The sequence below is a fragment of the Watersipora subatra genome, chromosome 6, assembly GCF_963576615.1.
Source record: "Watersipora subatra chromosome 6, tzWatSuba1.1, whole genome shotgun sequence".
Lineage (NCBI taxonomy): Eukaryota > Metazoa > Bryozoa > Gymnolaemata > Cheilostomatida > Watersiporidae > Watersipora > Watersipora subatra.
The window spans coordinates 56,984,377-57,056,465 of NC_088713.1; the positions used below are offsets into that span (position 1 = coordinate 56,984,377).

General features: G+C 36.5%; 1 protein-coding gene across 1 annotated transcript; it reads right to left on the reverse strand.

The window, feature by feature from the left end:
* Positions 1 to 22,266: 22,266 nt before the first annotated feature.
* On the reverse strand, positions 22,267 to 37,488 carry LOC137398390 (ATP-dependent DNA helicase RecQ-like). Its single transcript, XM_068084498.1, has 5 exons — positions 37,471 to 37,488; positions 36,058 to 36,211; positions 23,127 to 23,394; positions 22,645 to 22,842; positions 22,267 to 22,375 (listed from the first exon to the last, which is right to left on the reverse strand). Exons 1-5 carry the CDS (start codon positions 37,486 to 37,488, stop codon positions 22,267 to 22,269), a joined length of 747 nt encoding a protein of 248 aa, XP_067940599.1.
* Positions 37,489 to 72,089: the final 34,601 nt, after the last annotated feature.

Consider the following 72,089-nt stretch of genomic DNA (forward strand, 5'->3'; position numbering starts at 1 on the left):
ATCATCTATACCAGCATATGAGCACAATTATTACTTGATACTTCAAAGTGGTAGAGTGGTGCAGGGGGGCAGTGTGCTCGGTGAGGAATCTTAATATTCAGGTTTGACATCCATGCTGCTCAACCCTTTCACTTAGCTTAGGAGGAACAGACAGGACTTGAACTGCAGTAAATATTATCAACTGATTTATTTATAGTAACGATTAGGGAAAGGACAAACAGCTCACACACCGAACTACAATATACTAACAGGACTAATTGTTCAGACTACATGATTAAACTCGGTGGCCAACATAATCAATAGCATAAGAATTTTGAGCTTGATTGATAATAATTATTATAAACATATTGCTTTGTACATGTATATTTTTACCATCTATTGAATAGGTCTTACTTTTTAATGTAAAGTGTAATGAAACCAATAGCCGTCGCTCTACAAAAAAACACCGCAACTAAAAGAACACACGATAACACTTTCATTCTTATCGTTTCATTAATCTTAGGTTTTGTTTGTGTATTAACTATAGTATGTGAATTATATTTAAGTTGTACTCATGAAATTATATAAATTACAGTATTCATGAACATGTATATTCTTATATTGAACTAACAATAACGCCCGTATTAACCGAACAAGGACTATGGTCCTTTCGTTTGTTTCTCCGTGTCCGGGCAAGTTTTACCGGCAGTTGGTAGTATATAAAAAAGGTCAAAATTTTATGAAGGGCAGTAACTGTTGGTGTTTAGACAGGATACGATAAAATACAGACATTTTACCCGCAATAGTCTTATTTATTAAATTGGATTATCCAGAGGGTAATTGGATACAACCCGGTATCTGTTTTAAGGACACAGAACCGAACTACAATATACTAACAGGGCCGTTGTCCGGACTACATTATTAAACTCGGTGGCCAACATAATCAATAGCAACAGGTAGTAACGGACCAAGTACAACTTTAAAGGCAGTTGCCCGCAATCCATCACAATATATGGAGTTGTTGCTACCGCAAGAAGCCATGTTTTAACAACTGTGCGCAGGCGCTTTAGTTCTATTTCCTGTCTCGAGTTTTGCAATAGTTAAGTCGAGATGAGACCGATACGAGACAGGTCGATACTCGAGGCATCTCGTGTCTCGTTCCACCTCTAATGACGCGTGTGTTGGTCACCTGTGATAGTTGAAAAATTATGCAAACATTTTTTGTGCAGCTTGGCAGGAAGTATTGGGTCGCATGATCAGATTACGACTAGACGATTAGACCAAGCCGAAACAAAAACTGTAAATTAGCGAGCATCTATATTTAATATGGGGTCTTTGGTAAAAGCCGAAGCTCTTAAAAACTTAAAAACGAACATAAATTCGCAGCCCCACGAGACCGCCGTAGTTTGGATTCCTTTTCCAAAATGGCTCAAATGTGATGTAGTTGTGAGAAATGGTTTCTGTTCACACTTTCATGCAATCTTATTTGTCGAAATATTTTTGCAATTATACTTCTCGCATTCAATAAAACCATGTCTACTGTTCTTACGCATCAGTTTTATCGTCATCGTAATGCTGTCAATTTTAGCAGTGATAGCTTATAACTTACCGTAAAAATTCATTAAACATTTCAACCTTACCTCGAAGGAGTATATATCATTGTCTGATAATCATGATGAGCCTGTTGATCACCTGTGATAATCGAAAAGCGTTGCGAAAATTATTTGCAAAATATTGGGTCACATGATCAGATTATGACTTGCCAATTAGACCAGGCCAAAACAAAACTGTGAAGTAGCGAGCATCTATATTTAATACGGGGTATTTGGTAAAACCCGAAGTGTTGGTTATAAACTAGAGCAACTGAGAAGTTTTAGATGTAGATACATGTAGATGTACCTTATCAACAACAAATAGAGATGAATATGGTTAGTGGTAAATATAGATGTGACCTATAAAAAACAAATAGAGATGAACGAAGATAGTTGTAAACATAGATGTAGGTCTAACCTATCAGCGACAAATACAGATAAATGAAGAAAGTCGGCGAGACAGCTATCTTTGATCTTGGACCATCCGCTTTCTCAGTCCAACCCCTTACCAATTCAGCCATTTAAGCGTGATGAATGAGTCGGTATATGGTACTATATGGGAAAAAATATGCTAGCGCTTTCGGTCACGGTTTTTAAGTGAAGGCGTAACATAATGAAAATCTGGTAGTTCTTATTAGTAATTTTACTCAAATATATATTATTTATAACCGGATTTTTAATACCTGAGCAATGCCGGGTGACAAAGCTAGTTATTTTATAAAACAATATAATTACATTTTAAATCTTTACAATAACCAAACTGTCTGTCTATTTGAAACTATGGATAAATAATGCAGAAAAATATTGCACCATTTGTGATTTTAACTCAGTTTATTCAGCTACACAGCCTGACACCTATAGCCTTTCTTGAAAAACTGTTATTATTGCAGAGTTTTCCCCCTGCGAGCTGGGCGAGCAGAACAACAGCTTGTCACAATACCCACTGCAACTGATACATCAGCTGCACGGAAAGGGAGTTGTTCTCTTCCGTCTATGCGGCTTGCCTGCAATGTTATGTCAGTTGCTTCATTGGTAATCATAACGGACTCTGAGCAAAAAATTATTTAAGAAAAAAGGTGAAAACTTTTAACCAGAGACCAGTCTCTGCGATAAACTTTAGTAGAATTTAAGAACTTGGGCAACAACAGCAACTAAACATGTTGTTATTTGTGCGCTCAGTCAGTTTTATTTGTATTTTTGTATCAGTGAGTTTTGTTTGTTCTATTTGATTTCATTTTAATTTATTATTTTTTTATTTAATTTTTCCACTGTCATACAGCCCACGGCCTGATAATGGAATATATGATAATGGGAAAAATAAATGGCAGTGCTGGTTGTTAAAAAGTAGTTGTCAGCAGGAATTGGGAGAGTATAGTCTGTATATAGTATAGTAGTATAGTATAGAATCACTTCGCTCATCTTTGTTCATGGGAATATTAATTAAAGCTGTATGCCTAACCTACTGTAATGTATGTAATTTAACAACAACAATAAGGAAATATGTTTACTATAACTCTGAAATGCCAAATTAGAAGTAAAATGGCAAGCTACTGTGTACTATACACAGTTTGAAATTTGGTTGTGTTGAATGTAGAATGGTTTTGATAGCGATCTTTAACAGAAAGCAAGTATGATCGTTCACACATCTGGAAGTTTTCTGCAAAATGCAGCAAAATAAAAAAACTATTTTCGTCATAAAGGGTCATTGTTGTTTGGCCTTAGCTTGTACACGAGCTGTAAAGAATTTTGGGTAACATTTTAAATAATTTGATGAAACCTTCGGTTATTAGACAAAAGAACATATATGTTCTTTTGTCAGCCTATAGGCTGATAAACTATGTACAACAATTTTGTACCTGTATTTTGTACCTGTGGTCTATGTTTAATACAGAAACCTTCGGCTAAATTTTATTACAAGTAAACAATGCCATAGACTGGTAAAATGAGCACTGTTTTCTCGTGATATGCGCACTGCTAAATAGTTCTACTATCCGTCGCACGCCTTTATTGGCGTATCATAGGCCAGTCTTAACTTTCTTTAAACCAAGCTTTTCAAGCGTTTTGTGGTGATTTTCAGCCAAATTATTCTGTCTATTTGTGTATAATTCAATTAGATGGGTAAGTTTTAAGATACTGTCGACAATTTACAAAGACTTTGTACATATTTAAATAGGCTTATATATTTTTTGTATCATTATTATACTTTAACGACTCTACAAAACAATGGTTAAGTTTATTGACGAGATTTTGAAACAAGGGTTTGCGACATTGTTGATGGATAATATTCGTAAGTTGTGTGCACATGCATTTATCATAAAAACTCTCAGAATTTGTTCCGCTCGTTTGGTCGGGAGATAACTGAGCCAATAAATGAATTCATCTGTAGAAACATTTTACATGTTTGGGGTAAAACTTGTTCTCGTGTGTGTAAAAAAATACATTAATTGATTTATATGAAGTAATTTAATGAGAGAACAAGTCACAACTTTGATTACAAAAAAACTGTGCCCGTATGTCTGATGACAAGGCTGGAGGTTCAGAGAAAATTGCATTGTACAGGATTTTAACTATTTTCAGCCACATAGATCCACATTCTAACAGCTGCATCAATCAACTGTCTACTGACATCACAAAATAGTTATATGTTCATGTCTAGCTATTACACATGACAGTCTCTCACTATACACCAGACTGTCAGGTTATTAGTTAGCAGTATTTACTATAATTAGAGTCATGTCCGTCTGTCTGTCTGAAGCCATGCTAAGAGTGTTAGGAGCACTTTCTGATGCACTTTCCATGAGCACTTTCTGTCAAATTTCTATAATTGATCCAATGACTGAGTTCATCTTTAGAAACTTTATCAATAGTCAAGGTAAACTTTGCTCTTGTGTGTAGAGAATTTCCTCGATCGATTTATGTAAAGTGAGTTATTGTGATGAAAATTCTCAAATCACAATCTTTACTACAAGAAATTTGTGTCCATTCGTCTGAAGAGAAGGCTGGAGGTTTAGAAAAAAACTGGCATGGTACAGGATTTGAACTAACTACTTTCAGCGATGTAGATCTACTTTCTAACAACTGCATCAACCAACTGTCTACTGACATTACAGAATAATTATATGTTCATGTCTAGCTATTTCACATGACAGTCTCTCACGACACACCAGACTGTCAGGTTATTAGTTAGCAGTATTTACTATAATAAGAGTCGTGTCTGTCTGAAGCCAAGCTAAAAGTGTTAAGAATGAAGATTACATCATACAGGAGTCCATATTAGATATTCAAATTCTCAGCCAAGCGCTAGTATCAGCACCACTTGACTACCTTTCCATATCTAAGAATAATTATGTATGTAGTTATTACATATGATGATCTCTCATGGTGCACGGTACTTCCATCATACTAGTAATAATAATAACAATACTATACAAAGATTAATAATAATTATACTATTATCTAAACAACTTATATTCTAATGTTTAAGTTTCAATAAGGAGTTGTCATAACTTGAAAATATGGACAGTTTGTCAATGTTTGGGATATTATGCAATAGTTAATCATTGCTGTCAATCAATGTTTGCCACAACCTTTTAAAGAAATAGAAGTAAACCCTGGGATATTAAAGTACTTGGTTAAGTCATAGTTGGTTATGTGAAGCAGTACATCTACACTAATAACAGCTAAGAATATAGGTCCGAGTGTTTTGCTACGGACAAAAATTATATTACAAATATTCTTGAAATAATACATTAATAGACAACAATTTATCCATACTAGTATAATGGTAGTCCTGTGCACTGAGAGAGATCATCATCTATACCAGCATATGAGCACAATTATTACTTGATACTTCAAAGTGGTAGAGTGGTGCAGGGGGGCAGTGTGCTCGGTGAGGAATCTTAATATTCAGGTTTGACATCCATGCTGCTCAACCCTTTCACTTAGCTTAGGAGGAACAGACAGGACTTGAACTGCAGTAAATATTATCAACTGATTTATTTATAGTAACGATTAGGGAAAGGACAAACAGCTCACACACCGAACTACAATATACTAACAGGACTAATTGTTCAGACTACATGATTAAACTCGGTGGCCAACATAATCAATAGCATAAGAATTTTGAGCTTGATTGATAATAATTATTATAAACATATTGCTTTGTACATGTATATTTTTACCATCTATTGAATAGGTCTTACTTTTTAATGTAAAGTGTAATGAAACCAATAGCCGTCGCTCTACAAAAAAACACCGCAACTAAAAGAACACACGATAACACTTTCATTCTTATCGTTTCATTAATCTTAGGTTTTGTTTGTGTATTAACTATAGTATGTGAATTATATTTAAGTTGTACTCATGAAATTATATAAATTACAGTATTCATGAACATGTATATTCTTATATTGAACTAACAATAACGCCCGTATTAACCGAACAAGGACTATGGTCCTTTCGTTTGTTTCTCCGTGTCCGGGCAAGTTTTACCGGCAGTTGGTAGTATATAAAAAAGGTCAAAATTTTATGAAGGGCAGTAACTGTTGGTGTTTAGACAGGATACGATAAAATACAGACATTTTACCCGCAATAGTCTTATTTATTAAATTGGATTATCCAGAGGGTAATTGGATACAACCCGGTATCTGTTTTAAGGACACAGAACCGAACTACAATATACTAACAGGGCCGTTGTCCGGACTACATTATTAAACTCGGTGGCCAACATAATCAATAGCAACAGGTAGTAACGGACCAAGTACAACTTTAAAGGCAGTTGCCCGCAATCCATCACAATATATGGAGTTGTTGCTACCGCAAGAAGCCATGTTTTAACAACTGTGCGCAGGCGCTTTAGTTCTATTTCCTGTCTCGAGTTTTGCAATAGTTAAGTCGAGATGAGACCGATACGAGACAGGTCGATACTCGAGGCATCTCGTGTCTCGTTCCACCTCTAATGACGCGTGTGTTGGTCACCTGTGATAGTTGAAAAATTATGCAAACATTTTTTGTGCAGCTTGGCAGGAAGTATTGGGTCGCATGATCAGATTACGACTAGACGATTAGACCAAGCCGAAACAAAAACTGTAAATTAGCGAGCATCTATATTTAATATGGGGTCTTTGGTAAAAGCCGAAGCTCTTAAAAACTTAAAAACGAACATAAATTCGCAGCCCCACGAGACCGCCGTAGTTTGGATTCCTTTTCCAAAATGGCTCAAATGTGATGTAGTTGTGAGAAATGGTTTCTGTTCACACTTTCATGCAATCTTATTTGTCGAAATATTTTTGCAATTATACTTCTCGCATTCAATAAAACCATGTCTACTGTTCTTACGCATCAGTTTTATCGTCATCGTAATGCTGTCAATTTTAGCAGTGATAGCTTATAACTTACCGTAAAAATTCATTAAACATTTCAACCTTACCTCGAAGGAGTATATATCATTGTCTGATAATCATGATGAGCCTGTTGATCACCTGTGATAATCGAAAAGCGTTGCGAAAATTATTTGCAAAATATTGGGTCACATGATCAGATTATGACTTGCCAATTAGACCAGGCCAAAACAAAACTGTGAAGTAGCGAGCATCTATATTTAATACGGGGTATTTGGTAAAACCCGAAGTGTTGGTTATAAACTAGAGCAACTGAGAAGTTTTAGATGTAGATACATGTAGATGTACCTTATCAACAACAAATAGAGATGAATATGGTTAGTGGTAAATATAGATGTAACCTATAAAAAACAAATAGAGATGAACGAAGATAGTTGTAAACATAGATGTAGGTCTAACCTATCAGCGACAAATACAGATAAATGAAGAAAGTCGTAAACATAGATGTAGCCTATTAAAAACAAATAGATATGAATGAAAATTATCATAAACATCGATATAACATAGTAAAACAAATAGAGATCAATGAAGATAGTGGTAAACATAGATGTAACACAAGTCGAAAACAAATAGAGATGAATGAAGATAGTCATAAACATAGATGTAGCTTATCAGCAACAAATAGAGATGAGTGTAGTTAGTGGTAAACATAGATGTAACCACTCAAAAACAAGTGAAGATAAATGGTCTCACTGTTGCAGTTAGCCACCTTTCTAACATTAAATATGAACAGTTCCTTAGTATTGATAAGAAGTTGGCTAACAGGAACAGCAATGATTGTATAATGTTAAGGTAGACTATCTAAATTGTAGCAAAATTCATATCTAATAGCCAAAGATAATGGTCATTATTGAAGAAACAAGTTGCACCAAAGGATTTTTTGTCAAGCGCTTGGCCTTATGTAAACATTAATTCCTAATCATGACTTTTTAAAACTAAGAGAAAATGTCTAAAATGCACCAACAATTAGCACGCTTGGCTGCTGCGGCAAGAGATGTGATTGTTAGGCGGCTACTAGACCAATGACAGATAACCTTAGCATTCATGTTTGATCAATGACAGATAGTTTTACCATTAAGGCTATCAACAAAGCTTGACAAAAGTTCAATATGAACAGTAATGGATGGCTAATAGTTAAGTGAACTGTTTACAACTGGGTCAAACTTTTCCCTCATAACCGGACATATTGGTAACCAGGTATTGTCCAACATAACAAGGACACCTAATAACTTGTGGTTAAGCCAAGGAGAAGGCTCAAGTACAAACTTAGAAAATGTAAAAACATCGAGTGATAACTAGGAATGGGAAGTCAACTAGTCATTTCAAAAAATGTAAGCAGTGCTTGCCAAATGCTGCCAGTGCTCGCCGTTCTGTAGGGTCACAATCCGTATATATATTTATCAAAGTATGTGTGTCGTATGTCTGCATTCAAGCTATAGATATAGTTATAGCGCACGCTGATTATTTTACTGACGCGGCATGACGCCATTGTTAAGAACACTTTTTCATAAGGTTAAATTACTAAATTTGGGGTCAAGGCCAATTTTTCTCGCCTGGACAGTTACGTGTTTTCTACAGGTAGAGTCTTCGTAGAATAGGAGTGTCTCTGTATTCAAAGCTTTGATGGATAGACTCTGCTAGAACGGTAACCTTTTGATACACACACTTCTATGCAAGAATTGCTATTAATAATTCTACATATGCAAATTTTTCATTTTGTTTTCTCAGTTCGTATTAATTGTATCATTACTAAATTACCAAATCATGATTTATTGTAATCGTAGCAAAACCGACTTAATTTAACTATTAATTTCTAATTATTTCACATTTACCTCTGAACTTTTTTATTGTCATTTTATTTTTTTTAATTTATTTGACACGCACAAAACATTTGTCTCATGATATGAGGAAATATGGGTTTAAAAGGTGTTTGACAAAGTTTGAAAATCTTTTAAGCTGTTTTTATTTTCTATTAAATTATTTCAACCAACAATTTTCTCAGGATTTGTAGTTTGAAAGTTAAAATGGCAAATGTTGTTATATGTTAAATACAAATCAATTTTCTGATCAAATATTTTCTTTTACCCGGGCAACAGCGGTTTGTAAAGCTAGTATTTTATAAAGCTATGAGAGATGATTCTATGATAATAATACTCTCATGTTGAGAGGAGACAAGTCTTTCAAAATGAACTCCATCTAAAAAGATGAAACTGATGTCAACTGTGTCACTGATTGACCAAAGTACTTTGTTGTATCTTATCTTCAGAACCTAAAACCTATTTTAAAGAATTTGTTTTTTATATACCAAAATATCCTTCTAGATTTAAATGGTTTATAGCCATGCTATACATCCATATCTTCTAGAGCTGCTATATTACCAGAGGACTGGTATTGAGAGGGTAGATTATGGTTAAATTATGAATTCTACAGAGAGTGCTTGCAAGTGTTTAGCCCCAGTAATTCTGTGTGACAAACATAAAAGCTCTTTATACATACTAAAGATAATGAACAAACATACCTGTAACTGCACTGTGTATATAATACTTCAGCTATTGTACTCAAACTACCATATAAGGTAATATCATAATCTGCACATCACCATGATATTTTATTACCAAAAGATAGCAGGCTCTCAGAAATCTATTCATAGACCTGACTCTTTCCATTATGTAAGAAGGAAAGTGGGATCACCATCTCAGACTACTTCATTGCAAGGGTCCTGCTATTGTTTGAACGTGGTCTAAGATAAATACTACATTGTGGAAGATGAGTATACAATCCCCCAGGGCTTGGCAACCAACCAAGAGAAGAGCAAACATTATTTGTTGTCGTCACGGGAGTAAAATTGATCCCTGGATTAGTCCTCTCACATTCGAGAGCCAGTCATAATACAGGGAAGATATGATGATGGGTGGTCTAGAGAGGATGTAAAAACTTGTGTAGGCAGACATGTGTAGAGTAATCCCTCACATGTTTCTATATAAAAGTCTCACACAAACAATCAGGCTAATGTTTATATAATATGGTTTGTACTTCATATTTAACATATTATTTGATGGATTCACAATATATGATATGATAGAAAACTACAGTAATATGCAAAATACAGATATAGGTGTGTAGGCTATTTTGATGTTTTAATTATATTTAGTGAGAGATATATTGTACAATATTTAAGTTATTTAAAAGTCATACCTTGAAAATACAGACAGTTTGTCAATGTTTGAGATATTATGCAATAGTTAATCATTGCTGTCAATCAATGTTTGCCACAACCTTTTAAAGAAATGAAAGTAAATCCTAAGAGATTAAAGTATGTGTTTTTTGTCATTGTTGGCTATGTGAAGCAGTACAGCTACACTAATCACAGCTTAGAACATGAGTCGGAGTATTTTGCTATGGACAAAGATTATATTACAAATATGATTGAAATAATACATTAATTGACAACATTTTATCCATACTAGTATGATGGTAGCCCATGCACTGTGAGAGACCATCATATATACTAGCATATGAGCACAACTATTACTTCAAGGTAGTAGAGTGATGCAGGGGGCAGTGTGGTCGGTGTGTAATCTGAATATCTAGGTTTGATACCCATGCAGTGCAATCCTTTATCCTAATGCTGTTAGCTTGGTTTTTAAGGAACAAACCGGGCTAGCATTATAGCAAAAATTCTTAACTAATCCATTCAGAGTAAAATGAAGGAAGGGTAAAGAGTCCACCCGTACACATGATATAACCACTACTAAATATCATGAGCATAACACAATGAAACATAATGTTAAAGACACTCCCAACCAAAACTGCTAGCTTTTCCACTAAACATTATTCCAAAATTTTATAAGACTTACGTTTGCCCGACTGCTACAGAAGGCCATGAGAAATCTACCTACAACTTTTACTGTTGCTGTTACATCAAGAGCCTATTTGTCATCAACTGAGTGTATATAAAATGCCCAGTTTTGTTTCATTGTACCAGTCTGTAGTTTGCCTTTAGAGTATAATAAATCAAATTATGGAATGAAACTTACCTAAAACCCCATGTATCTAAATAAGGCCAATGCCCCCTTAAAGAAATGAATATTTGTTGAAAGAACTCACCAAAAAAAAGATCGGACTTGATAAATTTGAATAATAAAATAACTCCAGCAAACAGCATTTTTTATAATAGGCCTATAAATTTTAACTAAGCTAAGTTAATCCAAACTGCATGGTTTGAGGAAGATGTAGGAACTAGCATTGTGACATAACGTTAATATGTACTTCTGTTAGCACTCCTTGTTTAATCACCAGAGTTTACAGTAATTCAAGTGGAGAGAAGTATTTTAGCTGACAGCTCCATGGTTCCTAGCATATGCCATGTAGATTAGAACCCGCGACATTTACTATAGCTTTTAGAAAGGCTAAGAAGGTGAATGGATGATGACATGAAGATAGAGATTAGCTAGCCTGGGCATGGCTCTCGGGGGGGGGGATTGGGAGAGAGAGCCTGGGACACATAGCGAAAAAGAGGTAAGATAACTTCTGCAAAACGAGCGACATATGTTACATATGACGCTCAGACTGATACTAATAGAAGCATGTCGTTAGATTCGGATCTCACGATGTATTAGATGTGGCGCGTTTAAAAGCCTATCGTCACGGTCATGTGACTTGATTTAGTAAAATGCCCTATATTTTTGGTAGGCTGGGTGGTTACGTAACACCCCGCTTGATAAAAAAACGATAAGAACCATAGGTTACTATTCTCTAGCGTTTTCACGCTAGCAGTTTTATTTCCTATACTGATAAAAAATGGAGCGATTCAAAAATTACTATCAAAGCTTTTTGCTAGACAAACTTTTCTTTACTAGCAGCTTGCGGTTCATTTTTGTTGTTCTATTGCTATTCGTTTGCTATGTTTGTATTGTTATTGTGAATTTTTTTATTCAATTGATTTAATCTTTTATTATAATTAGGTTAAAACATAATTAATTGAATTTATAAAATAATATAACTCTCGTGATTGATTTATTATGCGACCAACATTTCGTACTTACTAACCAGCGTTTGTTCGCTGCCAATTCAGATTAAAAATAATACATAATACTTGCGTAGATCATAAATAAGACCGTCACATGATACTCCTTCGGAAATAACGATTGTGATATTAGCGACTTCAGAAGTCGACTTTTAGAATTGTCTTCCCCGCATGTGGGTATGTGTCCAGGCCCTCTCTCCCAATCCCCCACGAGAACTATGCCCAGGCTTTTAGAAGGGCTAAGAGGGTGAGTGGATGATGACATGGAAATAGAGATTAGTGACACGGAGAGATTAAGTAATGAATAAGATGAACAATGGAATGAGTATTATAAAAAAGGGAAAATAGAGAAACGAATAAGAACCTAATGAGAAAGTTAAAAAGAAAAGAGAGTAAGTTGATGATAGTGTTAACTAGCAGTAACTGTTATTATAAGAAGAAAGATGGTTGCCGGCACAGATGAGTACTGTAAAAGACTGATTGATATTAGCACAAATTTAAAAGAAAAGGACAAGTGTATTCATGAATATGTTAAGTGCACCGAAATTGGCTCCCATCAAAAGTGCATTATTTCTAATTATTGGCCATGCCAGCCATGTCAGTGGTCAGGTGATTAGAGGGTCAGTGAGTCAGATGATCACCAGGTCATGGATCAGTAGTTTTTGAATATATCATTTGCTTTATAACATTTTTTTCATTAAAAAGTAGGGTTAATTGAATCAACAGTTTAGAAAAGTTGGACTTTTTCTAGAAAATATGCAAAAAGCTGCTCTCTGAAAAATAACCTTTCCCCGTGTCTATCTAGTCATGCAGTGTGGACTTACTTGAATATGTTTCAGTTGATTAAAGAGATACATGTATGACCACAACATATGAAGTTTATATTCTACAAATGTTTGTAATTTTATATTATGTAAACCTTAACAGTAATTAGGAGAATAATCTTCAGATAAGAACTCACAACAAGGTGCAGCAACTTTTAATATGAAAACTAGAAGACAAGCTATGAACAATACGAGCAAGAGTGAAATGAAAAAGCCAAGAGTAGATATATGTTTGGTAGAATAGGTTGGTGGAAGAATATAGCTAAAATATTTCAAGTACCTGACATAAGAGTATAAATCAAGATATGTTATAATTGGGGTCATGACCTTGGGTTAGAGTTGTCAGCACCTTCTTATGAACAGGATGTTAGCATAAGGAACTAAAAATAACCATGGCAACCAGTGACCCTACATAGATAATTCACAGAGCTAGGAACAGTAGTAGCTCAATAGATTTGTTATATATAAATCATCAATCGTCTAAAACTGGAGAGTGAACTAGTTACTATCTGGTTAGATATCTTGTTAAATGTTTATCTTATATGAGTATAACTTACACTTACAAATGTACAATATTTATCATCTATTTTGTAGAAAATGATTGAAGAGAAAGTATACCACTAGACAAAAAGTTGTCTTATCTTTATAAACAGAATGCACAACTCCTACTATATAAATATGGCTTAAGGAGATTATCTGCTCTATATCAGTCTGTTACCTGGGAAGGGAGGAACATTACCCATGGTTATTCAAAGGCAGGAGAGAAAAAGGCTGATATTGGAAGAAGGCAAAACTGTACAACAAAAATGAGTAAAAGCCACACCTTTCTATCAGGTAAGGAGAAAGAGAATACATCAAAGAGAAAGAGTAGAAGTCACACTGGAGAGGAAGGAGGGAAGTACTAGGATGATTATAGTAGGTCTGGTGAGGAGGTAAAAAAGGAAGTTGAAACTTACAAGAGAGGAAGCAGATGAGTTCAAAGAAGTTAGGATGACTGTAGACTGTGAGCCAATGAATAGTCATAACATGGAGTTGCTGTAGCCTGGGCATGGCTCTCGCGGGGATTGGGAGAGAGAGCCTGGGACACATAGCAACACGCGAGGAAGACAACTCTAAAAGTCGACTTCTGAAGTCGCTAATACCACAATCGTTATTTCCGAAGGAGTATCATGTGACGGTCTATCCCTAAGAGGCATTCTCGGAAATGGCAGGAAGTGGCAACAGAACACCGTAGAACGCACAATTCTAGTAAAGAAAAGCTTATCTAATAATCTAAGTTTTGTTTTATTTATGATCTATGCGAGTATTATTTTTAATCTGAATTGGCAGCAAACAAACGCTGATTATTAAGTATGAAATGTTGATTGCATAATACATCAATCACGGGAGCTATATTATTTCATATGCTTAATTAATTGTTTTGTTTTAATTATAATAAAAAATTGAATGTGTTAAATAAAATCGTTTCACAATAACAATACAAACATAGCAAAGGAATAGCAATAAAACAACAAAAATGAACCGCAAGCTGCTAGTAAAGAAAAGTTTATCTAGTAAAAGTAATCTCAGTTGTATTTTACTCACGGTACACGCGAGTATTATGATTGATATTTATTATAAAAAAATAATTACTACTCCGTAATATTATAATTTTGATTTGCAGCAAACAAACGCTGGTAGGTAATTATGAAAGGTTGGTTGGATAATAAATCAATCTCGGGAGCTATAGTGTTTTAAATAATTATGTTTTGATTAAATTATAATTAAAAATTAAATCAATTAAATGAAATCTTTTCACAATAATAACACAAACATAGCAAACGACATGAATTTATTTAATTATCAATATAATTTTTCATATTTTCACTCGATCAAGATGTTAATTAAATTAAATATGATGATAATCAATCATTCACTTTATGGACATGAGTTTTACATAATATAATAAAATATTAATGTTTATATGATCATAGCATTAATTACTATAACATAAAAGTATCTAGTGGCAGGTTTCAGTGACAAAGATAAAGCATCAAACATAAATTTGATATAGTTATAATAACTAATTATAATAATAATGGAATGGAAGTCACATTATAATTATGAGTTTTTTAATCAACAGAACAAGCGGATGTGTAAACATAACATGTTGTCACAAATTTGAACAGCAATGAATACTTGTCATTAGTTCCCATTATTTATTTCTTGGCAAATAAAATCAGTATAACAGCAATAACCTGTATGTGATCGGTTACTGTATTAGGTAGTAATACAACAACATTGTCCTCTTATTTGTTTTTAGGTCTTGTCTTTCTCTGTGTATGAGATGAGTAAGCGATTACTAGAAATCTGTCAGTCACCCACAGGTTACACTCCCACTAAAAAAACAATAAGACGTGTTAAACCAAAGGGTGCTCATAGCAAGGTTGTCCAGAATGATATACAGGTAAAGACATATCTGGATTTCTTTTAACATTTTCTATCTCCAATTAACAATTCTCCTTCCTTCTTCTATCAAGATGATGTTACTTAGCCATATGTGTGGTTTTGTTAGCCTGAGAATGGCATTGCCATGCCCAGGTTAGTTTGTATTCCATCTTGCTATCTACCTACTATTAATTAGGCATGCTTCCTCAGTAAACCATGTACATGTTAATATATACTTATCAACAGTTGACATATGTTCCTATCCTTGCATGCTTTGTATTTTGTCCCACTCTGACTATCTCGTTACTTTCTTATTCAGTGGATGACACGACACAGCAAGCTGGGACTTTTCATTGTTTGTGCATAATGGAGCTTTTTTACTTGTAAGTTTTAAGATGGTGGTGTCTCTTTTATGACACAGATTAATCCGGCGCTATAATATTCTGACAGATAGCTTTACTTTGGTGTAGAAAAAACTTCTCTGAAGAGCATGTTGTTTTTACTCAGAAATTATTTTGTTAACATGTCACACTCATTGCAGGCATGGGTTTACGAGAACGTCGAGGTTGCAAAGAACAGGAAGTACAAGCTGTGGTTGCACGTAATTAAAGAGGCACTTATGAACCGCTTCACTGATCGCAGTTTGATCTATGGCGTTAAGGCTGTTTTTCCAGACACTATATACAGCAGAGGGTTTGTTAATTTAAACCTTGCCAACCATTCAAAATAATTCAAACCAATCTTTATCTGCAAGTATAGTTTCAGGTGTGACTTTGTACATACAATGTTGGAGAAAGAATACGACCATATTATTGTTATGTTTATAAAATAAATGCTTGGATGATTCAAACCAGCAACTGTCTTTGCTTATGTTTTACAATGTAACGAATAACCAATGTTTGATAGTTTAACCATAGAGTTAACTCTTTCGTTCAACCAAGAATTAACCAATGTTTGATAGTTTAACCATGGAGTTAACTCTTTCGTTCAACCAAGAATGTCCACTAGTTAGTTGAACATCCTTGGTTCAACTGTATTCATTCAATTCATTTTTATTGATTAAGGTCTTCATTTACACATTCAGTGTTCATTGATATGGTTGTTTTATAGATATTTTTTGGGTATCCAGCTAAATCAAGCCAAGCTTACTACTCAAAGAAGACTTGAATATCCTGATAATGAACCGCTCTCTTGCCTCGTCACAACTTCTGAGGATGATGATGGGAATGTGTTGATAGAACCAGAGTTGGTGTTTGATCAGAAGCAGAATGATGATGAGACAAGTTGCTGTGATTGTCTGACCAACACAGCTAAGTAAGTTTCTGTTGCACAAATCAAGGTCTCCTTACCTGATGCCTTTATAATACAAGAACATTTGAGTGACCTGTTCTGATAATTTGTAGAATATGATATGAGGTCGGCCTACATTTTGATATAAGCTATTGCAATTGTACTTCAAAATATTTGGCTGTATTCTCCTGCTATAGCTATTACGTTAAAGCAAACTTTAAGGTCAACCAAAGGAAAACCACATTCATATTTATATGTATCTATGTGAATTCATGTTGAAGGTTTGAATGTTCATTGTTATAGACAAATCAAAGAAGAGTTAAAGTTGCTTGCCAGTACAAAGAACCCCTCTATACTTCGTACATCAAACACCAAACTGGACACTATAAGTATAGCAGATATGGAAGATGAGTTTAAGTTAAGGTAAGACTTTATATACAATATCAGTCCATTCGTTGCTTGGGAGTCACGTGTCGCTTCCTGTATAGGTATAAAGGTATAAGTGAGCATAACGAAAGGTCAATCAGCATCAACCATTGCTTCCTACAACCAACAACATACACGGCCTGATATGTATTGCTGATGCAAGCCATACATAAATTGAGATGCAAATGTCATCGTTATTTTGATTTTCATTTCAGAACACCAGCACTCCATTTCATTCTGACAACAGCATTAATAAAAAAAGGCAAGCTGAATCAAGAGAAAGCTACATCAATAATATCTGTGATTAGTAAAATAGCCCATATCAGCTGCCTTCATCTGTCAGCGTATGCCAAGATGGTAGGCTTGAGCCTTCGAACCTCTGGCACTACAAAAAGTCAAATTAACAGAATGAGTAAACTATACGACTGTGTGAGTTACACCAGAACGACTAAAATCTTGGATGATTGTGCTGGTGAATCCAAAAGTCTCATTGAGGCGTGGAAAGGGATACCGGTCACCCATTGCGGTGACAACTTGGATGTGAGGGCCAAGGTTCGCCATGAAGCTGGTGGCATTAGCGGCTTCGATTGCCACATGTATAACAATATGATATATAAACTAAGATTTCCAGTCATGCATCTTAGCCCGGCTCTTCCATATGTTCCCCGTAAAGATGATTTAGATTACAGCCAGTTTCTTCTGAGCGATTCTGAGGAAGAACAGTTCAAGAACTTGATGACATCACAGATTCTTGCCTCATGGCGTCAGAATGACTTGACGACGGCAACTCCATCTTACCCACCAAACAAGTATTCTAGTGAAATGTCATCTAAATCACAGAAAGTATCTATTTTATCAATCTGTCTGTTTATGTTACCCCTGTACTAGGCCAAATTTTCTTTTTGATCCATTTAATGCTTTCAATCAATTACTGACTTTTACAGTCTAAGCTTTCTTACTTAAAGTTGCGTTCAAGTTGAAGAGCTTGAATCTCAGCCCTTATACATAGCCTATGATTTCTCATTATGTTTGACACTTATTTGTAACTCTTATTATTTTCCTTTCTAAGCTACATGCTGGAGTCATCCTGAAAAATGAATCGAAGACTGGAGATATGCATGATATCCTAACATACTGTACCCAATATGTAGCTCCGGAAGAAAAAAAGGTATGTGTGTTTGTTGAGCTCTGATTTTTTTTGTCATTTACGTGAGGCTGCTGTTTTTGAACCACCATCTGGGTGTATCTATGTGTTGCAATATCCAATGTTTTATGACTAGAAACACTCATATTGTAGATACCATATCGAGGAGACGTTGGAACCTACAAGGTAGCGAAGAAGGCTCTGAATGTTTCTGACCAGGACTTACCTTTTGTACCATGTATCGGTCCATTCCATCTCCAGATGGAATGGTGTCAGGTGTGTAATACTTCAGTTACTCCTGTGACATAACTTATCTTATTCAAACCTTTGTATTGTCAAAATTGAATGAACTTTTTTCATGCTTTTGTATTGTGTGTGCTGCCCAATTTGGTTTATGGAACCTTATAAAAGATAGACATTGTTATGTTTGTAGAATTTGAATCTATTTTGTAGCTGGTATTTGATCTTTTCTACGATGAGACCAGTGGAAGAGATACCAGAGCCCTTCATGCCTTGAGAGTGATTCTGAATGCTAAGCAGGTACCTCCACCCACAGAGATAAGGAAGAACTATTACGCTTCAAACCTTTTCCTCGACAAAGTGCTAGATAGCTTCCTAGTGGAGCTGTTCAAATTGAAAGACCTCAGGAATGGTTGTAGTCAGGAAGATGGTAAGTGTTGGCGACCCATTGGTTAATTGTGAACCAATAGTTTTGATTGAACCATGAAAAAAACTGGTGTCTGCTTATTTGGTTTTTCTACATATATCTGCTGTAATCTGTTGGTAGTTCTATTGTTGCGATTTAGTAGGACTGTTGATGTAATTACATGTATATTATAGGCTTTTGTAAAATAATATTTAAATGATGCATTGGTCTCTCACTGGCAAAGCAAGCATTTTACTGTGTTTTTTTAAATTTCAGTGGACAAAGCTGGTATAGAGGTGTGTGACTTGATCTTCAACAGTAAAAAACTGCCTGAGCTACTCTCAAATCGATGCCCTGTTTGCCAAGGTAGAGGTTACAAAAACCATAACACACTAAGAACTCATATACTGGATAAACACCCTGAGGTATGTCTGATTTGGACGTTGCCTTAATGAATGCATTCAATAAAATTTCTTCTGTCCATCCCATAAGGGTTATCAAAAAGTTTAACTTTAAACTCTAACTTTTAGCTACTTGGTTATTAAGGTTAAATTTTCTAACACCATTGTGAACGAGAGAGACTGGTCATGATACGAATGAAGGATTGTATTCCCACCAACTTTGACAATTTTTTATCTGTTTCATAGCATTTCACCTTGGAGCGAGACGAGAATCTAGACGCTGTATATAATTCTGCCATGGCCTTGCTCAAGTTCCTCCTCATCAAGCGAGCTTTGGACTGGAGTATAAAGACAGCAAACGGCAACATGGTCACACTACTGATGAAGAGGATGATGATATACTACCGGGTATCAGGAAAGGTACATTATGCCAAAGCCTGCTTTGAGCATGTAGCCCAAGTACAAATATTTTTATCTCAGCGAATGAAAGAGATGGTCATATATGGTGCATTTGTTAACAATCAGGGGGGGATAAGCAACAATATGGGAATGGACCTGGATGTCGAACATAGAAATCGGTTTTTCAAAGAGCATTTCACTCTAACTTCACATGAGCCAGAGAGCAAAGTACTAGACCGCCTGTCATTCTCACAAGATAAACTTCAACTAATGCTAGACAACTTTTACAACCAATTTGCTATCAGGTCTGCTAGGTCAGCCCATAAAATGAACAGGAAATTTTATCATGAAGATGTAGTCAAATTGTGCAGGCAATTAGCAAATCACCAACTTTTCATTCAGACTCCTGGTAGAACACTTTTTAGCTCTAAACTGCTCAAATCAAGCCATGATCCTCTATTGAGGCTAGACATGTACAACTTCAAGCAGTGGTTATCAGTCAGTTATGGCTCCATGTGCAAAGATGTGTTCATTAAGTAGAATCAGGTACCCATAGTTATATATTTTTGTATTCCATTGTTTTAAATACTTATGCTTCAGTGCTCTGCCTAGCCAAGACAATCATTTTAACGGAAACTGAGTGATATATATGTATTTTGTAGACTTTTTTACCACAATACCTAAACCATAGTTATATATGCCATTGTTTCAAATAGTCAATCAGTTTTACAATAACTGAGCGATATATATTTTGTACCGTTGATTTACCACAATACCTAAATCATAGTTTTATATTCCATTGTTTTAAATTCTTATGCTTCAGTGCTCTGCCTCGTTAGCCAAGTCAATCAGTTGAACAAAAACTGAGTGTTATATTTTGTAGACTTTTTTACAATACCTAAATCATAGTTCTGGCTTCCTTATTTTTGTACAGTCTGACATTTTGTCTTAGCTTTGGCAAAAGCATAATAAACACAGATCACTTCAAGCTAGAAGTGATATCAAGTACTAATATAAATCAATGCTTCTCAGTCTCTGAGCAGTTTAGCTGTGTGCGCAACTCTCTTTGCATAGTGAATTGTTTGCCAAATCGTCTCCCCTGTATCTAATAAAAAACTTAGACAAGATCTATTGTAATCATGCTATGAAACTTTATTGAGACTTGACATGTATAAACTTAAGCAGTGGCAGAAATGGTATGAAAATATAATATGAGATATGATTTCATTAACGCATGGTTGGCACAGTTGGTCATCTAGTCAGAATCAGACATAGTTGTATCACTCTCTGTATCAGAAAGCACAAGAGATGCACAAGAATCACACAATGTAAGCTTGCTGTGCTTGTTAAAAACATTTAATATAGCTTGAGCCTGTTCTAGAGAATATGCCCCCATGCCATGATGTTAGCTACATGGTTATCAATGTATTGATGACGTGCCAATATTTTGTCTATCAGTTCTGGATAAATAGATGTAACATTATGAGGTACACTAGTTGTAGGAGTATTTAAAAGGTTCAAATCATTTTTGCAAGCTTGTATAGCAGAAGGAGATAACAAACTTCTACAAATGACTGATGGATCCTGCTCTTTAACCGGTTGCATATAACATGGCATCACAGCCTTGACACAATAGCATTTGATGGCCTTGTCATGGCAGCATGATGTTGCTGTCTTCAAACAATTGTCACAGCAGTTAACAGTAGGCGAAGGTTTCGGCACATTTGAATCGAACGTTTTTAGTATGAAGTGGCGACGGCAATCTTCTGTCTTTACATAGGCCTTAGACTCATCATCTACAGAACCAGATAGAGCATGTCTGTGTAAAATGACAGCGGCTTCACATTCTTGACCATCTCTCCCACCTCGTCCAACTTCTTGCACGTACTCATCTGAAGATGAGGGTGCACCATAATGCACAATGCGCCGAATATCAGCTATGTCCATTCCTAAAAACAACATCTGTCAATAACTAAAGACTTATTACTGCTATGTGTATAAAAGTCTATGCCTAGAATTCTCCAATTTTGCACATAAGCAATGCCTGTATCATCCTAGTCAACAAACACATCAATTCGACTATAAGTAGCCTAGGCATGGCTCTCTTGGGGGTGGGGCCCCCAAGAGAGCCATGCCCAGGCTAGACCATAGGTGTATTATTGCGTCTGATATTCAATCTTCCATTTACCATTAAATTCTGACAGAGTTAAGATAAAGGTTGATCATTAGCTTACCCATAGAAAATGTGCTTGTGCAGACAACACACTTTAACACGGAGTCTTCAGTTGAGCAAAACTTGGCTGTAATATATGCCTTTCCCTGTTCTGATATCCTACTGTGGTACATGGCAATGCTACCCTCTGGCACTTCAGCTTCAAGGTGATGGAATATCTTTCCAACATGATCAACCTTAAGAACAGAAATATTGATAAAACATCTATCGTTTGCTTACAGTGTCAGTGACGATAAAAAGCCATGGACAAAAAATGGATTTGGCACAAGTTTGCATGCTTTGTGATAAGCGCTGAACAACCTATACTTTTATAATCCCCAGCTATGGTAACACTCACACAAATTGTTAGAGGCAGTTAGCCTGGGCATAGCTCTCTTGGGGTCAGGCTAAAAGGCAGTGGCTTAATTGCTCATTAATCATATAAGTTCCTAATTCAATTTAGTCTTCAGACTTTACAAATTACAAACTACAAAAATGTACTTACATTCTAACAAACACCAGAGTTTTTGGGCATGTGCCAGAGCTAAGTTCCTTCGAAAGCCATTCAAAACACTTGTCAACACCACCCTCTATCTTCACCACAGAATATCTAGAAAAGAATTACGCTCCACAAAGTTAATCATTTGATAACTAACATGGAATACCAGCAGTTAGCTTGATTAGTCTTTATGAATTAAACAGTTTTCCCCCAAATTATTGCATATTAATGTAGTTGTTATATGGTTAGAGGAAAATGGGTGGTCAGTAGTCTGGGTATGGCCCTCTACCGCCAACCCCTCCCCAAACAGAGCCATGGCCAGGCTAAGAGGTCAAGCTTCCTATCTCAATAACATAGTGGTCTAACATTTAAAAACCAACCGTAGATTTGATTTGTCAGGGGATCTCCTCAAGGTCTTATAATCAGTCATCTGCAGTAGATCACAAACTTGTCTCTCCACTGCAACTGTAGCTGTAGCTGTCATGGCTACCATGGCAGCCTCAGGCATTACACTCCGAATTCTACCGATGAGTGCAAACTTGCCCCGGAAAGCAGTGGTACGTTTGTCCGATAATCCCCTGTAATAAACAACATAATATTTACATTCATATACATGTATATGTATACAGTTGAATAGAATACATCATGAAAAAGGCCGCTGTTTACAACACAAGTCAAACATTGCTGGGGCTTGCCAGATTATGATTAATAAAACAATAATAATAGATCAGATAAACTAAAGGCTGCTGCAAAAACTGCTACAAATACAGAGTTATGCCCAAACTGGTAACAAACTAGCAGTAATATCTAAATTTGTCTATCTGTCTGCATATGCATATAATTATGTTGTTGATTTACTCACCAATTGGCAACACAGTGACTCTCATCAACAAACACATGGCTGAAAAGGGATGTATCTGCAGATTCTATGGCAGCTGGAACAAAGAAGTCACAAAACACTTCTGGTGATATGAAAATGTGGGTGACCATAGCATCCTTTTGTAATACGGAGTGGGCATCATCTGTTGACTTGACTATCACAGCATTAAACCCAGATGAAAGCAGTCTCTGGTGCTGTTGTTTCATGAGCGCCTCCAATGGCATAATTATTATCACCTTTGAAGGTGGGTCTACAGCAACAATAAGAATACTACACAAAATCCGAGTTCAGCTCAATGACTGCTGCATCATATCATCAATAGCAAATACTTGATGATGAAGCTACCAGCATGCGCATGGCTTTCTTAGGAGGCATGGGGCCTACCTGCATGCATGTGTGGACAAAACATTGTGTAGGTCTAAAATTTAAGAACATCAATGTCACCATGGATGGGAGGAATGTATCAGTAGCTAGCCTTGGGCCACGCATTCCATATAAGGACAAACATTAAATCTTGGTAACTACAAAATATTCGATTGGACTTCGGGTAAGGTGTGTTTGTAAATTTGTAAGGGGTGATATAGCCCTACTACAACAACACGGTCCCATACATGAATAATACTAAGGCGAGGAAGAATTAATATCCTGCTGTTTTGTCTACCATAATACTCAGATTTTGCAAACTAATTCTGTACCATCACTTCTAATAATTCTATTTCTAATAATTCAAAGTGAATGGCTTAAAATTTTATTAAATCAATTGGGTGATTGATTGAATCAGTAAATTGAAACTTATTTCAACCAAAAATCACAAGATAAAGATTTATGATCCTAGCTTACGATTTTTTATAGGCTTTTTGTAGTCATTTATTTAGTATTAATAAATAACAAACCTAATAAAAGGTTTGTGATTTAGTATTTAGATTAAATTCTAAAATTGTTGGTTGAAGATTTTATTAATTCATAAAATATAAATTTAATAACTTTTTTGGAACGATACCATCTGCCATGAATTTAAGCTGTTGATCCTTGAACGAGAAATTATTCAATTTAGATTCAAGGCTGTGCTAAACCCAGTACCCAGCTCGAAGAAAGCATGGTCTTAATTTGATGATGATTGATTAAACAACTCGGACCTACCACTGCAAAACGGTGCCATCTGATAGCAAATACTCTTTCCGAAGCCAGTGGGAAGAACTATAAATTGGTCAAAACCTGCGAAAACATGTTGTAGAGCTTGAGACTGCTCTGGTCTCAGTGTGACTATGCCTAACTTTGATAGATGATCCTTGAATCGCTCCATTTTTTATCAGATAAATGTAATGAAATTGCAAACGTTGAACTACTGCCTTTTACTAGATCGAGTCACGTGACCGTGACGATAGACTTTTAAACGCTCCACGTCTAATATATCGTGCGATCTGAATCTAACGACAAGATTCCATTAGTATCAGTCTGAGCGTCATATGTAACATATGTCGCTAGTTTTGCAGAAGTTATCTTACCTTTTTTTCGCTATGTGTCCCAGGCTCTCTCTCCCAATCCCCGCTAGAGCCATGCCCAGGCTAGAGTTGCTGGCATTCAAGTCAAACAGAGCACTGTTGAAGCCTTCTGTTAAAAGCAAAGAACAAATGCCTTTTGATGGCGTTGTCAAAAAAAGCAAAGACCTTGCTAAAGCATTCCAACAACCTATGACTGAGTGTGAAAGATGAGAAATGGGAGTTATCTTACCAAAAGCATTTAACTCAATATTTTATCAAAATGGTATTGTAAGGTGAGCGAAACGTCCTTTTGGCACAAACCACCCAACAACTCAACAAAATGTTAAAATAGCTTTAGAGTCTCTTAGAGGGTGTGGTTAACCTCTGTATGTTGAGATTGAAGGTGTGTTAGTGATACTGAGTCTGTATACTTATTTACCTGATGAGAACTTATTACCATCAGAACAAATATGTAGTCAGAGACAGAATTGCAAGTACTGACTTCTAACAGACATCAGCCATGTCAGTATATCCGGGTACTGAGATGACCTGCTTTATTACAAATGTAGAGTACATGTAGATGCTGTATTAAAAAGCTAGATTAGGTGCTGCAATTGTAAAAAATTTCAAAATAATCGTTTGATAATTTTTTATGAAAAACTAGCCCAATTCTGGGCATGGCATAGGTATTAAAACAGCTGATAAACAGTGACAGATTATGTAGTCACCTACCACTGTCATTAGCCTGGCACATTGCCAATGACTAATTTGAGTAAGCTACCATCCATATTGCTAAACATACTACTTAGAGCTGTTAGAGCAAGCTTTAGTGACGTTGCATAACTCAGAGTGCTAGGCGCATTTTAACCAGCATTTTAACCAATATAACAACGCATATCACCTAATGAATTCATTGAATCTTGCTTAGCTTAATCGGTTGCACTATCACTGGGTGAATGGGAGGTTCTGAGATCAAATCCAGTACCAAGCAGATCTGTCATTCTCAGATTTCAATAGCTATAGCTAGACACGACAGAGTTTTAAATTTATACATATGCATTATGTAGGCTAACTGACTATTACAAAAGAATCACAACTGTGTATTGATACTCACTGATGCCTGTATGTAAAATGCATTGCAGTTGCAGAATGGTTTTGCCTGAATATATATTTAGTTGCACTAGCTGTGCAGTAGCAGTAGCGAGTGTGTCAAAGCCATGCAGTATACAAGATAATTGCATTGCATTCTTTTACTACTGCATGTACAAAGACATAACACAAAGACCCAAATATCATTGAAATGATGATAATGCCTGACTCCCTATTTTCAAATGATATGGAAGTTAAAGCATAAGTTTGATTAGTTGATGATAATCACTGGAGGCAATCCTAGCTGAAGGTGTGTACCTAATCCAGTTCCATTTTCAACTTTCAAACACCAACAACTATTGACTATTGATTATGTGATTATTGATTTAATGCACTGCAAAGTTACCAGTCAGTTATTGTGAAAGAACAGAGAGAGCCCGTAACAAACATGTCTTCATATCCATACCTTTATAATAATACTTTTTATAATGAACTTAAAATTTATCTTGTATATACAGTGAAACATGGATAACTCGCCCTTGGATATAGCGAACACATGGTTAACTCGACTGGATTTGCTTGGTCCGTTCCCACGCAATAATAAATGGCTCTATATAACTCGAACTTAACACTGTTAATTCGAACTGTTTTTTGCCCAACGGCTACCGAAACGGTTGCTATCGCTTTAGAAAATCACTTTATTCCAAGCCATAGAGGTAAACCTCAACTTTTCGTAATTCATAAGCGTCGTTACTACCTCCATCGGCAAAATATTTTTGTCAACGACTGTTCTAAAGGTTTGGTGAAATTTGATTTATACTGTTATACGATGAATAGCACGGGCTAGCCGGGTCACGGGCGCAAGGATTTTCGCCACGCACATACAAAACAAAAACAGCATGTTGTTTTTGTTTTGTATTTGCGTGGTGAAAATCCTTGAGTGCTTGACCCGGCTAGCCCGTGATGAATAGTTTTCCGACGTGGATTCCGTGTTGAATCAACGTCGGAATGTTGACTGTTTAAAACGTTTTAAAAATTGTGGTAATTAAACGTATACGTTGTCTTAGCTAAAAAAAACTATTCATCGTTTGACCTAAACACAGAATACGTGTGTACATTCAATAAGTATCCATTCAAAAAACGTTAGTGATATACAATGTACCGTTACACCTCGTAAAACTTTTAATTGAACTGCCTCGGAGTGTTGCTCTTAACGAATGCCAGGTAAAGTAAGTTAATCTTTGCATAAACTTCAAGAAAAATCGGCAAAATTGATCGTGGGTAAAACGCTCAAAAGAAAAAGATGTCTTTTCTTTTGAGCATTTCAGCAACGATCAAGTTTTGCCAATGTCAATCTAAAAAACGTCCTGGCAATAACATCACCTCAAACAACAAACCAATCTCAAGTGATAGAAAAATCTCTATACTTTTTGATAAAAACGTTTTAAACTTTACATTAGAAGCATTTAATTTGAAACAAGCCATTTGTACTTTTGATTTATATTATAGTTTGTATATGTTCATGTATCTACTAATAAATAAGTAAATACATGGACTTGTGACAGTGCTCTGATAACTTGAACACTCTGATAATTCGAACACTTTTGCTCGGTCCCTTGAAGTTTGAGTTATCCGAGTTTCACTGTAGTTAGTAATTGAATATAGAGTTTTTAATAGCGGTAAATCATCTGTTACTAGCTTGACTAGCACTAAGCCCCATAGCTTAGAACTTTTATCAAATGCTATCAATAACAACATACCTGATTGGCTGAGTGGTGAAGGAGGAAGCAGATGCATTGCCTGGTGTGAATTTATAGCAATCATGGCAGACGAAGCAGGTAGTTGCGGATAGTAATCTGAATGCATCTCTCTCAGCTGTAGTGACATGACAAGCTCAGCAGGTGGCACTAACCAGCAGGACCCGCAGGTGGATAATAAATGATCAGCTGAAATATAGTGTAAGGAAAACATGAGAAAATATGAAATGCTAAAATTTAATTCAAGCTTGTTATTTGTGTTCTGAATGTTTTAATAAGCTCCAGATATCCTTCAGATTGTACTTAATAACGTTTCCATAAGCTTTTTCAGCAAGCCTTTTTATAACTATGATATTCCTCCTCCACAGTTAACTCCCAGAGTTATAGCTGCAGAGTTATAGAATTATAGCACACACAAACAATTACAATAACATTGAACAGCAAGAAAATCATAAAACATCTAAGAATTAGGTAACTAAGAGAAATAACAAAAAATTAAATTTCTTAATAATAAAATAAAATGATAGGGCAAGTACATTATGTCTGGTTCCGATTGCATTAAGCCAGGCATCGAATGCAAGACTCCAACGGTAATATTGCGCAGCAAAACAGTTGGGATGCTAGGCTCAGCGACTTACGTTCCTATGAAGACGCATCGCTAGTAACGACATAAAAATGGTCGCTATCCATGCCGTTTTAATAATGCTGAACTTCACCTCTACAGTGCATTTCGGGAAGGTTTTGGCTACGGCATTGCTGCTGGCAACTACCGTCGGTCCTCGGTGTGTAGGTTAATTCCCATTTAACCGCTAATAGCATGTGGTGCGGTCGCTGGTGTTTGCGGCGTATATGGGAATCAGGCTTTACAAGTCAGAGCAAGTACATGACATGACGAGTGCAAAGTGCAGGACATGCCCAAATAAGAACGTAACATGACCAAACAAGGACATGACAGGGTTAGTATGTGGCATGACAGAGCAGATACATGACCAAACAAGTTGACACTTCACTCAGTGACTAGAATTCATTTCTATACTCACTGAAGAGCTGTAGGGAAAGTCTAAAAGAGTGTGATTGCCAGTGTACTTCAGAAGGAGCTGTGTTGCTTGTGGTTAGGCTGACAACTGCCCAAGGTATATAACAGCCTAGCAACTCAAGCTTTCTACATGCACAAACAAACTCATTTCAAACTAGTGGAAAAATTGGACAACATATGAATTATTAGGATTTTAATCATTCTGAACTGTAAATCCTGACATTAAGTATATATCTAGATGTTTTTATTTGAGGGACCTTTGCTTCACCTCATCAGAATATTTACCACTTGAATAGTTCTAGTAATTATATTAGTTATGAAGGTTATTTTAAAGCTGTTTATCACAGTTCAAGGTTTCAAACATTACCGATGTTCATATTGAGCCATGGCTATGTGCGTCTGTGAAACACATGCTTTGTGTGTAAAATGCATTGGCCTAGACAAACAAGTTGGTCTACTAGCCGCGAAAACCGTTGCGTCTATGATGGCAATGGTTTCCCTTCATCATTTCAAAAAAAATGATGAAGGAAAACTGTCAAACCGATGAAAGTCAAGGACATTTAGAAGATATGATGAAGGGGGTGGACAAGCAGTTTGTCAGTTTACATTTTAAGAAAGGTAACAGGAGAAACTGAATCATGACAACTGCTATCATAGTGATGCTCATTGAGAGATTTCACTGGGTCAGAGTATGAGAAAGATTTATGTATATTAGTTATTTTAAATCAATTTAATTTTGGAATAAATATTCTTTATTCATGAAGTACTGAGTACCGAAAAGAGCAGAACAGAGAAGTATTGGAGCAACAGCTACTATGAATCACAACACAATGATTAAAAATGTCCTCAAAAAGTCAAACCTGAATTTAGTACAGGGCTACGGATATACAACAACTAGAAGTTATCTTCTCCATATTGCCTTTAGTGGTTAGTAAACAACATGATAACTGCTTTACAGATTAGGTGATGACCAGTCAATGGATACAGTGTAAAAACTGTTTAACCCTCACTGATCACACTTGATATACAGATCCCTAATAACCTGCAAAGATCAAATACTGATCTAAGACCAAGTTTCTTAACTCTTTTGCTACCGTAAGCCGATGTATCGGTTTTCACAGTTATATAATTACAGACCATGAGCCGATGTACCGGCTTATCAATAAGGTTTCACTTTTCTTTTCATTGCAAAGCTTACACATTAGCTTGGCCAATCAATTTTTGTCTCCCATGAAACAGCTTTGTTGACAATCACATGCAGCCAATAAAAATCGAGCCAATATGAAATAGAGTGGTATGAGATGAAATGGAATGAAATGTAATGGTACGAGATGTAATGGTACGAGATGTAATGGTACGAGATGCAATGGTACGAGATGTAATGGTATGAGATGTAATGGTATGAGATGTAATGGTACGAGATGTAATGGTACGAGATGTAATGTTAAGAGATGTAATGGTATGAGATGTAATGTTATGAGATGTGATGGTATGAGATGTAGTGGTACGAGATGTAGTGGTACGAGATGTAATGGTACGAGATGTAATGGTACGAGATGTAATGGTATGAGATGTAATGGAATGAGATGTAATGGTATGAGATGTAATGGTATGAGATGTGATGGTATGAGATGTAATGGTATGAGATGTAATGTTATGAGATGTAATGGTATGAGATGTAATGTTATGAGATGTGATGGTACGAGATGTAATGGTACGAGATGTAATGGTACGAGATGTAATGGTATGAGATGTAATGGTATGAGATGTAATGGTACGAGATGTAATGGTATGAGATGTAATGTTATGAGATGTAATGGTATGAGATGTGATGGTACGAGATGTAATGGTACGAGATGTAATGGTATGATATGTGATGGTATGAGATGTAGTGGTACGAGATGTAATGGTACGAGATGTAATGGTACGAGATGTAATGGTACGAGATGTAATGGTACGAGATGTAATGGTATGAGATATAATGTTATGAGATGTAATGGTATGAGATGTGATGGTACGAGATGTAATGGAATGAGATGTAATGGTATGATATGTGATGGTATGAGATGTAATGGTACGAGATGTAATGGTATGAGATGTAATGGTATGAGATGTAGCGGTACGAGATGTAGCGGTACGAGATGTAATGGTACGAGATGTAATGGTACGAGATGTAATGGTACGAGATGTAATGGTATGAGATGTAATGGAATGAGATGTAATGGTATGAGATGTAATGGTATGAGATGTGATGGTATGAGATGTAGTGGTACGAGATGTAATGGTACGAGATGTAATGGTACGAGATGTAATGGTATGAGATGTAGTGGTACGAGATGTAATGGTACGAGATGCAATGGTACGAGATGTAATGGTATGAGATGTAATGGTATGAGATGTAATGGTACGAGATGTAATGGTACGAGATGTAATGGTATGAGATGTAATGGTATGAGATGTAATGGTACGAGATGTAATGGTACGAGATGTAATGGTATGAGATGTAATGGAATGAGATGTGATGGTATGAGATGTAGTGGTACGAGATGTAATGGTACGAGATGTAATGGTACGAGATGTAATGGTACGAGATGTAATGGTACGAGATGTAATGGTACGAGATGTAATGGTACGAGATGTGATGGTACGAGATGTAATGGTATGAGATGTAATGGTATGAGATGTAGTGGTACGAGATGTAATGGTACGAGATGTAATGGTACGAGATGTAATGGTACGAGATGTAATGGTATGAGATGTAATGGAATGAGATGTAATGGTATGAGATGTAATGGTATGAGATGTGATGGTATGAGATGTAGTGGTACGAGATGTAATGGTACGAGATGTAATGGTACGAGATGTAATGGTACGAGATGTAATGGTATGAGATGTAGTGGTACGAGATGTAATGGTACGAGATGTAATGGTACGAGATGCAATGGTACGAGATGTAATGGTACGAGATGTAATGGTATGAGATGTAATGGTACGAGATGTAATGGTACGAGATGTAATGGTATGAGATGTAATGGTATGAGATGTAATGGTACGAGATGTAATGGTACGAGATGTAATGGTATGAGATGTAATGGAATGAGATGTGATGGTATGAGATGTAGTGGTACGAGATGTAATGGTACGAGATGTAATGGTACGAGATGTAATGGTACGAGATGTAATGGTACGAGATGTAATGGAATGAGATGTAATGGTATGAGATGTAATGGTATGAGATGTGATGGTATGAGATGTAGTGGTACGAGATGTAATGGTACGAGATGTAATGGTACGAGATGTAATGGTACGAGATGTGATGGTACGAGATGTAATGGTATGAGATGTAATGGTACGAGATGTAATGGTACGAGATGTAATGGTACGAGATGTAATGGTACGAGATGTAATGGTACGAGATGTAATGGTATGAGATGTAATGGAATGAGATGTAATGGTATGATATGTAATGGTATGAGATGTAATGGTATGAGATGTAATGGTATGATATGTAATGATACGAGATGTAATGGTATGAGATGTAATGTTAAGAGATGTAATGGTATGAGATGTAATGGTATGAGATGTAATGGTATGAGATGTAATGGTATGATATGTAATGGTATGAGATGTAATGGTATGATATGTAATGATACGAGATGTAATGGTATGAGATGTAATGTTAAAAGATGTAATGGTATGAGATGTAATGGTATGAGATGTAATGGTATGAGATGTAATGGTATGAGATGTAATGGTATGAGATGTAATGGTATGATATGTAATGGTATGATATGTAATGGTATGATATGTAATGGTATGATATGTAATGGTATGATATGTAATGGTATGATATAGAATGATATGATATGTAGTGGTATGACACGTAGTGGTATAATATGGCATGGTAAGAGATAGAATGGTACGATATGGCATAGTATGAGATGGCACGGTAAGAGATGGCATGGTAAGAGATGACATGATAAGAGATAGCATGGTAACTGAAAACATGGTACGAGATGGCATGGTGAAAAATGGAGTGGTATGAGAGGGAATGGTATGAGATGGCATGGTTTGAAATGGAGTAGTATGAGATGGAGTGGTATGAGATATAGTGGTATGAGATGACACGGTATGAAATGGAGTAGTATGAGATGGCATAGCATAATTTGGAGTGGTATGAGATGTAGTTTTATGAAATGGCATGGTATGAGATGACACAGTAAGTGATGGAATGGTATGAGATAGCACGGTAAGTGATGACACAGTATGAGAAAGCATGATATGAGATGGCATGGTATGAAATGGAGTGGTGTAAAATGGTGTGGTATAAGATGGCATGGTAAGAGAAGGCTTGGTATGAGATGTAGTGGTATGAAATGTAATGGTATGAAATGTAGTGGTATGAGATGGTATGAGATACCATGAAATGAAAATAAAATGGCATATCGAGCAACAACAATGAGCACAGGCCTAAGTGTAGGTCATCATATGCCCTCTTGTGAGACTTTTATGTGAAATGTTCGTTTTAGTTAAACATATCGTAACCCAGAAGGTCTTAAAACTTATCACATCAGCAAAAGGATACCATTTTCTGAAACAAAAAATTCTAATATCCGGCAAACCTTCGGAAGCATTTAAACCTCCCTAAGCTATAATATCAGGCTTTTAGAAAGGCGCAAGCCATCCTGCATATCAACTACTGGGTCTGTTTCATTGTGAACTAGTCTAACACCTGGACAAATAAACATGAGTGATCCATTGAAGTGGGAGACAAAACGCAATCTTGCTTTATTCTTGGAAGAATTTAACCTTGACAATTACTGCAAAATAATTCCACTGAAGTCAAGAAGGCGCAGACTAGCATAAACATAGAGCGCCACAATATAATACAGTAAAATATCTACAATCATTCTAGTATTGAAGAAATGGATGAAACGTTGGATGAAATAAAAAAATGTAACAATTGGTAAACATCTGATCACCTTGTGACTGGTTTGAGAAGGCTGTACAAAACCCAGCTTATTTCCACAATGATCACCAACAACCATATAAGAGCTTTAATCACCTCGTCTATTGATTGGCGACTGCTCAGGCAAATCTCAATGGTGATTGGCCCAGCTTCTGCAAGTATGGATATAATTGGCTAGTTACTTTGTTAATGCTCAGTTCTCATACTTATACAAAGCATTTACAGATATTGCGTTACAAACATACTACTCATATATAAGCTCTTATTTCTAGGAGGTTGTAAAATTAACTGTTGTGTTTAATATGAACTATTGTCAACAAAAACCTAAAGTGAATGTACAATGGCTGCCCAACACAGTATGGGTACTACTAAAAAGACATCTATCATGATTTCCATATTGATTACAGGGTTCCCTCATTCATCACAGTTAATGGGGACCTGTACCCTCATGATAGGTGAATGTCTGCAAAGTAATCTCACCCTTATATGTATTTTTGAAGGCTTTATTAATGATTTAACGGTCTTAATACTTATCAACCTGGCTTTATAAGATAAAAAGCGAAATTATAATGTTATTACTACTGTATATGCATAGAGTCATTCAGCCCATACTCCCTTACTACAGATGTTATTGTCTGATTTTTCAGTCTAAAAAAATTACTCTTTTATTATTTGAAAATGAATTTATTTTGTACTCAAGTTCATTGCGTGCCTTTGAAGGTCAAAGACATTTAAAAGACATGAAGAAATATATGCACAAGCAATATGTAGGTTTATGCTTTACTAAATGTAACAGAAATTACTAAACCATGACTACTGCTATCATAGTGATCCTCATTGAGAGATTCCACTAGGCCAGAGTATGAGAGAAATTCATGTATTTTATTTTTTTAATTCATGCAAATAATCAATTTAATTTTGAAATAAATATTTTTATTCACGAAATACTGAGTCCACAGAAGCAGAATCATAAAATTGTGAGGAAACAACTACTATGAATCACAAGACAGTGATTAAAAATGTCTTCAGAAATGTCCAATGGCATAATTTTAGCACAGGACTAGGGATAAACATCAACTAGGAGTTGTCCTCTCCATATCGACTTATGGGTTTAGTGAACAACGTATTACTATACAGATTAGGCAATGACCAGTACATGGATACAGTGAAAACTGTTTAACCTAACACACTTGATATGTACATAGTAGCCTGCAAGTCATAAATAGTGACCAAGATCTCAGGCTAGGTTTATTAACTTAACGACTCAAATTAATATTTACTAGCACCCGTAAATGTAATAATAAATTAATTTATATCTGACGAAAGGTAAGTAAAAAAAACTTCCTTCATAAAATGCCTTCATTTAATCACAAATTCAACCTTCAGTTCAAATTACTAATGCATTTCATATTTGATATTTTTTATTTCCCGTTTTATCCAAACCTGTGACTCTAGAGAAGTCCAGTGTGTCATGAGAGATCATCAGGTTGAAATATAAATCATCATATTTCAAACTTCATCGATATTATCTCCACTTACTTTTTCTGTCATAAAACGCAGAGCATATGTATCTGCACAATTAATCTGAACTGCTAAAGAAGTTCTCGATTAGAGCAGGTTTTAGTGTCGATATAACAAACTGAATGTCATGAGATCGAGTCCCGTGAGAAGCAATCATCTACTTTGACCTCTGACTCTAACTTCGAACATACAGACAGAAAAAGACGGATTTTACTATAGTGAAAATTGCAGCATTTTTGCACTTTCGTAAATGCAAAATCTTTCACAAATTATTTTGAATTGTGAGACATTCTCAATTGGAAACCAGATGGTATATAAATACTTCTGATGTATAGAGAAACCCAAAAAGCACCCAATACATAGGATATTTGAAGGCACTCTCATCAAACATTGTCCATTATTAGCAAATGGTCTCTAATGACAGACCAAGTCTTTATTTACACATTATTTAGTAAAATGAGACTGATGTGATAATTTCATTGCTATGGCAACTTATTTAGTTAGAGCGGAAGTTATACCTGAAAATATCTATTATTATTCAACGACACACGGCTAAATGTTATAAAAATCAAATAAAAGAATTTACAGAATTTCAAATTGCAGAAGCTATATCGTCAGACCCTTTAAAACACATAATAGGGATAGCCTTAGTGTCTAATTATGTAAGGGCTAGCCAAAAATGACATTTTAATGTTAGCTCGGACTAGAATTATGCTGCATCTATTTATTAAAATTATAAAATATCATGTGCTACAAGCCCTCCATTATCATGAAGCTGCAGTACAATGAACAAACTTGATTGTTAAGTATTTTCTTTTAGATCTGTAATGGTGAACATTTCAATTGTATCAACACAAAGAAATGAACTAAACAATTGTTTTTCTCAATATCACATAATCCAACAGTTTCTTACAATATGCATGCCTTGAGAGTAAATACAACGCGTCATATGGTTGGCTAATGGCAACAAGTGCAGACAACTTCCAAACAGACACAAAAACACTAGCTAATTAATTATGCGATTAATTAAAATAATAGAGACAGTCTGATATGTGCCTACCAGCAAGGTCAGCAATCCTTAGCCGTGACTCTTTGAGTGATGTCAGGTTGGTTGGGTGGTTGGTCCGCCCTATGATTATGAGGAACTCTGAAATGCTCTGAATGACTCGAGTCTGTAGCTTTTGTATGATTAACTGTATCTTTGGCTTATGGTGCTATGAATAAAGTAACAATTAAATGTGAAAATGACTCAAAATACCGCACTATAGAATCTTCTAGAATTGTGAAAAAAGTGATCATGTTAAGTCATACATCTAATAACTTCATTATTGTAATTATGAAGCGAGTCACACTGATGATCAGTGCCACTTCACTCCAAAACTGAACAAAAAGAAGCACTTCAAAACAGTTGTGCAACAAGAGGATCAAATCATCGACAGCCAGTTTAGTACTTCAACACAACGATCTTTTATCCATGGAAATGTTCATAAAAACCATGTTTCTCCGAGTGGTATTTACCGTCATTGGAAAAATAACGTACACCACTTTATCACTCTAGTATAATAAGAATGATGTTCCGCGATGATAACAATTTCTTGTGTGAAAAAGCATTATAAAAACAGACCCATCCATTTTATTGAAAGTGAAAAAGCTATGCCAATATCAATTGACCATATATGGTAAAAATGTGCTAATGTCTGTCTGATTAAAAACTCAAAAACCTACCTTCGCATGCTTTCAAGATGAACTTTCACAAAATCTTATTATATTCTATCAGAAAGTATCGGTAATTCTTTATCAATTGAGATTCTTTCTCAACTTTGAAGTCATCTGACTACCAGATGTTTCAAAATTAACATAGACAAAACTAAATTGCGATTAAAATCCTCAAAAGAAAAATACATGCAAAATGGCATCACTATTTGCGATTGTGAATATAAAACTAGCAAAATGCTGTTACTTTATGATGCAATCTAATAAAATATTGTGTAAGTTCTTATTTAAAGATTTAAAAATATTTATAACATAACATTTATATTCATATTTAAAAATTCTGATAACTTCAGATGAAACATACTAAAATTTTGTGTAAGTTCATATTTAAGGACAATTGTTCTCAATGAACATGTTTATGGATTTGTGGTGAATATGAACAAAATTCCAACAAGGATAATAAAGGACAATTGGTGAATCAATCTAATGAAAATATTTGCAGCTTTCTCCTAACACACTTGCTATACAGCGGGTGGTTGGCTACCCTAATCTACTAACACTAAAGTATGACAAAGAACTTAGGCTATGGATTGTAAATAATATGAGGCACACAGATGCACCGTTTAGAAGCTTCTACTATTGCTTTTTAAAAGACCACCTTGTTTCCTCATCATCACAGAAACTATTGTAACCTTATGAGTTATTAGGTGGGTGATTACCATATATGCATACCAACTACACCAAGGAAATCTAAAATTACCGTAGCGTATCTCGGCATAGTCTTCCGTTATGATAGTTCAGTTACAAATCTTGATATATCGCTCTGGTGAGGTGCATTGTGAAAGTCAATGAAACATGTTGTTATATAATCAACCTATTGATGTAAACTCAGATGGTTACCTCCCCTGGGTCAAAACTAAATAAATGCAAATTGAAAACAGACGTAGAAATCCATTATGTATTGGAGTTTGCTGTAAGCAATTAGGCTTGCTTGGTCAATGGTATTAATTACAGCATCACAGTATCTATACAGCAAAAAAGAAACATTTAACATATATTAACTGATTGATAAACAATTAATATTATTGGTATCAGGCCTACAGCTGCACTTCTTGCAATCAACAGTCACACGTGCACAAAATTTTGCACTCTTGAACAGTGTTCTTTAAGCCATGCATATTCCAATAAATTGAATAAAATTTTATAGGCTATTTAAATCAGAACACCCTAGAACAATTCACTGCTTGAAATACAATCTACTCTTAGTGAATGAGTGCAGCCGTTGGCCTATAACTTAAAGTATTGATGTAATTAGTCTACACACCTGTTTGATACAACATTCTCTAATTAGTTAAAATTTAGCAATTAATAATGTTCGTTTAAGTAGGCAACTAATATTATCATTGCAACTTTTCCTTGTGAGTAACAAATGTAAAAGCGAGCAAACTGGTGTCCGGGGTTATTTAAATAAGCCGGAAATAGGCAGTGACAAGACGCAACTTTGCTCGGTCAGTCGTAACCCACGATACAATACCTCGCATTTTCTCATACGTTTTTGCATGACGCCCCGTAAAAGCTTATAAAGCTGAAACTTGTGCGCTTGACCAAGACATAAGCTTCTAATTACGCCTGATACAATTAATATAATTTATTTACCAGGTCTGTGGAAAACGAAAGGTCAGCGCGTCTTCACGTTATGAAATATGATCTCATTCAAACGCTTATATCTCTGAACAGGGCTGGTCTACCAAAACACAAATTACACCAAATTGTAGCTGATGGTTTAGCCTTATATTGGTCCTAATTTCTTTCGAATGAGTTCAATGGTGCAATTACATCTTTAATAATGTAAAACTATGCTGAGACTGTTACGCTATAGTATGACATAGTGCCAGTTTAATCATATTAAATATTAGCTTTCGATTGTTGTATGGAAATACTCCGAAAACAAGATAGCAGCAGGGAATGTAGCCAAACCGCCGTACAATCATCGAAACGCCTAAGAGACATCAAGAGATTCCCTAATTGGAAATGTCAAAATTATAATACATCAATCTGGAAACTGAAGAGTCAACACCGCCTATGGAAACCACCAAGGAATTTGGGAGTAATTACATCTATCCACCCATCCCCAAGCACTACCAAAAATATCTGAACTTACCCTCACCCTAAGCCGGTATTTTTCCATGACATATTACGGTGCTGACGGAAACAATATTATGCAATACTAGCATCCAGCCACAATCTCGGCGCTCTCCATGTGACGTATCCAAAGACAGTGTTCCTTCCAATGGACTTACTCCTACAACATAATATATGATACAAACATTATATACCCGTCCTCAGGCTATCCTGAATGCCTATAAAAGCTAGTGTTTTTAATAGCTCAGCCTCTTTGGCAATGACACTTACAGACGTGTAAGACTGAGCTTTAAGGGCAGACACAGCTTGCTGTTGGCGTAAGAGATTTATATTACTTAGTTTTCTCACTATTTGTTATCTTTCTCATATTCTAGAACTTTGTTACTGTATATTAGGTTTTGGTTCATGAAATAAAGAGTGTTGCTATTTGCTAACAATCAACATCAGAGCTTAGCTAGTTGAGGCTTGCACTAAAGATCTGGGTCAAGTCACATAAATTGAACTCACACTTTAATCAATCATTGAACAAACCAGGCGGCTTGCCTACACTTAATCAACCACAGTAAAATTAGTCTAGATTGGAGAAGAGCTAACGGTGATAAATCATTGATGTTATTGTGCTGTCAAGTAAGTCAAATACTTCGATAACGCATATAACACGATGATAAAATGGGGCGTCCCCATTAACTCATAAAATAAAGTGACTTGTTAGATTGTCGGTTACGATTGACCGAGCACAGTTTTGTCTTGTCACTGCATATTTCCGTCTTATTTAAATCAGTCTATGTACCCGCTTTCGCATTTGTTACTTTCAAGTGAATATTGCTATGATAAATTGGTTATTTACTTGAACAAACTTTGTTAACTGTTAAATTTTAACTAACTAGAGAGTGTTGTATTAAACAGGTTTGTAGACTAATTAAATTAATACTTCAAGTTATAGGCCACCGGCTGCACTCATTCAGTAAGAGTAGGCTAGATTGCATTTCAAGCAGTGAGTTGTTTTAGGGTATTCTGATTTAAATGACTCATAAATTTTTAATCTATTCATAAAATATGCAAGGCTTAAAAAACACTGTTCAAGAGTCGAATTGTGCAAGCGTGATTGTTGATTACAAGAGGTTCAGTAGGCCTTACATCAGATGCTGAATAATATTCGTTTAATGTTCATTACTTGCTGTAAATATATATCACTGCTGTAATCTATATCATGGATTACGCAGCCCTAATTGCCCACAGCGAACTGATAAACATAATGTATTTCTACGTCTGTTTTTAATTCGCTTTTATGTAGTTTTGACCCAGGGTAGGCAACCGAGTGAGTTAATATCACCAGGTTGATTATATTGCAAATTGTTTATTGTCATTTTCAATGCACCTCATACTAGGGATATATCCTGATTTGTAACTGAACTACCATACTAGAAGGCCCATGCCGAGATAAGCTAGGGTGCCTTTGGATTTGCTTGGCATAGTCGATATGCTTTTATGGTAATCACCCACTTGATAATTGTATAAGACTTAAGATAGTTTATGTGATGATGAAGATGATACATGATTATATGTTAAAAGCAATGGTAAAAGCTTATCAACGCTGCATTTGTGTGCCTCATCATATTATTTACAAACCATGACCTGAGGTCGTTGTCATAATCTATTATAAATAGATTAAAGTAGCCAGCCACCTGTTGTATAGCAAGTGTGTTTGGTGAACGCTGCTAATATTGTCTTTCATTAACTCACTAACCATTCTTCAACTGATAGAGTGGTTTAATTACCTCTTTGATTGCTAATCATTGTATGTGGTGTGTAGAGAATAACTCCAAGTTTATGAGTTTGCATGAAGATCTATGATATATTTGTTTTATACTATAGTATTATCGCTTGTTACATGTTGGATGTCGTTGGATATTCGTAGAGACTAATTAAGTAACAACCGCGAGCATTGAGTAGTGTGCCGGAAGATAGAGTGAAGTGTATTTGTTCCGAATACAATCAGCAACATTCGAGTAAACAAATCGCATGTGAACCAAAGTAATATGATAATGCTACATCTCCCTTATCATATAAAGGCACCAACATAGTGTGAGCATAAAACAAAATGATAATATAAAGGGAATCTATTGAACTACTGAGTATAATAAAATGACTAATACAATAGTAACCCTACATCTACAAGTCGAGACGGTTTGTCGGTTTACGGGTTTGAGTGCTCCGATGAGGAGTTGTCGTAACCTGCGGTCTGGACGAGCTAGATAAGTGTGGTCTACTTTCTGTAGGTTCAGGAGTATTAGATATGCGATTGTCAGTACTCTGATTGTCAGGTAGAGGTATTATTTGTATCCTTAGATATCACACCACTTGATTCCATTTCGTCTAACTGTCTCTTTACTATCGGCAGTCTAGGAAGTGAAACATCATACGGAACGTGTAACGCCACAGGTTCGACATCGTACCTAACTTCTATGTTGTATGATTCGGAAAGTTTACCTAAGCCTACAAAAACTTCAGGATATTCCGTTTTAAATCTACAAAAGTCAGTAACATGTGTAGCATCAGTAACATTCATAACATGCTCAGTATCACAATGAACTAAACCTAAAGAAACACAAGCGGTTTTGCTCAACAAATTAGTTTGCTGGTTTTCTACAATGTATAAAACTTCATTTACATGCCTATCAGCTATTCTCAATCTAGCATTTACTTTGCCTAAAACAGGTAATACAGTGTTGCCAAGGCCTATGAGACATCTATCTGACGGGCATATTTGGCTGCTACGCCAACCAAAGTCACTACAAACTGACACATCCGCGCCAGTGTCAAGCTTAAAATCATGTTTTACTTCATGTCTGTCATCTAAGGATACAAATAATGATGCAGACCAAGGCTTGTTTGTAATGTTAGCATGTCTAACTTCACCTAAGAACGTGTCAGGTAAGTTTACTTCAGTTACATTAGCAGTTTTCTTATGACACATAATCTTCCCGTGGCCCGTGAGGTTACAAAAGTCACATTTGGATTAGATGGCTGGACAAGACTACTTGTTGTGCTGGTGAGTTTTGCCGCATCGAGTGCATCTAGAGTTATTGTCAGAGTTATGCTGTTTATACGTAGTCTGTGTTTGGGCCCTGTGTTCTGCAGTTTTGGGTCTCTGTGTGTGACTATTCTGGCGTTTATCTCGATTATTGTTGTAACCTTTGGATCTCACCATGTCCACCGTACCGGTACCACCAGCAACGTTAGCTCTTACTACAGGTTGTGCTTCCTTAGCAGCTTCAAATCGCCTACATATTTCTACAGCAGCAGCTAGAGTTAAGTCTGCTTCCGACTGGAACTTTTCACTCAGTAGGTCATCACTAACTCCTACGACTAACCTGTCTCTTAATAGTTCTTCTCTCAATGCTCCATACGCACAATTCTCTGCCTGTCTATAAAGTTTATGTATATAACTGTCCATTCCATCTTGACCTCGAATTAGTTCATTAAATTTAGCACGTTCTACTATGGTATTATTTATGACGCCAAAGTAGCCGTTGAAGGCCGTGATCACGTTATCATGTGCGTCTTCATTTATATTCCTGGCTAGTATAATATCTTCTGCTTGCTCTCCTAAAGTATATACTAATGTATTGATTTGTTCGATTTCTGGCTGTTCGGATAGCCTGCTGGCATCCCTATATTGTAACCACCTTGCCCTCCATCTAGTCCATTGAGCCGGATCTGTGAAATCGAATCTATCTGGAGATGTCAATCTTGGTGCATGAAACCTAGGAATAACAGCCGCTTGAGGGTTCTCCTCTTCTCCCATGATGAACAACTGGTCAGGAAGAGGAGTTTCGCTGCCACCATATAGTATTATCGCTTGTTACATGTTGGATATCGTTGGATATTCGTAGAGACTAATTAAGTAACAACCGCAAGCATTGAGTAGTGTGCCGGAAGAGAGGGTGAAGTGTATTTGTTCCGAATACAATCAACAACATGTGAGTAAACAAACAGCATGTGAACTAAAGTAATATGATAATGCTACATATACTCAAGGTGGTACTCCTTGGGAACCGAAAAACATTCTTAATTTAATATAAAACTGAGTCGTAATGCTTGACCTAAACTTTATACTCAGTCTTGATAAGTTATTAGGGTACATGAACTATATTTCTCTTTTTAAATACTAGGATTAAATTTGATGTTGCTCAGAATTTTTTTCATTGTCAACACAAATCCATAAACATGTTCATTGAGAACAATTGTCCTTAAACCATAACTGTCACGAACAACTTTTATCGTATTTACTAAGTAAATCAGACACGCTAATTCCGATTTTGTACTCAAAATAAAGATTAGTCCACTAACCTTCAAAGTCATTTAGGCTTTTTTAAAGCGTTTCAATGTTCGTTTCGAAAACAACACAGTCGGCATTACAAGCTCCGCCCATGAATATGTGACGAACCTAGCTTTTTCAGGAACGGAAGTTAAGAATGTTTAGTCCGATTTAGAATAATAGAGATGGGTGTCTTAAAACCAATTATTATTTAAATCCAGCCTGTAAAATAATTTCAGTTTTTATGAAAGGTATATAAACTATTTAAAGTTGCTCGTAGCTTGTTACATGACGTTTAAATGGGCTGGACACCGAGAAAAATAAGCTCAAAAAGCGCGGTGTTATCACAAGCTAGCGTCGTTATCGCGCTTTTTAAATATGCAATGTTAAATAGCTCATCTACCTTTCAGAAAAGACTGGTATTATTTTTAAGCCTGAATTTAGATATTAATGGATTTTAAACCATCCATCTCTATTATTCTAAATCGGTCTAAACATTCCTACGTAACTGCTGTTCCTAAAAAGCTAGGCTACGTCACGTATTTATGGGAGGAGCTTGTTATGCCGATCGTGTTGTTTTCGAGACCGATATTAAAACGCTGTAAAAAAGCCTTCATTACTCTGAAAGTTAGTGGACTAATCTTTATTTTGATTACAAAATTGGAATCAGCATGTCTGATTTACTTAGTAAATACGATAAAAGTTGTTCGTGACAGTTATGGTTTAAATATGAACTTACACAATACTTTAGTAGATTTCATAAGTGTTCATCTTTAATGTGTTACCGGAATGTATCACTCTTTGCATGAAAATGTGTTACCATCATGGAACATCAAGTATTTGTTATCGTCACGGACTATAATTTTTATTATACTAAAGATGGCCGAGTGGTAAAATATCGCACTTTTAATCTGATTGTCGCAGATTCGAGTCTCATGCTGTGTTAACAATTGTGAAGTGCTACAATTGCTGTCGTTCAGCAGTTTATCATCAGTGTGAGAAAGTATTTTTGTAATTTGTAGATTTCAATAGCCCACTTTGACCTCACATAATCACAATTATTCTAGCAGATTCTATAGTGCAGTATTCCTAGTCATTTCCACATTTAACGGTTACTTTATTCATAGCACTTTAAGCTAAAGATACAGTTAATCATACAAAAGCTATCGACTCCAGTCATTCAAACAAAGCATTTCAGAGTGCCTCATAATCATAGGGCGGGCCAACCACCTCGCCAACCTGACATCACTCAAAGAGTCACTGCTAAGGATTGCTGAGCTAGCTGATAGGTGCATATAAGACTCCTTTTGTTATTTTAATCAACTCCATAATTAACTAACAAGTCTATCTGTGCCAGTTTGAGAGTTGTCTGCACTTAGTTGCCTGCAGAGTCGTTATCCTCAACTATCTACCAAGTTGTGATTGCTCTCTAGGCATGCATATTTTCTTTTTGTTAGATTATGTTAAGTTATGTGATAACATGGAAATATATACCTTATTATATTCTATGCATCAAGTGCTTTTTGGTTTCTCAATACATCGGAAGTATCTGTATGCTATATGGGTTCCAATTGTGAATGTCTCACAATTAAAAAGAATTTGTGGAAGATTTTACAATAACGTAGGCGCAAAAATGATGCAGATTTTACTATAGTAAAGTCTGTGTCTGTCTGAGGTCAAGGTTAGAGGTCAGAGTAAAGGATTCCTTTTCACGGGACTCAATCTCGTAACATCCAGTTTGTTATATCAACACTAACACCTGCGCTAATCGAGAACCTTTTTAGCAGTTCAGATTAATTGTGCAGATTTTGTATTCTCTGTATTTTATGACAGAAAAAGTATGTGGAAATGACGTTTGAAAAATGATGATTTATTGATACTGAACACTGGACTTTTAGAGTTAGAAGTTTTGGATAAAATACAAAATAAGAATTATTAAATATGAAATATATCAGTAGTTTGAACTAAAAGTTGATTTTGTGATTAAAAGTGCATTTTATAAAGAAAGTTTTATTTACTTACTTTTTGTCAGATATATGCATTTTATTATTACATTTACAAGTACTAGTAAAAATTAATTTATGACGTTAGGTTAAGAAACCTAGCTTGAGATCCTGGTCACTATTTATGACTTGCAGGCTACTATGTATATCAACGGTGTTAGTTGAGGGTTAAGCAGTTTTCAGTGTATCCATGTACTGGTCATTGCCTAATCTGTATAGTAATTATCATTTTGTTTACTAACCATGCAAGTCTTTATGGAGAGGATAACTCCTAGTTGTTGTCTATCCATAGCCTGTGCTAAACTTAGATTGGATGCTATTTGAAATTTCTGAAGACATTTTTAATCACTGTGTTGTGATTCATAGTAGTTGTTGCCTCACTACTTCATGCTTCTGATTTTTGGCCTCAGTACTTTTTGAATAAAAATATTTATTTTAAAATTAAAATAAGGTAGGGTTGAAAATTAGATTATGCTAGTACGTAGTTACGCTTTTGTAGGCATTACTTTGTGAATAAAAACATTCACTTTCAAATTAATTTGGACTGAATCACTTAAACATATAAATCTCTCTCATACTCTGTCTCAGTTGAATCTCCCAATGAGCATCACTGTGATAGCAGCCATCATGGTTCAGTTTTTCCTGTCATAATTTGTAAAGTGTAAACCTTTACAAATTTATATACTACAACATTTTTATATCACACTATCTTATACCACACCATCTCATACCACACCATCTCATACCACTCCATCTTATACCATACCATCTTATGTCATACCATCTTATACCACTCCATCTTACACCATACCATCATATACCACACTATCTTATGTCATACCATCTTATACCACACCATATCATACCACTCCATCTTATACCATACCATCTTATGTCATACCATCTTATACCATACCATATCATACCACTCCATCTCATACCGTGTAGGATTACATATAAAAAACACAAATTTGAAGTGTTCGTTTCTATGTATGTTTTTCTAGCTTCAAATTTAATATAGTGCACGAGAGCTCAGGTTCTCCATCTCTATTCATCTTCAGAGGCAGGGATTTTAGCTTGTTTAATTAATCATTTGTCTAATATTGCCTATCAACTGTTTTAGCACTGATCTATAGGAGAAGGGGATTTTGTGGATTTCCTTAAAGCAGGTTGGAAGGAAGATTGGGAAGAAACAGAAAAACAGTCAACTTAATTGAAACAGGTTTATATTTTATCTTCTGCTTGTTTCCTCACTTTTATCATATACTGAACATGACATGGGGTGTTTCTAGGCTGCTTTTATTGTCTAAGTCTTGCATGTCTTCATTTTCAGAGAGAAAATTGTTGCATATCACACAAAGTATGCGTTTCACAGGTGTACATAGCCATATCTCAATATGAACATTGATAATGTTTTAGATCCTGAACTGTGATAATTTACTTTAAAACAACCTTCATAGCTAATATATTTACCACAGCTATTCAATGAGTAAATATCCTGATGAGGTGAAGATAGTCAAGCAGTTCCTTTAAAAAAAGCTATTTTTATATGATGCAAATCCACAGTATGTGTGTGGACCTGCCTGCACAGTGTTCACCCTTCATCATGCCTTTTAAATGCACTTGACCCTCAAAATCATCTAACAAACAATGAAAAGAAACGAAATTATTGGGATTCACAGTTGAGTATGATCAGAATCATAATATTCTATATTTCTATGAGTTTGAAATTAGTTTGTTTTTTCAGGTAGAAAGCCTGAGTTTCTTGGCACTTATATACCTCGGGAGTTGTCAGCCCAACCATAAGAAACACAAGTCCTTCTGAAGTACACTGGCAAGCACACTCTTCTAAACTTCCCCATCAATGAGTATTGCAAGGACTTCCAATCGCTGAGTTGATCCACCTAACTTGTTCTATCATGTCATGCACTTATCATGTCTTGCACTTGTCCTGTCGTGCACTTGTCCTGTCATGCCCTTGTCATGTCATGCACTTGGTCTGTCATGCTCTTGGTCTGTCATGCTCTTGGTCTCTCATGCACTTGGTCTGGCATGCACTTGGTCTGTCATGCTCTTGGTCTGTCATGCACATGTCATTTCTTGCACTTGTCCTGTTTTGCACTTGTCCTGTCATCCACTTGTCATTTCATGCACTTGTCCTGTCATGCACTTGTTCTGTCATTCACTTGTCCTGTCATGCACTTGTTCTGTCATTCGCTTGTCCTGTCATGCACTCGTCCTGGCATGCACTCGTTCTGCCATGCATTTGTTCTGCCATGCACTTGTTCTGTCATGCACTTGTTCTGCCATGCTCTTGTTCTGCCATGCACTTATTCTGTCATGCACTTGTCCTGTCATGCACTCGTCCTGTCATGCACTCGTTCTGCCATGCATTTGTTCTGCCATGCACTTGTTCTGCCATGCACTTATTCTGTCATGCACTTGTTCTGCCATGCTCTTGTTCTGCCATGCACTTATTCTGTCATGCACTTGTTCTGCCATGCTCTTGTTCTGCCATGCACTTATTCTGTCATGCACTTGTCCTGTCATGCACTCGTCCTGTCATGCACTCGTTCTGCCATGCATTTGTTCTGCCATGCACTTGTTCTGCCATGCACTTATTCTGTCATGCACTTGTTCTGCCATGCTCTTGTTCTGCCATGCACTTATTCTGTCATGCACTTGTTCTGCCATGCTCTTGTTCTGCCATGCACTTATTCTGTCATGCACTTATTCTGTCATGCACTTGTCCTGTCATGCACTCGTCCTGTCATGCACTCGTTCTGCCATGCATTTGTTCTGCCATGCACTTGTTTTGCCATGCACTTGTTCTGCCATGCATTTGTTCTGCCATGCACTTGTTCTGCCATGCACTTATTCTGTCATGCACTTGTCCTGTCATGCACTCGTCCTGTCATGCACTCGTTCTGCCATGCATTTGTTCTGCCATGCACTTGTTCTGCCATGCACTTATTCTGTCATGCACTTGTTCTGCCATGCTCTTGTTCTGCCATGCACTTATTCTGTCATGCACTTGTTCTGCCATGCTCTTGTTCTGCCATGCACTTGTTCTGCCATGCATTTGTTCTGCCATGCATTTGTTCTGCCATGCATTTGTTCTGCCATGCACTTGTTTTGCCATGCACTTATTCTGTCATGCACTTGTTCTGCCATGCATTTGTTCTGCCATGCACTTGTTCTGTCATGCACTTGTTCTGCCATGCTCTTGTTCTGCCATGCATTTGTTCTGCCATGCATTTGTTCTGCCATGCATTTGTTCTGCCATGCACTTGTTTTGCCATGCACTTGTTTTGCCATGCACTTGTTTTGCCATGCACTTGTTCTGCCATGCACTTATTCTGTCATGCACTTGTTCTGCCATGCATTTGTTCTGCCATGCACTTGTTCTGTCATGCACTTGTTCTGCCATGCTCTTGTTCTGCCATGCACTTATTCTGTCATGCACTTGTTCTGCCATGCATTTGTTCTGCCATGCACTTGTTCTGCCATGCACTTGTTCTGCCATGCACTTGTTCTGCCATGCACTTGTTCTGCCATGCACTTGTTCTGCCATGCACTTGTTCTGCCATGCACTTGTTCTACCATGCACTTGTTCTGCTATGCACTTGTTCTACCATGCACTTGTCTGGACATGCATTTGTCTGGTCATGCATTTGTCTGGTCATGCACTTGTTCTGTCATGCATTTGTTCTGCCATGCATTTGTTCTGTCATGCACTTGTTATATCATGCACTTGTTATTTCATGCACTTGTCATTTCATGCACTTTTCACGGGACTTGATCTCATAACATTCAGTTTGTTATATCGACACTAACACCTGCGCTAATCGAGATCTTCTTTAGCAGTTCAAATTAATTGTGCAGATTTTGGTATTCTCTGCATTTTATGACAGAAAAAGCATATGGAAATGAAGTTTGAAAAATGATGATTTATTGATACTGGACACAGGACTTCTAAGGTTAGAAGTTTGGATGAACTACAAATTGAAAATTATTAGATATGAAATATATTAGTAATTTAGACTAAAGGTTGATTTTATGATTGAAGAGTGCATTTTTATAAAGGAAACTTTTATTTACTTACATTTCATCAAATATATGTAGTTTATTATTACATTTATAGGTACTAGTAAATATTAATTTTTGACGTTAGGTTAAGAAACCTAGCTTGAGATAATGGTCAGTGTTTATGACTTGCAGGCTAATATGTATATCAAGGGTGTTCCATGCAGGTTAAACAGTTTTCACTGTATCTATTTACTGATCATCACCTAATCGGTATAGTAGTTATTGTGTTGTTTACTAACCACCAAAGTCAATATGGAGAGGATAACTCCTAGTTATTGGTTATCAGTAACCCTGTGCTAAATTTATGCTATTTGACAATTTGACACTTCTGAGAACATTTTTAATCACTGTGTCGTGATTCATAGTAGTTGTTCCCTCTCTACTTCATGATTCTGATTTTCGGCCTCAGTACTTCTGGAATTAAAATATTTAATTCAAAATTAAAATAAAGGGAAGGTTTAACAATAGATTATGCTAGTTCCCAATTATGCTTTTGTGGAAATTACTTCATGAATAAAAATATTCACTTTCAAAATTAAATTGAGCTAAATATCTAAAATACATGAATTTCTCTCATACTCTGGCCTAGTGGAATCACTCAATGAGCATCACTATGATAGCAGTAGTCATTGTTTAGTAGTTCCTGTTACATTTAGTAAGGCATAAACCTACATATTGCTTGCGCATATCTTTCTTCATGTCTTTTAAATGTCCTTGGCTTTCAAAGGCATGTAATGAACCTTTTAAAAAAGAAACTTTTAAAAATGATTTAAAAAAATAAAATACATGAATTTCTCTCATACTCTGGCCTAGTGGAATCTCTTAATGAGCATCACTGTGATAGCAGTTGTCATGGCTTATTATTTCCTGTTATATTTTGTAAAGTGTAAGCCTGCAAACTAGTTTCGCATCCACTTCATCACGTTTTCAAGTGCCCTTGACCCTCAAAAGCATGTAATGAACATATGAAAAAAGAAACTCTGTCCGTGGCAAAGGAGTATGGAGTGTTTTTAATAGATTGAAATAAACTCTGTCTGTAGCAAAGGAGTGAATGAACTTACATTTATACAGTATCAATAGCATTATAATTTGACTTTTTTATTAGTTAAAACGAGGTTGATAAATATTGATATTATTAAAAATCTCTTAAAAAGTACATATAGGGATGAGATTACTTGGCAGATTTTTACCTATCATGAGGGTGCAGGTTTTCATTAACTGTGATGAACTAGGGAGCCCTGTGATCAATACGAAAACCGGGATCTACGAAAATCGGGATCTACGAAAATCATGATCTCTTTTTAGCAGTACTCATACTGTGTTGGGCAGCCATTGCACATTCGCTTTAGATTTTTGATAAAAATAACTCGTATTGAACACAGCAGTAAATTTTACGACCTCATAAGGGTAAGAGCTTATATATGAGTAATATTTTTGTATCACAATATCTGTAAAGGTTTTGTGTAAGTATGAGAACTGAGCATTAACAAAGTCTTGTTTGTTGTTAAGATTGTTAAGATATGGTTAACTAAAACAAACTTTGCACATAAAAATATCACAAGATGGCGTATGATGGCCCACACTTAGGACTGTGATCGTTTTTGTTGCTCGATATGCCATTTCATACCATATCATACTATGCCATCTCATACCATGCCATCTCATATCATACCATCTCATACCATGCCATATCATTCCATGCCATATCATACCATACCATCTCATACCATGCCATCTCATACCATGCCATCTCATACCATGCCATATCATACCATGCCATATCATACCATGCCATATCATACCATGCCATACCATACCATCTCACACCATGCCATCTCATACCATATCATCTTATACCACACCATCTTATACCATACCAACTTATGCCATTTCATATCATCTCATACCACTATCTCATATAGTGTATCATTACATTTGAAAAACATAAAACTTTAAATGTTTGTCTCTATGTATGTCTTTCTAGCTTCAAATTTAGTATAGTGAATGAGAGCTCAGATTCTCCATCTCTATTCATCTTCAGAGGCAGGTATTTTATCTTGTTCACTTAATCACTTGACTAATATTGCCTATCAACTGTTTTAGCACTGATCTTCAGGAAAATGTGATTTAGTGGATTTCCTAAAGCAGGTTGGAAGGAACAATGGGAAGAAAACAGAGAAACAGTCAACTTAATTGAAACAGGTTTATATTTTTATAATCTGCTTGTTTCCTCACTTTTATCATGTGGGTCATGATCACAGAAACCATGGTTAAGTTGAGATTGTAAGATTTGGAGTTATCTACATTAGCAGAAGGAGGAATCTCTTACTGTTATTTTGCAAAAAGAATTTTGATTCTAGCTTAATTACAGCAGATTTTATGGTCAATAAACTGAATGCACGTTTACCATCAGTGCGAAAACATCGTTCTGAGAAAACTGGGGTTAGAGTTCAAGAATTGAAAACTAATGCACAATTTTGTTTACGTTTCTAAACGTCATAGCAACCAATATCAAGAAGTTGTGACATTTATCTAGATTTCTGTTTTTATATCCAAAAAGTTATGCTGAATTTAAAAATCTAAACAGATTTTAGCTGGTTGTCATAAAAATACTTGTATATTTATAAGGAAATGTATTACTTAATTTTGCAGATATCAAAAACGGCTTGGCAGCACCGTGATATCGGACGCAGCCAAATTATCAACAAAATCCTTAGAAAAATAACAACAGTACCATATTGCACACCATCGGTATCTACTTCGATCTTGGAAATTCGAATAATTATTCTCATAATTAAATCTGATAATAATCCTATAAAATCGAATAATTATTCTTATAATTAAATATTGTAATAATCTTGTAAGAATCGTTAAGAAAATATCATCGTAATTCCCTTTACTTTCACTGCTTTTGACATCAGTTAGAATACCATAGTACTCATTACATGTGTCCAAAATGTCAGAGTTATCTTTAAAATAGGCAAAAAAGAAACGATAATATTTATCGGATGCCATTTTTCAGTACTTCCTGTTTAGCATAGCAACGGTTTCAAGGATTTTTTTACGATGGTTAAAGACTTTTATTGGCTAATCTGACTTCAGATTCAGAAAGATCACTCTTTGATTAGTCTAGAGGCACGTGTTACAAAAATCGTTACCGATATTATACATTCAGTTGGTGCAACTTCAAAGTCGGATAACTCAACTTTGTGATTTGCGACTTAACCATGGTTTCCGTGACTGCGACACATATACTGAACATGACATGGGGTGTTTCTAGGTTGCTTTTATTGTCAAAATCTTGCATGTTTTCATTTCCAGAGACGCAAAATGTAATTTAGCAGCTGATAGATTTCTCATTGTCAGCTAAAGTGAACCAGAATGAGTTATGAACAGTTTCAATTGACACCTGTGACCTTCACATATCTGTCACAAGTAAGAATATGTATGACTATAGTTAAACAGCTGTTGTGAAAAGTGTTTTACCGTCGTTATTCCAAAAATTGCAAAAGAATATGCTCACACTGAAGATCATTTAATTTGATTTGGTGTTAGGGTCTTTAAAATAAACTTTTTTATGCAATCCTAAACGCATTCATTTCTGTGGCAGGTAGATCAACATGTTTGTCCAGAGAGCCAATGCATTGGTCACACACACGATGCCTATCACTGACATGCGCATACATATCTCAATATGAACATTGATAATGTTTTAAATCCTGAACTGTGATAACTAACCTTCACAGCTGATATATTCAACGAAAATATTCAATGATTAAATATCCTGATGAGGTTAAGATAGTCAAGAGGTCCCTTTAAATGAAGATTATTTTTATACTTGATGTCGGTCCACAGTATGTGCGTGGACCGACCTGCACAGTGTGCACCCTTCATCATGCCTTTTAAACACCTTCGACCCTCAAAATCATCTAACAAACAATGAAAATAAAACAAAATTATTGGGATTCACAGTTCAGAATGATCAGAATCATAATACTTTACATTTTGTGGAGCTTTTTACGAGTTGAAATGAGTTTGTTTGTGCAGGTGGAAAGCCTGAGTTTCTTGGTTGTTATATACCTCGGGCAGTTGTCAGCCCGACCACAGGAAACACAAGTCCTTCTGAAGTACACTGGCAAACACACTCTTTGAGACTTCTCCAACAGCCCATCAGTGAGTATTGCGAGGAATTCTGATTGCTGAGTGGATTCCCCTAACTTGTTCGGTCATGTCTTGCACTTATCATGTCTTGCACTTATCCTATCATGCCCTTGTCCAGTCATGTACTTGTCATGTCATGCACTTGTCATTTTAAGCACTTGTCATTTCAAGCATTTGTCATTTCATGCACTTGTAATTTCACGCACTTGTCATTTCACGCACTTGTCATTTCACGCACTTGTCATTTCACGCACTTGTAATTTCAAGCATTTGTCATTTCATGCACTGGTCATTTCACGCACTTGTCATTTCACCCACTTGTCATTTCATGCGCTTGTAATTTCACGCACTTGTCGTTTCACGCACTTGTCATTTCACGCACTTGTGTCATTTCACGCACTTGTCATTTCACGCACTTGTCCTTTCACGCACTTGTCATGTCATGGTCCTGTCATGCCCTTGTCATGTCATGTACTAGCCCTTTTATGTCATTTATTTGTCCTGTCTAGCGCTTATGATGTCATGCACTTATCATGTCATGTACTTGTCCTGTCATGCCCTTGTCATATCATGCACTAGCCTTTTTATGTAATTTATTTGTCCGGTCATGCACTCGTCCGGTCATGCACTCGTCCGGTCATGCACTCGTCCGGTCATGCACTCGTCCGGTCATGCAATCGTCCGGTCATGCACTCGTTCGGTCATGCACTCGTCCGGTCATGCACTCGTCCGATCATGCACTGGTCCGGTCATGCACTGGTCCGGTCATGCACTTGTCCGGTCATGCACTCGTCCGGTCATGCACTCATCCGGTCATGCACTCATCCGGTCATGCACTCTTCCGGTCATGCACTCATTCGGTCATGCACTCGTCTGGTCATGCACTCGTCTGGTCATGCACTCGTCCGGTCATGCACTCGTCCGATCATGCACTCGTTCGATCATGCACTCGTCCGGTCATGCACTCGTCCGGTCATGCACTCGTCCGGTCATGCACTCGTCCGGTCATGCACTCGTCCGGTCATGCACTCATCCGGTCATGCATTGGTCCGGTCATGCATCATGCACTCGTCCGGTCATGCACTCGTCCGGTCATGCACTCGTCCGGTCAAGCACTCGTCCCTTCATGTACTCGTCCTTTCATGTACTCGTCTTGTCATGTACTCGTCTTGTCATGTACTCGTCCTTTCATGTACTCGTCTTGTTATGTACTCGTCTTGTCATGTACCCGCCTTGTCATGTACCCGCCTTGTCATGTACCCACCTTGTCATGTACCCGCCTTGTCATGTACCCGCCTTGTTATGTACCCGCCTTGTCATGTACCCGCCTTGTCATGTACCCGCCTTTTCATGTACCCGCCTTGTCATGTACCCGCCTTGTCATGTACCCGCCTTGTCATGTACCCGCCTTGTCATGTACCCGCCTTGTCATGTATCCGCCTTGTCATGTACCCGCCTTGTCATGTACCCGCCTTTTCATGTACCCGCCTTGTCATGTACCCGCCTTGTCATGTACCCGCCTTGTCATGTACCCGCCTTGTCATGTACCCGCCTTGTCATGTATCCGCCTTGTCATGTACCCGCCTTGTCATGTACCCGCCTTGTCATGTACCCGCCTTGTCATGTACCCGCCTTGTCATGTACCCGCCTTGCCATGTACCCGCCTTCGCATGTACCCGCCTTCGCATGTACCCGCCTTGTCGTGTACTCGTCTTGTCGTGTACTCGTCTTGCCGTGTACTCGTTTTGTCATGTACTCGTCTTGTCATGTACTCGTCTTGTCATGTACTCGTCTTGTCATGTATTCGTCGTGCCATGTATTCGTCGTGCCATGTACTCGTGTTGACATGTACTGGTCTTGTCATGTACTCGTCTTGTCATGTACTCGTCCCATCATGCACTCGTCCCATCATGCACTCGTCCCGTCATGCACTCGTCTTCTCATGCACTCGTCCCGTCATGTCCTCGTCATTTCATGCACTTGTCATTTCGTGCACTTTTCCTGTCGTGCACTTTTCCTGTCATGCACATTTCCTGTCATGCACTTTTCCTGTCATGCACTTGTCATTTCACACACTTGTCATTTCACGCACTTGTCATTTCATGCACTTGTCATTTCATGCACTTGTCCTGTCATGCACTCGTCCTGTCATGCCCTTGTCATTTCATGCACTTGTCATGTCATGCCCTTGTCATTTCATGCACTTGTCCTGTCATGCCCTTTTCCTGTCATGCCCATGTCATTTCATGCACTTGTCCTGTAATGCACTTGTCCTGTCATGCACTTGTCCTGTCATGCACTTGTCCTGTCATGCACTTGTCCTGTCGTGCACTAGTCCTGTCATGCACTAGTCCTGTCATGCACTTGTCCTGTGATCCCCTTGTCCTGCGATCCCCTTGTCCTGTAATGCACTTTTCCTGTCATGCCCTTGTCCTGTAATGCACTTGTCCTGTCATGCATTTGTTCTGTCATGCACTTGTCATTTCATGCACATGTCCTGTCGTGCACTTTTCCTGTCATGCACTTGTCATTTCATGCCCTTGTCCTGTCATGCACTTGTCCTGTCATGCAATTGTCCTATCATGCACTTGTCCTGTCATGCACTTGTCCTGTCAAGCCCTTGTCCTGCCATGGCCTTGTCCTCTCATGACCTTGTCATTTCATGCACTTGTCATTTCATGCACTTGTCCTGTCATGCACTTGTCCTGTCATGCACTTGTCCTGTCATGCACTTGTCCTGTCATGCACTTGTCTTGTCATGCACTTGTCCTGTCATGCACTTGTCCTGTCATGCACTTATCATGACATGCACTAGTCATGTCATGCACTTGTCCAGTGATGCCCTTGCCCTGTCATGCACTTGTTCTGTCATGCACTTGTCATTTCATGCACTTGTTCTGCCATGCACTTGTCATATCATGCACTTGTCATTTCATGTACTTGTCCTGTCATACACTTGTCATTTCATGCACTTGTCCTGTAATGCATGTGTATTCTCATGCACTTGTCCTGTCATGCACTTGCCTCGTTATTTTGTGCACCAATCATATCACGCCCATGTTCTATCATTTTAAACCATCGTGATGATGATTTCTGTCTCATTTTCATACTCAGATGTTTTATGAATTTCATGTTATTGTAATTATTTGTGTGTGTTATAACCCTGTAGCTCTGTAGCTATAACTCGGGGAGTTATTGCTACAGAGCTGTGGGAGTTATATTTCTAGTAAAGTAAAACATTTTAGTTCCTGAGTATACTTACGTGTATATGGCTGATGTATGTTCGGAGTCAATGTATTCAATTCTGTCTCTGGCTACATATTTGTTCTGATGGTAATAAGTTCTCATCAGGTAAATAAGTATACAGACTCAGTACCAATAACACACCTTCAATTTCAACATACAGACCCGTCCTTCAACCTGTACATATGCTCATAGGCTATCATTCCTTTAATCTACTCGCTGAGTGATTTGTATCAGTAGGACATTTTTGTTCATGCAATAATGCTTCATCGATGAAGGCTAGAGTTGTTATCCTATGATATGATAACTTCTGTCTGTTGTTTTATTATGCACATGCAATACCTGTATGCTGTCCTGCATTAGAAAGTCTCTGTATTCCACTTTTTCTGTCTAACAACTTCATCCAGATTCATTTGAGATTTACCCTAACAGAAGCCCGTAACAGTTGTCTAGACTCTCCATATGAGGGCTCTGGCTGGCTGCAGATCAAGTATACTTGGACTATGGTTCTTGGACGGTCAGGTGCTTCTAAATACCATAACATGAGGTGTGTAAGATTGGAAAGCGTACCCTGTTTTACTCACATATTGCTGTACTAACTCTGAACATAAGATGACATGCAGTATATTCGTATGCATATAAAGGCTTTGGTAGACACCCCATAGTCAGACGATAGAAGTCTTTCTAGGCACTGCCAGGGGACTAGAAATGCTTTGTAATGTTTACATTTAAAGTTCCTATTCTATATTCATGTATTTTGAGTGACTGACAGTCATGTTCAAAGTCTATTTGATTGTATCCATTAGCAGGTCTGTTGAACAGGAAGACAAGTAGTAAATGTATCTCTACTCTGTCTGTAGTCTGGGAATTTCATCTCTCCTGATTCATTAGCATCTTTTTCTTCTGTTTATGGGCTGGTCATGTGCCACTCTTTCAGTTTTTTATTTTAAACAAAAAGACTAGAAAGAAATTTCGGGCTACCCTTAAATCTCTGTTGGACCTCTTTACTCCACACTGACTAAAGACTTAAGCTAGAGACATCCCATACTATGACTATTCATTGGCTCACAGTCTACAGTCATCCCAACTTCTTCTAACTTCCTCTCTTACTGCTTCAAAGTGTAAGTTTCAACTACCTTTTCTACCTCCTCGTCAGAGCTACTATGTTCATTCTAGTTCCTCCTGTCTTTCCCTCCAGTTCGACTAATGCTCTTTCTCCTTGTTGTATATTGTGTTCTAGATTATAGGGAAAGAAACTCATATAGCGGGGCCAATCGTAACCCAAGGGCGCGCTCCAGAGAGAGGTGTGATTGATAGTCCTTCTTCTTGTTGTATCTCTTTCTTGCCTTTTTCCAATATCAGCCTTTCTCTCTCCTGTCTCTGAATAACCATGAATAATGTTCCTCCCTTCTCAAGTAACAGACCGATGTAGAGCTGATTATTCTCCTCTAAGGCATATTCTGGAGTAGTGGGAGTTGTGACATCATGCATCAATAGGTAAGACAGCTTGTTTTTTTTCATAACATACCCCACTGAAACACAATCAACTCCTTTACTGCTAGCCTTTGCTACTAGCATTTGTGGAGCTGGAGTTGTGACATTATATTTGTAAAGGTATAAGAACTTTTCTTTCTTACAATAAGCCTCAGTTATAGGTATCTCCTTCACTACCATGCTGTAGTACTAGCATTAGCTTATTGAACACTTCTGATCTGTTAAGACTTTGGTAGCAACACCTTAGAAATAATCAATAACTACTATAATTAGTGCAGCAGTGCAGAAAAAGAGTTGAGGTCAGAAGACATTGTGGAAGGTAATAAAGAACTAGAATATGTTTGTTCCATCGAAAGCAACGATCAGGTTGCAACTGGTCATGCAAATGATGCAAATATTTTTGTTTCAAAAATTTTAATTTTAATTTTTGCTTGTGTTATAAATATGGTTCAATTAGTTTTACAATAATAGTGATTATGAGTACTATTGCCCTGACAGTTCTACATGCCATGAGAAATCGTCAGGGGTGTCAAAAAAGCTCAGAGATATATGTACACTACTATTCTAAAATACTATGAAATCTCCAAGTAAACGCCATGGTGTTCTATTTTTCTACCCTTCCTCTGTAGTGGCAATCAACTGGAGGCGGCGTTTACGTAGAGGCTAGCGGTGTATTTTTCAAATAGCTCATAAAAATTTTCGGAAGATTAATTTAGCCCGTTTTATCTTTATTTAGCCCTTGTCGCCTATATTTTGCGCTATTTCTCTGGTATAGCGAGATTAAACCTTTTGGATGCAAAAAATCTGCTAACTTACCTCCGACTTGTCAAAAATCTCTTAATAAATGTACATCCAAGAAAACAGAAATATCTCTACCCGTTGATATCTATTGTTTGTAATTGACCTGTGATGGTATTATAGCCTGTGTCCTTCTTTGCACTTTGGCATTTTCAATTTTAGTTTTATTTTAAATTTGAAAACATATTTCGTAAGCAGTACTACTTTGTTGACACAATGATTTAAAAAATCGGCGGTTTGAATCACTTCGAAAAATTAAATATGCAACTTTGAAACTATTTACAAGCTACAAAGATAAAAATTAGGACAAAAATTCATAGCAAGTTCACTGGTGATAGAGAGCAGATAGATGCCAGGTCGTTACGTAATACACACATAGTTCCCATTTGATATTCTCCAACAAGAGGAAATAACTCTAAAGCTACCATAATTGCTTCAACTTGCTCAGTTTCTCCATAAGACAGCCTTTCTCTCTAATATCAGACACTGGAGTGTAATTGATTAAGGTATTGTCACCCTGTTGCTGCAGTCAGTGAAGTATCGATTTTATCATTATCAAGTACCATCACAATTCCTTTAACACCTTGCTAGGCAAGTTTATTTTCAGAGTTTTCCTTCCTGTAGGCAAAATAATTTCAAATGACTATTCGTTACGTTTCACTAATGTAGGCTGACCCTAATTTGACCTTTGATTCTCATGAACTATGCAGAAAAGAGATCAGTAGAAAATCCACTACCAAATACTAATACTAGTACTGATGAGTTTGATACTAATGATTATCAGATGATTAGCTAATCCGAGCAGATCATTTATCTACCAAATTTGTGGATTGTTAGCCCACCTGAACTCCATCTTTATAAGCAAGGTTGTGGAATGAACTTTTGCAACTAGCGAAAATCTTATTGAAAAGTCAAATTCCAGTTTATTCATTTCTAGTGAGTGCTTTGGTAGCTCACGTTAAATTTGTCGTGATTCTTTGACCTTCACTCGTCCCTACCAACTCTGGCCGTGAGTGAATGTTTGCTTGATATTTGTCACTCTCTGTCTCCTAAGAACAGTTAGCATGCTTGGTTCTCTTCTCTACCATCGGTAATTACCAGAGTATGGACCAGTTGTGATGTCATACACTTGAACATGCTTACATTTCTATACATTAAGTGCGCGTTGCAGTGACCTTGCTAGGAAGTACCAGCGAGTAAAAGAGATGCTAAGAAGAAACATTGTAGAACTCTACAAATAAGCAGAAACTGCAGGAACTCGAGTCGATCTTAAACTCTCACCATGAGGTCAGTAGCAGCTCTCTCACTCCTTATATCAAGGGTGTCAGGTTCAATGTACGTGTCTTTGTCAATGGGTGAGTCAACACATGTCATGGTGTACATCCTATTCATGGTGTACGTAAACACACATTCCTCTTTCATAGAGGTAACTAAGGTATTCTGTTCTCTGGCTGCATCCACCTCAAGTTCTGATATCATCTGTCTCCTGACTATATTGTTACTCTAGACAACAAGTTGTTAAGCAGTCAGAGGCAATTCAGGACAAGTTTCCATCCACAGATGCTACCCAACTTCTTAAGTTTCCTCATGAACTAGCACTCCACTAGGTTCATGTTATCAGACCGAGTCCATTTAATCCTTTTAATCAGTAGCCCATTTATCACAGCCTTGTCCTGGTTCAGCTACCAGGTAGCTAGGAAAGGGAGCAGTGGTAGCTGGGATCTCACGGTCACCAGTGAACTCCCCTACCAACTGAGCTATACTTTCTATATGAATATTCACATAAATAAAATTATATAAGTTATTTTAAGGTCTTTTCTGGATAACATTATTGTAGTTACCTACTGAGAACATCTTGTAGTTGTTGTGCTCTGTAAAAAGCAGGAAGGCAGGCCACAAATTAATAAAGGAAATAAGGAAAGTAGGAAAAAAGGTCAGAAATTAATAAAGCAAAATACTTAAGGATTGAATTTTATTGCAGACTTTTGTGTACGATTACTAACTGAGTCTATTTTTATATGAAATAGTGTGAATACCTGAACGTTATTTCTGTGTATTGCTATTAGCAATAGAGAAGGCAATTTCATGTTGATTTAACTCAAGTCCTTAATACATTTACTTAAGCATAATAGAGTGGACAACTCCATCAACTTCACCCATCACTCGCTGCATCTACAAATGTATCTTGTATCAACTAATCATTTCAAACCTTAACCTGAGTCATTGACTGTAATCAGTTGACCAATCAGAGTTTACGATCATTCTCATCACACGACCATCTACATTCATCTCTCTTTGTTTCTGGTAGGTTACATCTATGTTTACGACTCTTTTCATTCATCTCTATTTGTTTTTGATATGTTTAATCTATGTTTACAACCCTTTTCATTCATTTATATTTGTTATTGAATGGCAACATCTATACTATGACTGCCCTGTTACATGTGTCATTACAGTGTAGCATGGTGCAATTTTGCAGAGCATTACAACTTCTACTTACAACTTTTACTGCTCAGTGCCCACTGCCATCTGCCATGACACATGACCTGAAGCCTGCCCTTCATGCATGCAGTGAATACTCATACTTTCAGCAACCACACATTAGTGTGAAGTTCATACTGCAGATCAACAGCCACTGCTGGCTTTCTAAAGCCTGGTTCCCATACCTGTCGCAAATCACCGACGATAGCACCGCAGGCCATTACCATTGTAATGGGAACCTATGTGGTCCTCGGTGGCCGCTGAGGACCACTGGTAGTTGCCGGCTGCAACGCAAGTGTTTAGCGCTGTTCAAATTTCGCGAAGAGTTGCAGGAAAAATCTCCCGAAATGCATTGTACAGGTGAAGGTCAACATTATCGAAATGGCGAGCAAAGATTTAATGCCGTTATTAGCGATGCAGCTTTATGTGAAAATAAGCCGTCGGGCCGAGCGTCGCTAGCGTTTTGCTGCACAATTTTACCGCCAGAGTTTCGCAATTGATATGGGAACCAGGCCTAAGCGTCTGCTCTGTAATTTCATTGTTACTGCGCATCACACAAAGTTCTCACCACAGTCGTTGGTGTTTGAAAGTTGAAAATGGAACTAGATTAGGTACACACCTTCATCTAGGATTACCTCCAGTAATTATCATCAACTAATCAATCTTATGCTTTAACTTCCATATCATTTGAAGATAGGGAGTCTGGTATTATCACCTGATTCCTTAAATCATTGTGATTAAATTTGGGTCTTTATGTTGTACTCTGATGGACATTGTATATTAAAAGGATATTAGATTTTTTTTCAACTCTACACAATGTGTTCATTGTGATCAATTTGTTTGTCCACTCGCGCTCAAATTTAACCAGAATTCACATCTAGCAATTGGATTGTGGTTACACCAATGTCAACTCAATACTTGATTTTGTGATGAGTTTTCACGAACATTTACTGCGCATATATGTACGGTGTAAAGCCAAAGTTCCGACTACATAGTAAACTGCAAAATCTGCACTAGCAACACACCCACTCCTTCCAGCACTACATACTGTACTGTAGATAATACCACCACTATAACAATACTGCTTCATGAGCATTAGCAAATAATGTAGTTGTAGTGCATTTATAGTGCATACCATGCAGTAGTAAAACTACGCAATTATGTAATACTGCTTGGTTGTGGCACGCTTACTACTGTTCTGCACTGCTAATGCACCTACATAGATATCCATGCAAAGATTTACTGCAAATGTAATGCATTTCACATATAAACATCAGTGAGTACTTATCAATGCACAGTTATAATTTTTATATAAGTCAGATGTTATTTTTTATAAATTTTCCGAATGGAATTTTGTATAGTTTGTTTATAACTGCAGCACCTAATCTACCATTTTAATTCAGCATCTACATGTAATGTACATTTGTAATTAATTAGGTCATCTTAGTATCCAGATATACTAACATGGCCGATGTCTGCTAGGAGTCAGTATATTCAATTCTGTCTCTGGCTACATATTTGTTCTGATGGTAATAAGTTTTCATCAGGTAAATAAGTATACAGACTCAGCACAACTAACACATCTTCAAACTCAAAATACAGACCCGTCCCTCAACCTGTACAGTGCTCTTAAACTATTTTTTATTTGTTTTCACCAGAAGCCAGTAACACTGCTCTTGTTTCCCTCAGGACAAGTAGACTTGAGCTATGGCTCTTGGACTTTCAGGTGCTTATAAATACCATAACATGAGGTACATAAGATTAGAAGGTGTATTCATACTTTTTCTGGTATATTGTTGTACTTGCTCTGAACATCAAGTAGTATGAAGTATAATCAGATGCATACAAAGGCTTAGGTAGACACCCCATATTCCGACGATAGAAATCTCTAGTAGTAATATAGTAGTATATAGATACAGTAATACTGATAGCAATGTATAAACTACAGTAATTTAGTAATTATCAAATATCTAGTAGAGTTTTTCAATATCTGTTCATGCGCAACACATGCATTGAGATGTTGAATCTCACCATATGAAAATGAGTCACTGACAGACTCATATTCAGTGCTCATTTGAATATGTCTTGTTAGCAGGTCAGTTAGAAAGGAATTCAATAATTAGTATCACGTCTCATCAGCTCATCATGTTTTGTCTGTATTCATCTTATCATTCATTTTATTTTGTTAATTGTTGTTCTCCTTTAGTCTGATAATTTAGACTTTCTAGATTCTTTGATACCTCTTATATTTTATTTATAGGCAGGTCATGCACCACTGTCACAGTTTTTATGTTGAAGTTAGGAATCAGGAAATCCCAAGCTACACATTGAGGATCTCTCCACGCCACCCTACCCTAGATCACTTAAGCTATAGACATCTCACACTAATCACTGACTCACCGTCTACAGTCATCCCAACTTCTTTGAATTCCTCTGCTTCCTCTCCTGCAGCTTCAAAGTGTAAGTTTCAACTTCCTTTTTCACCTCCTCACAATACCTACTATGTTCATCCCAGTACCTCCTTCCCCTCAAGTGAGAGGTATGTGACTTATACTCTTCTCCTTGTTGTATCTCTGTCTTGCCTTCTTCCAATGTCAGCCTTTCTCTCTCTCCTGTCTATGAGTAACCATGAATAACATTCTTCTCTTCTCAGGTGATAGGCTGATATAGAACGGGTTACTCTCCTCTTAGAAATGTTTGTAGAGAGGGAGTTGTGACACTTCTTAAAAAGGTAAGACAACTTTTTCTCAGTGATATACAACCCTAGCAATAGACATTTTTCACTACTAATCTTTGCTGCTTGCATATTCTTATCAAACACTTCTAATATCAACCAAATATTTTTAATTTACACAATTTTATTTTCTTTCCTACTGCTAATTTTTCTCTCTTCTCACTTTCTTATGACTCACTGCTTTTTGACAAACTCAGAGTCCTGTCCACGGGCCATATGATAGTCTATATATATATGTTTCACATGTATGTGGACCATATGACCCACAAGCCATATGTTTCACTTACCTGGTCTAGCATATCCTGAAACTGAAAAAAGAATTGTTATCCATTCAGTGACTCACCTTTGTCGTACAAGCAATAAAACCATTCAGTATTTGTAGATAAGTCAGCTAATCCGAGCAGATCACATTGGAGTTGTGTACTCATTGTTACTTCCTGAAGCCTTCAAGTACAGTGGCTTGTTATACCTGGGTGGTCCGCTTGTGTGTGGTAATAGCTTTACAACTGTCGGTTTACATTAATCACTAGAGGAGAGTGGAGAGAGCTTGAGTTGGATGCAGAGAGCTGGGATCTACTTTAGTTATGGTGAAAATCTATATACAACATTTCATATGAACAATTTATATTATGATGTAACTAGAACATATTTGTCACTGGAGAAGAGTGGAAAGGGTTTGAGTTGGACGACTTGAAATTGTCACATAGAAAAATAATCCAGTTTTTTAAATTTATCATATAGATAGTACACTTTGTAACCATAATAGCATCGATTCATAATAGTCCTTGACCTTTTCTATGGCTCCAAAGTTTGCTAAATGATGTTCAATTGTGATCTAAAAAAAATGTTCTGCATGTTTGAAATTTGTCTGCTTGAAACCATTTGATGACTTTCTTAAGGCGTATGCACTGTGCAGCCATCAAATCTCTTTTAAAAGAGATCAGATACCGTATTAAACTTTTCAAGATTTTATACAGGAGCTAATAACTTCTCCACGTTTGCACTTTGTGTTAAAACCGAGGTTGTTACCATTATAAAATCACACTTTGCATTGATAAGTACTCACTGATGTCTATATGTAAAATGCATTGCAGTTGCAGTATACTTTATGTATGAGTATATATTATTTTGTACATTCATGCGCAGCACAATTTCATAAAATTTTGTACCATAATCAAGTATTGAGTGGAATCTGCTGCAACTAATTCACTAGTATAAGAAGTAAATGCTGCTCAAACTAGAGTTTGGGTGGGCAAACAACTTCTTAATCTGTATAAGCGCTTTTAAACTTCAAACTTTTTAAAAGTTTTAATTTAATTGAAAGCCTCCGCACCGTTCAAACTCCTTCAATAGCCATTCCAACACTAGTTTTTTAGCAGTGTCAAGTTCAGGAACTTAGGCTCATCAATCAACAAATGATGATAATATCTGACGCTTTATTTTAAAGTGATATGGGAGTTAGCATATGAGTTCATATGCTTGTTTAATACAGCATCTGACAATTTCATACGATGCAGTACAGATGCTTAGAAATCCAGCTGTTTTAAGTGATTCACCGTATCAACTTCATACCAATGCGAAGTTGCAGTACATATGCAGTTTCAATTTATACAGAATGCGCAGTTGCAGTACACGTCAATTGCTGGTTTGTAGGTAATGCTTCATACAAGTAGATTGCAGTCAGCAATTTGCAGGAGTGAATTTGAAGTAGCAGTAATTGTCTACCACGCACTAGAAGTTGTAATGTACTGCAGAATTACTGCACTGCAATGACAGGGTGCAGCTCTATTGCGTCACAACCCTGGTTAAAACCAAGTCTAGATTATTTTTGTATGTGATGCGCTGTTGAAACGCCAACAACTCTTTTTTTAGAAAGCAAGTGGAAATATTACCAATTGTTTTCTGAAGCAAGTTCTTCTGATTACACAAAAAAATATCTGGCTGCTTTTATCGATGGACAGGAGTAAACAATAGACCCAAGTTCTTTCGGAATGCTCGGCTGAATAGTATGTTGGAATCACAACCCACCCATAATTATATTAGTAATAAGATATGTTTTTATTCAAATGCTAGTTTATTTTGGTCAACATTTTTTGTCAACAGCAAATGGCACAACAATATTGTGTTATCCTGAGCATTGAATTTGAGTGAGTCAAGTAGATAGCTGGCTACATGACTGTAACAGCTCGGCTTCGTGTTGTTCCTTGACCTGTTTTATTGATCACTAGACACTTTTATAAAACTGCTTTCTATTAATATGAAGTTTTGTCGTTTGAGTGTTGAATTTGGAGTTGTCACACCTCCTTTAACTACTGGACTATAGATTTGTATTTGTAAATGTCACCTTATTAACATTTGCTAGCTAGAGGTTAAGAACTAGGTAAGAACTAGTGCTTTACATAATAATCGTGCATTTCATTGCAGATCATTACCAGTAGGTAGGTTTTGGTTATTTGGTGAGCATAAGTGGTGAAGTGTAGGGTCGGGTCATTGTAGGGTCATTGTGAACTATCACCAACATGTTCTTGTATCATAATATTCTGCTATGAGGTAGTTTTTTAGAGGATTGGAACGAATTAATTGGTAGTAAGTAATCTTGTGTAGGAAAAATTGATTTGCGACCTGAGAGAATTGACATGATGCGACCTGCCAATCAAACCGAACTATTGATCAATCAGCGTCCAAATACGACGAGGCTTAGCAACCGATGTTGCTATCCGCCATGACCTCCGACAAGCTCCGACAAAGCAACAATAGTGAATGTTGTTTTGAACATTATGTTTCTATTTTTACCGTTTATTTGACGATTTAAAATGGTGAAACTATGTCAAGGGGGTCTTTGTGACTCCGTTGACATCGTTTTCGACTTTGTGACTTTATTTGAATTTCAATAAAGATAATTTTACAAATATTGTCTTCATACAATAAACAGAACAAACATTAACATACATACATGTACATTATGCTAAGGGCAGAATAATCATTATTCCAACAGTCATTTTTTTATCCGATTAAGAAAAATAGCTGGTCGCTTGAAACACACATATAAATAATTGGACACAAGTACATTAAAGAAAAATAAATATTATCAATATATTTTTTCTATATATATATATATATATATATCCAATATATTTAGCTCTAGCGTTGAGCCAGCATTCTGTTCACCACTGCTGGTGACCACTGTCTTGTATGGCTTGGGTGTTAAGTACCAAGTAGCGTTGAGCCAGCATTCTGTTCACCACTGCTGGTGGCCACTGTCTGGTATGGCTTGGATGTTAAGTACCCATGTGGTGTACCCCTCATAGCGGTGAGAAGCTCAATGTCCCTGTTCAACAGCTGAAATTTTCTGAAATAAAGTGAAACAGAATGTATTATCACACATTGTATATATTTTAGAGAGTTAACATTAAAATTTTATTATTTTAAGGAACACTTTTTCAATTCATACTTGAATAATTGTTGACTATTTATTCATAGCATTGTAACTAAAACATATGTGTTTTATTTACAAACACAGTGTCTTCAATAAAGTGTTGAAACTCACTACTTTTTTTCTGTTGAAACTGTTGAAACTCGCTACCCCTTGGCCTGTCCCATTCCTGCGGTTTTGATGTGCAGACTGGTTCACTGGGAACTTCTTGCAGGCCGCTGGTCAGCCAGTCGGTCAACTTGAGAACTATAGTCCCAAGACATGGACACATTCCCCTCCAGCTCTGAAATTTAAATGTCTTATTATGAAATAATGGGCCTCAATTAAATTCAATCGAAAATTAAATGTATCAATTATTGCGCATCTTGACAGTAACGTGCCTAAAATGATATCAGTAGACATGTTGCACAGAATTCTTCCAAACTCCCATTTGCCATATCAAAAATCATAAAAAAACTGTCAACGTACAAATTATTTGGTCTAATCTTGACAGGTGCTGTACCTGGTATAGATCGGACATATGGAACGAAATTGAGGCAGTCATGGTGAATATTACTAAAACATACACTTATTTTTGTAAGAATTAAAGAGTTAATTTACCCCACTTTACAAGAACAGCGTGCATCAGTGACCCTCAGCGGCTTCTCATTCTTTCGCTGTGACCGGTACGTTGTCGCCTTTACAGTACTTTCTTCATCATTTTTTTCAACAGACACATTCACTGATGCAAAGAAGCTTTCATTTGCAGACTTTCTTTCTTGAATTCGTTGCCTAAGAGTTGGAATATACGGTAAAAAGCTTTCGCCAAAATCACTCGGTAAACAATGTAAACTTCGTGTAGCTGCCATTTCGGTTTATGCCTGTCAGAGGGCGACTAGTTGCTTGGTCACCTGACGAGTGGGTGGAGCTACTCTGGGACTCAGCGTCAAGTCAATTGACATCCTCGCTTTGTCCTGGAACCCATTAAGCTTGTATGTTTTGGTATGACAGTATATGCCTAAGGTTGTTCGTTGTTACACCAGTTCCATTATAAGCATCGTAACATGTATCCTTCTCACTGATATTATATTGTTGATAGACATGATCGAGGTCACCTGCTCTCATGTGTCAGAAGTCTACCAGGTAATCATCTTGGCTGTGATTAACCATCACTTTAGTAATATTCTCTACTTGACTACAAGCTCTGAGGTGTGAGGGTTGAGAGAATTCACTGTGGTAAGTACAACTATTCTTTGGTAGTCAGTTATAATCAAAGCAAGAACTAGTATTTACACTATTATTTATATGGTTCAAATTCAATACAGTAGACGTTCCTATAACTTATACCTCCTATAACCTTAATTCCAGATAATGTAAATAATTTATGTAAAATTTTTGCTTTGTATTACATAAAAAAGTCCATATAACTAAAATCTTCAAGTCAAGCGGGTTCACAATTTCGATTTGAATGTTAATCAAACACGCTGCACTTGTGAAAAAAAAGACTAGTTAATAGCATTATATCTATTATATATACAACTTACGTTACTTTTTAGTTCGTCGTGATGGATCGTCACATGTGTTACTCTTACATATTTGAAAGCTAAACAGCAACTGGCTTACTACATAAGTGTGACAAGAGAGTAAAAGGATTATTACATAAGAATTACATAACAGATGAGCAACTCAATATGAACAAAGAGTCTGACGGCTATATACAAATACAAAAATGACAATGACTGTGGTCAATGTCAATAACTAGTAGATATTCAACAACAGTTTATATCGATAATATATACAACTTACGTGACATTTTAGTTCGTCGTGATAGACCGTCACATGTGTCGCCAACACAGAGAATAGGATAGCTGTGCAATTAGTCATAGATACAAAGGCAATCGGTGCAGGTGTTACAGCGTCGGTCCATCAATCTTAATGTCATAAGTTGGGTTTTTGTTGAAAGTTCTTTTTTATTCTAACCTTGACCCCTGAAAGCAAATAGATGACAAACAGGTAATACTGTGCTTTTATAAAAAAAAATATTTTGAATATTTTGTTGTTTTGCCTAATTGTAAACATAAAATATTGGTTATTACTTTTACTTTGCAGAATACACTTTGCTGTTTAAAAGAAAATGAGAAAATAAACATTGAAGATGTTTGCTCCTTATAAACCTATAATTGAAGTACTACAATAATAGCCTATGAAGCAGGCGAAATCGATCAGAAACAAGAGAAAAGTTGTCGATGCAAGCCAATCCAATAATACTACGGTCACAATACAGCCTATAATTAATAATGTTAATTCTAGTTTTTTCCTTTATGTATGGTCAAAGGGGCAAGTTTGGCAAGATCTTGGAATGGATTAGACAATTTATTTGTATTTAACTGTTCATTTAATGTAAAATCCCAATAACGTAAACGTTCCTACAGCAGATTATTTACTCTGTAGGAGTGCCTACTGTAGTTTTATCTGCATGAGTTACATAATTAGCAGATCGATGATCCCACGACCAAACGAGCAGAGCGAAGTGTGGGAGTTTTTATGATAAATGCATGTGCACACAACTTACGAAAATTATTCATCAACAATGAGACGAACCCTCGTCAAGAAATTTCATCAATAAATTTAAGCATCGTTATGTGAAGTCGTTAACGTATAATAACGATACAAAACGCATTTAAACCTATTTAAATATGTTAATAAGTCTTTGTAAACCGTCGGTATTATCTTAAAACTTACCCATCTGATCGGATTATACACAAATAGACAGATTAATTTCAACGAAAATCGCCACAAAACACTTGAAAAGCTCGGTTTAATAAAAGTTAGGACAGAAACTTGAAACGCCAAGGGACAGATAATAGAACGACGAAGTCTTGCGCATTTCACGAAAAAATAACGTGCACTTTTCACCAGTCTATAGCATTGTCGAATTGCCGAAGGTTTTGGCAATTAACATAAGAGTACAGAAATCGTTTCATTTTTGCCGATTTCAATTTTTTCATTTTCATTTGCCGACACTTTTGAATACTTTCCCATTCTAACTGATGTCCAACGCAGTATAAGTAAAGCAAATGACGATGATATTTTTCAACGTTTCTTATGAAATTATTACAATAATTACCTATAAGTTTGGATGACTACAGAACAATGACTACGTAGGACAGACGTTCTAAAAATCTAACGCAGTGTAAGTAAAGGCATGACGATGATATTTTTTCTAACGGTTCTAATAAGATTATTGCAATAATTAACTATAAGTTTGGATGACTACAGGGCAATGACTACGTAGTACAGATTTTCTAAAAATCTATATAAATATCACAACTTCGTGATATTGTTAGCTATGCTGTTTTGAAATGTAAACAAAATTGTGCATTGGTTTTTTATTATTACTATATAAATAATATTGGTTATTCTAATAATATCAGTGCATTTTACTTCTAATATTGGCCAATATTGCATTTCTTTTTTGCAGGAGAGATATAAACATATAATCTTTTCCTTTCATTATTGCTATTTGTTGTATATAATAACACCCAGTACATTACAGCTACTATTGCAGTTATCCTATTTGACTGCTAATATTGCATTTCTCAACCATCAGTACCCTTTCTTTTTTCCAATATCACTTTGGTCGTGGGCTGACAGTGAAATTGACATGAAAAATGTCATGTCCACTGTCATTGAAAAATGACAGTGGAATTTCTAGCAGGTTATTATATATTACACAAACTTCCTATGTAGCATTCTCTAGCAGAGGAGACAACTTCAAAGCTACCACAGCTGCTCCAACTTGTACAGTATATCCATAAGACAACCCTTATCTCTAGTATCAGTCACTAGAATGTAATTGATGAAGGTATTGTCACCCTTTTGCTCCAGTCTGTGAAGCATGGAGAAGATGTGAAGCAAGATATTGTCAAATTACTGGTATTGCTGGAGTCTCTGAAGCATGGAGTTTACCATTATCAATCAGTCAGTTTTTACACAAATTGCAACGTGGTGATCATAACTTAACAGTTCCATAGCAGTGGGTGGTCTAGAGTTTACTGTTATATGGAACACCCTGTTTGTAGCTCTTCAACTGTAGCTTTGTTCCTTTCAAACTTGCATTATTCTGAACATCAAGTAGTGAAAACAGCATAGCCATTTGTGTTAAAATCTATTTGTGTACTTTAGGCTATCTAATTTAAAATGAACAAAGTCTTGGCATACAACTGAATTACATCTTCATTCTTACGCCTACTTATTTAACACTAAGACAGAACAGGAGGAGACAAGACAGACAGGAGCTGTAAAAAATAGTGTAACCCTTACTGTCACTACTTTTAAATAAATAAAAAATATAAAAGAATTTGCTGAAGCTAAGGATATACTCTAAAATATCAACTGCCTTTTGTGTTAACGCAAATCAATCTGGTTTTTAATGTTTGCTATTCATGAGTGTAAACAGTTTCATATCATCTGCCCCTTTTTTCTCTCACTACACTCCTGT

Bases quoted from the DNA above. Each gene is read 5' to 3' on its own strand.
- LOC137398390 (XM_068084498.1), bottom strand. The intron at 22,843-23,126 runs GTGAGTAAATCA...TGTTTATTACAG, and splicing joins AGTCACTGTGTTGCCAATTG to GGGATTATCGGACAAACGTA. The intron at 22,376-22,644 runs GTTGGTTTTTAA...ATTCTTTTCTAG, and splicing joins CCTGACAAATCAAATCTACG to ATATTCTGTGGTGAAGATAG.